The sequence below is a fragment of the Zingiber officinale genome, unplaced genomic scaffold (genome assembly GCF_018446385.1).
Source record: "Zingiber officinale cultivar Zhangliang unplaced genomic scaffold, Zo_v1.1 ctg63, whole genome shotgun sequence".
Classification (NCBI taxonomy): domain Eukaryota; kingdom Viridiplantae; phylum Streptophyta; class Magnoliopsida; order Zingiberales; family Zingiberaceae; genus Zingiber; species Zingiber officinale.
Window position 1 is genome coordinate 1 of NW_024589960.1, and position 72,089 is coordinate 72,089.

General features: G+C 43.1%; 3 protein-coding genes across 5 annotated transcripts; 1 reads left to right on the forward strand and 2 right to left on the reverse strand.

Annotated features, from left to right (window-relative positions):
- Positions 1-13,645: 13,645 nt before the first annotated feature.
- LOC122037570 (spidroin-1-like) lies at positions 13,646-14,530 on the forward strand. The gene has a single exon (XM_042597098.1). The coding sequence runs from the start codon at positions 13,646-13,648 to the stop codon at positions 14,528-14,530; it is 885 nt and encodes a 294-aa protein (XP_042453032.1).
- A 7,611-nt stretch (positions 14,531-22,141) lies between these two features.
- Positions 22,142-30,135, reverse strand: LOC122037566. 3 transcript variants are annotated; one of them, XM_042597078.1, is made up of 3 exons: positions 28,287-30,135; positions 27,872-28,176; positions 22,142-23,521 (listed from the first exon to the last, which is right to left on the reverse strand). In XM_042597078.1, the coding sequence occupies exons 1-3, from the start codon at positions 29,182-29,184 to the stop codon at positions 22,898-22,900; spliced, it is 1,827 nt and encodes a 608-aa protein (XP_042453012.1). In that variant the 5' UTR covers positions 29,185-30,135; the 3' UTR covers positions 22,142-22,897. The 3 variants fall into 3 exon arrangements, with proteins under 3 accessions (XP_042453012.1, XP_042453014.1, XP_042453013.1); XM_042597080.1 differs by lacking the exon at positions 22,142-23,521 and adding an exon at positions 23,658-24,327 and having other exon boundaries at positions 28,287-30,132; XM_042597079.1 differs by lacking the exon at positions 22,142-23,521 and adding an exon at positions 26,321-26,499 and having other exon boundaries at positions 28,287-30,133.
- Positions 30,136-43,154: 13,019 nt separating this feature from the next.
- LOC122037573 (CST complex subunit STN1-like) lies at positions 43,155-43,622 on the reverse strand. The gene has a single exon (XM_042597099.1). It carries the CDS (start codon positions 43,620-43,622, stop codon positions 43,155-43,157), a length of 468 nt encoding a protein of 155 aa, XP_042453033.1.
- Positions 43,623-72,089: the final 28,467 nt, after the last annotated feature.

The window sequence follows — 72,089 nt, forward strand, 5'->3', positions numbered from 1 at the left end:
ACCTATGGTCTAGCTAGCCCGTAGCAAACGGCTGCGGTAAAGGCGTGCCAAATCCGTTGAGGGCTGTGGTTTTGCCAAAAAGCCAAAGAGGGTGAAGGGAGGTTGCATTGGTATACTCTCAGTGGCATGACATTGGATGCTTGTTGGATGTACAATGGTCATTTATGCAAATGAAGGCTGCTCAGGAATGGACAACCGGAGCTGAAATGAGGATCAGAATCGAATCTGGGTTGTGTTTATTATCTGCTCAGTGGAATTTCATGGAGCTACTGTTTGTTGGCTGCTGGTTTGGCTCTGGTTTGGATGGAATTGTGAGGCTACGACTGAGATCTTAGAGTAACTCCAACAGATCCAATACAATGGTCTGTATTTTCTGGCTGTCGGAAAACTTGCTGAGTTTACAGTTACTGTATCTCTGATATTAGAGTGGTAATATGGAGGTTTTTTGAGTTGTTGATTATGCCGACAGGATGGGGGTTTGGAATAGGATAACTTGGATGCTAATGAAAGTGGATGCAAGTAGTATCTGTGGTGATAAATATCTAATTGTGGGAAACGTTGAATGCTGCAAGCATCCTAATGCGTGCCAAATGTATCAAATTGATTTTGGCTGAACAGGATTGTGGTCGGGTGATGACTGAGCTAGCTGTCGAGCACTCAGGAAGTGCAGATTTCATATGCCTTTCCTTTTCCTAATACTAAAATGGCCGATCAGTGCCACTAAAGGTTGATTCTGATATTTCTGATACAACATTCCAGAAATGGCTCAGGGTTTATGTAGTATTATGGTAGGCATTTTTCTGGTTGAAGTTTGGTCTGTGCAAGGCAGAAAGTTTGCGTGCTAATGATATGGAATTGATTTTCATCAACTTTCTTTCTGGCTCTCTTTCAATACCAGTGGCTAACCTTTTCCTTATCAAGATGGTTTCGTATCTGTTTGCGTGCCAAATGGGCCATATGAGCTGAAACTTTTGGTTTCTGTCAGCTTTGGTGGGATTTCAGAAAATTTATGTAGCATTTGGAAGTGTGGCTTGGCAAAATCTGCAAATTTGGCTAACTGAATTTAGTGTATGGCAAGTTTATTTTGGGTGAATTATATGATAGGGTTTGATCAGATTGGAGAACATTTCAGTCTGCTGCACATAAACTGATGTTGATGTCTGATTTTCGGCAACTGCTGATCTCTGAGAATTCAAGGGTTTTGGGTCAACAGCTGGATGGTTTGGAGAATCAAGGTCTCAATTACATTATCCCAATGTGAATTTTGGAACAAGCTGCTGTTTCAGTATGCAGCAGGCTCTGATACAGAATTTTCGACTGGACAAGCAAATAGAACACTAAACCACCTTCAGAAAGGCTGAACTTTTTACTCCGGATGAATTAGGGGGCCCATGACCTATCAAATTTTAGATAATTCCGAGATCTACAAGTCTCATGTAGGGCCGAAGCCATAAAGATGACGTCCAATGTCTCAAAAAGGGCTCTGATATTATTCAGCAGATTGATCGGCCTACGGAAGCTGTTGCATGGAGGCACAGTTTTGTATAGATTTCATCTGCAGTTTGGAGCTTTGGTTTCTGTGAAGGGTTTCTATGTTTCTGATGGAGTGTGTTTGGAGCCACGTCTGACAAGAGATCTGTACGGCTAACTTTCTGACATGGAGTAATGGTTTTCTGCTAAGAATGATTGGAGTGGGACTGATACCAGCAGGAAACGGATTGGCGTGCCAAGTTAGTGAGCGTGCCAAAGAGAGCCGAGTGGGAATGATACTATCAATTTTGTGATAGCACAGATGTGTTTTTTGGGATGCACAAGACGATTTCAGATTATCTTTGGGCTGCTGTATGTCAGGTTGCATCAGGAAACAGAACGGAAAGCAATTGGAGATTGTCGACAACAAGTGGGACGAAATTTGGTGGCTATAACTTGACAGATCTTCTTGGTTTGGAGGTCTTGCAATGTCCAGCCACCAAGGAGGGATAGACAAAGATCATTAGAGAAGGTGATAATGGTGTGGCTTATTCTTGGAACTCCAAAGAGTTTAAATGGGACAAAATTGGTGAGCTGGTTGATGGGCCAAGAGAGGGCTCTAGTAATCAGGTCCTGGATGGTATACATTAGGAGTATGTTTTGATGGGGGTATTGAGGATGGTGAGCCTGCTCGTAAGTTGCCATATAATCGAACAGATAATCCTTATACATTTGCTGATAAATGGCTTTTGAAAGAAGGATCCTTACACAGGCTCTCATGCAAATGTTCCTGGCCATTCATCTATTACACGAGGGGCTGAACCAGCACCTTCTTTTCAAGCATATTCCAAAGATAGGGATGCTTTACTTTAATTCAGCACAGTTTAATGGAATTCTAAAGAAGTTTCCAGAATTCAATGAAACATTCTTGACAGATGGGGAGAACTCATCGTCACCTTCAGAGCTTGAGTGGTCAAGGCTTGCAATTATAGTGCAAATTCTAAATGACAAATCACGGTATAGTAGTAGTTCCTTGGCAGATGTTGACATAACTCTACCACTGAAGATAGTAAAATCATGGCCAGTGCAAATGCTGTGGCCTGGGATAGATATTGGGCGAATGATTGTATTGCACCCTAATGGAGCTACTTTGTTTCATAAATACATTGAGAGTGAGATTGCTGGTCTGATGGAAGCATTAGCAAAAGTCACAACAACTCCTTAACCAGCAAACCTTTTAACCAGCATTCGTTTAATGACAAAGTTTTTCAAGCATTCATTTTTCACGAAGTGATTACAATCTCACTGTAGCCATTTGAGGCAAAGGACAAAGAAGGCCAGGCTCAATTTCTCTCTGCTGCACTTGAATTTGCAGAGGATGGAAATCAAAATGCTGATGCAAAATGTGGAGCACTTGTTGCTATTGGTACACTCATTTTAAATGGGATTGTGAAGTCAATTGCAATAGACTTTGATGTCCTCAGCATAGCTAAAGAAGCAAATAATTCGAAGGAATCAAAGCTCGCTGAAGTGGGAGCTGACATCGAGATGGTTATTATCTCGAAGTAGCAGTGATTGAGCAGGCGCTACTGCTGTGTTCTATTTGCATTTTTGTTGATTTACATCTTGTAGATTGAAAAAAAAAAAAAAAAAAAAAAAAAAAAAAAAAAGGGGGACTAGATCCACCTGTGGTCTAGCTAGCCCGTAGCAAACGGCTGCGGTAAAGGCATGACAAATCCGTTGAGGGCTGTGGCTTTGCCAAAAAGCCAAAGAGGGTGAGTAGGTCACCATGAACCTACCTAGTCCGTAGCAAACGGCTGCGGTAAGGACACACTAAATCCGTTGATAGCTGTGGCTTTGCTAAAAAGCCAAATAGGGTGACTAGACCCACCTATGGTCTAGCTAGCCCGCAGCAAACGGCTGCGGTAAAGGCTGACAAATCCGTTGAGGGCTGTGGCTTTGCCAAAAAGCCAAAGAGGGTGAGTAGGCCCACCTTTGGCCTGCCTAGTCCGTAGCAAACGGCTGCGGTAAGGACACATTAAATCCGTTGAGGGCTGGTCACTTGCCAAAAGTGAACATCGGGTGTGTTGGAGGACTGCTTGGGAGCGGAACATCACTATTATCATGGAGCGCAGAGGACAGCTATGGTGTGTTTGGAGGACTGCATGGGAGCGTAGCAGGAAACGACATCGGTTTTACCTCACCGATGTCTTTTATGGTGATGTATGGAGCTTGGGCTGGGCCTCCTTGGATGCGGCTCGTGGACTATGTTAGCACTACTATCATGGAGCGCAGAGGCTTGCTATGGTGGGTTTGTAGGAGTTTGGAGGTCATTGAAAATCACATGTAACGCTTTACTTTATCGTTTTATGTGCTGCAAATTCACATGTATTCTCTTGCAAGAGAAATCCCTTGTTCCCCTAGGCTAGCAGGTCAGGTTTGGTCCCCCTGATAGCTTGGGTTTTTTCCTTAGTGGAATAAAGGTTCCTTTTTAAAAAACAAAAAAAAAAAAAAAAACCCTAAACCCTAAACCCTAAACCCTAAACCCTAAACCCTAAACCCTAAACCCTAAACCCTAAACCCTAAACCCTAAACCCTAAACCCTAAACCCTAAACCCTAAACCCTAAACCCTAAACCCTAAACCCTAAACCCTAAACCCTAAACCCTAATACCCTAAACCCTAAACCCTAAACCCTAATACCTACAGTCCAAATCAACCATAGGCTCCAAAACTGCTAAGAAACTCAGATGATGATGTCGTCTCAGAAACAAAGCCCTCCTCTGTGTCGCCAAATTCCCAAACCCCCTCACATTCCATATGATACCAGACATGACTAATGGAAAGGGGTGCGTACCTGCCTTGAAGCCTGGCTCCTAGTCACTCTTGGCTCAAATTCCACCCTCGGCCGCTGCGCCTTGAGTACCTTGGGCATCCCCGCTTTCCTTTCTCTGGGAGGACTGACCACGGAGGCTAGACTGCGTCCCCCCCTTGATGAAAAACTAGTGTCTGTCTCCTCATACTCCACAAAAGTCTTCTGAAAATCTGGATCATCTGAGCCTTCTGGGGTAACCTGTGTACGCCTGGCAGGCCTCTTCTGGCCCAAATCGTCTGAAACCCCCTGGTCTGCTGATGAGCTGGAGTATCTGTCTAAACAATCATCCTCTGGCAGCTCTCTCGATGACTCCAGTACCCTGGGCTCCTCACCACTGATCAAACCAGCTTCCTGCAACCCCCTGGAGGCTCCCCCCTGTCCCTGTGCTCCGTCTATGTTCCTCTGCTGTGCCCCTATCCCTGCCCTCTGTACTGTCTGAGAAACCTGCTCCCCCTGGCCGAAACACTGAGGTGTCTGATCTCCCACCTGTTGCTCTCCTCCCTCCACTGAAACACTGTCCTGCTGATCCGAGTCCAGAGATGTCTGCCATAATGTCTGGCACTGTCCCAACTGCACTGGCATTCGGTCTTCCACCTCCACCCGCTGAGTCTTACTCACTCTGTCTTCATCTGCTCCCACCCCATCATCTTTCTCTGTTCCCAATTGAAGATAGTCTTCCAGCGCCTCCTTGTCACCAGCCCCTCCCACCACATCATCCCCTGCATCCTCCTCCTCTCCTATATCCTTCAGCACCTCAAAAGAGTTCCCCTGAGCATGTAACTCCTGCGCAGATTTCTGACCCATCCTGGAAGGTTGCTGCTTGCGGGCCCATGTCTGTCCAGTCCTCCTGCCACCAACCCTCTGAAAATCATGTGCCTCTGAGTCCTCCACCACCACTGCCTTACCTTTCCTGTCTCGCTCCCTCTGATTAAGTCTCTCTCTCAGGTCTGCTCCTGGGGGAATCGGATCCACTCTGTCTCTGTGCCACTCAGGCCGTGGCTTGTTCCCTGCCACGTAGCAATCCACCTCTGCATGTCCAAGATGCCTACAATACTGGCAGTACTCTGGTGTCCTCTCATACACAACTCTCTGCAGCCTGTGCTCATCTCCAATTCCGATCAAGAACTGCTCCACCCTGGGCTTCAAGAGATCAATCTCCACACATGCTCTAGCCATAAAGAGTCTAGACCCATCTGCTGTGGCTTCATCTATCTTGATAGGGCACCCTACAATCCGAGCCATCGAAAACACACAATTTTTATTGATCATATGAACTGGAAGATCAGGAAACTGTACCCAAACTGGAACCACGGATGACTCAGCCTCATATGAAAAGTGCGGTGTCCACTTGAAGATTCTGAGTGTTGAGCCACCAATGCGCCAGACTCCCCTAGTCCATATCCTGGCCATGTCCTCATTTGAAGTAAGGTGCAAAAAAATGTGCCCAGCTCGTAGGAACCGAATGTTGTAGGGGCTTGATAGTCCCAGCCCCTTGAAACCTTGGTATACAATCTGTGGGGGAGGTCTCCTGCCAGAGAACTTGCCTATCAGAGAAAACTTATATGGATCAGACAAAGCTTTTACCTCCTCGTCGTTGTAGAAAACCCCTGGCACGTCGTTGTACACCGAAAACTCCTTGAAGTTGGCTCCCACCTCCTCAAAACTCTTCTTGGCCGCCCTTGGCGACCTCGGAGCGAGAGCATCCACATACCGTCTCCCCGGCGAAGAAGGAAACGCCGGCACTGGGTCCGAGCTTCTGCAGACCGCTCCGCCTCCACCGGCTGCCGGCGCCCCCTCTCCGGCCACTGCATGGTCCATCTTCGGCGTTAGATCCCCGGCTGCTGTCCCAGCTGACGCCAGGGAGGCGTCCCTTGCCCGCATCGCCGCCATCACAGCTTCCACGATCGCCGCTGCTAGCTCCGGCGAGGACGCCGGCGACAGGGCAGGCATCCGCCTCTGCTGCATCTCCAAGGTCGTGTTCGTGTTCGGGATTGCCGCCCCAGCCTCCTGCTGCGTCCCCATTTCCGCTGGCGCCCCCCGCTTAGGGTTAGGGTTAGGGTTCGGGTTGCCGGGGCGGTTCCCTGCTGCGCCGGCCGCCCTGCCCGGTGGATCTCCCATGCAGCACGTCCAACCCTCTCTCCCCGTCGGCACAGGGAGCTCGCATGTCCACAGCCGCCGCAAACCGCCCCGACGCCATCGGTCGCCGTCACACCATCCTCTCCGGCCACTGCTCGGCATGTCATCACCGTTGGGTCCCCACCTGCATCCCCGGTTGGCGCCAAGGAGGCGTCCCATGTCCGCATCACCTCCGCCAAGGCCTCCACGATCGCCGCCACTAGCTCCGGCAAAGGCGCCGGCGTCAGAGCAGGCCGCGACCTCTGCCGCGTCCCCGAGGTCGTACGCGTCGTCGAGATCGCCGCCCCCGCCACCTCTTCCTGCTGCTGCGTCCACCTTCCCTCCGGCGCCCCAAGATTAGGGTTAGGGTTAGGGTTAGGGTTGCCGGTGTCCCTGCCCTGTTCCTCGCCCATGCAGCCCGTCCGCACCCCTCTCCCCGACAGCCCAGAGACCATGCGAGCCTGCTGCATCACCGGGGCTATCGCCCCCGTCGCCCCCGTCTTCCCCGAGGTCAGCCCGTCTCCACCGCCGCCGCAAGCCGCCAACAGCAGGTGCACCAACGCCCTGGCCGCCGCCGATGCCTGCACCATATCCTCCATCGCCTCGCCCAGCGGGCGGGCTGACGGCGTCTCTCCGTCGTCGCGGATATCCGATGGATCGGGGAGCGGGACGGGTGACGGGGCGCGGGACACGGTGCGCGGCGCGACCTTCGGTAACCGATCTGGGCTGGGCGGCGGGGCGGCGATGAACGGCAGCCTGGACCCAGTGACGGGGCGGAGGTGGGCGGCGTCGCGGCGGCGGCGACGGCGGGGCACGGGCGGCGGACCGGTGCGGGGCGTGCCTCGGATGCGGGCGTGAGACCGGGCGGCACTGTGCCCGGCGGCGGGCGAGGCGGCGGGCGGCGTGGCCGGCTTGGCGGGCGGGCGGGCGAAACGGCCGGCCCGCGGCGGCCGCGTCCCGGGGGCGAAGCGCGGGCGGCAATCAGGCTGCTGGCTGCGGCGGATGCTACTGGGGCGTCGCCGGGCTGGCGTCGTGGCTGATGGCGATCGCGGGCGCCGTCATTGGCGGCCGGCGGCGGTGAGCGGCGGCGGGCGGCGTTCTGGCGGGAGGCCAGGGCGTTGCGAGGTGCCAAGAGGGTTTGGGAGCAACGGAGTGTGCGTGCTGACGGCTGCTGTCTGATTTTTCACGATGGGCTGGCCTCCTCGGTGATGTGGACTCAGGCTGGGCTCAACCGTTCCTGATGGTGGCACATCTTGCCTGGTGAGCAGATATGGTGGGGGTGGCGCGTGGCTGAATCTTCAGTGGACACGCGCATGTGAGTCATCCAGTGGACGGTTCGATGCGTTCTGATCTTCGGTATGATCAAAAATGTGTGATGGTGCCAGGATGGCTGATGGCTCTTGTGGCGAGTGGGTCAGGAGCTGGCGAGTTCTGATGGGACACTGATGTGACAGGCTGATGCGGTGGTGCGCGGTGGACTGGTGCATGTGAGGGGCGAAGGGCTGGTGGTGTTCAGTGTTCGGGGCGGGTGAACGAACATGGGCCATGGCGTGATGGTCAGCGGAAAATAGCGTGAACTCTGGGAGGAGGGATCAGGAATGATGGGCTGGAGGGTGGTGGGCAGTGAGCAGGTGAGCAGTGGTGAGGGTGAGGCCGGTGCGGTCGGTGCCGGCTGGTCTGACCGGGCGGATCGTTCGATGGAGGAAGGCAACGGTGGGAGATCGGGGTTCGGCGGGGAAGTCTGGCTGAGGTCGGACACTGGTATGCGGGCTGGGCAGGAGCCTCGGGGCGGCGGGGATGAGGCCAATGCTGGAGTCATCGGCTGAGGTGATGGGGTCCACTCAGGCGGTTCGAGGCGGGCGCCGGTGCGGCTGCAGGCGGTCGGTCGACTTTGGTATGAGGGCAGTTGCACGCGATCAATCGTGGTCGAAAGGAAGCGAGATGTAAGCGCGCGGCAGGTGGGTGAGCCAAGAAGCCGAACTGGCCTGCCCGTCATGTCTGTCGTATGGAATGTGAGGTGGTGGCGGCTGAACTGTTCTGAACATCATCAGTTCTGCGATTTAAACCTATGGTTGATTGCTATATCTTTCGGCGCATGGGGTGTGAGGAGGTAGTATCTAATAAATCAGGGAAGGTTTGGTTTTTCTGGGATTCTACTATTATTTGCAAAATTTTGTTTGATCATGACCAGTTTCTACACTTGGAGCTTTCTTCGCAGATTTTCCCTTCTTCTATGATTGTGACAGTGGTCTATGCCAAGTGTACGAGGTCAGAGAGGAGCCTATTATGGGAGAGCTTGGAGGAGCTGAGGCCAGAGGGCGACAGATTGTGGCTGGTGGGAGGAGACTTCAATGTCATATCTAGCATGGAGGAGCACTCAGCAGGAGTTCTAGCTAGACCAGGTGCCATGGAGGATTTTAATAATTTTATCATGCTTGCTGGACTGGTGGATGCAGGTTTTGTTGGGGATAGGTACACATGGACGAATAACAGGGTGTGGAAGAGGCTGGATAGGGTTCTATTGTCTTCATCCTGGGGAAGTCTGGATTTCACAGTCAGAGTGGAGCATTTGAGCAGGGCAGCTTCAGATCACTGTCCCCTACTTGTGGAGTTCCCAGGCTTCCAGAAGCCGAGGGCCTCCTTCAGATTTCAGAGGATGTGGGTGCGGCACAGGGATTTTATGCAGACAGTGAGGTTAAATTGGTGTCTACCTAGTATGGCACAGGGACTGCAGAGGCTACAGATGAAGCTGAGGAGGCTGAAGGAGCATCTGAAGTGGTGGAACATGGAGGTGTTTGGCAACATACATGACAGGGTTTTGCAGGCCGAGGAGAGTATGGCTGCAGCTGAGCAGGCGTATGACAGGGACCCCACAGAGCAGAGCAGGACTCACAGGTCAGAGTGTCAGGCTCGACTTTTCAGAGTGCTAGACATGGAGGAGGACTTTTGGAAGCAGAGAGCTGCTATCAGATGGATGGGAGAGGGGGAGAGGAATACTAAGTTCTTTCACTCCACAGTGCAGAAGAAGAGGACAGCTAGTAGACTTTTCAGAATTTGGGAGGAGGGGCAGTGCCTGGACCAGCCTGATGGGATCAGAGAGTCAGGAGTCAGATATTTTCAGGAGCTGCTGACAGGGGAGACAGTGGATAGCACGGTGGTGGACACGGAGTTGATACCTTCCTTGGTCAGTGCGGAGGATAATTTGATGCTTGAGGGCCTCCCATCAGCAGAGGAGGTGAAGCAGGTGGTCTGGAGCATGTGTCAGGATAGTGCAGCGGGCCCAGATGGATTCTCAGTGGCCTTTTACAGAGCTTGCTGGGAGATTGTGGGGGAGGATGTCTTTCAGGCTGTACTGGATTTCTTTCGAGGGGCAGAGCTTCCACGGGGCATGGCGTCTACGACCATAGTGTTGATTCCCAAGGTGGACAGTGCGCAGAGGTGGAGGGACTTCAGACCCATCAGCTTGTGTAATGTGTCCTATAAGATCATCTCTAAGCTGATGGCGCAGAGGATGGCTTCAGTGTTAGGGAAGGTAATATCCCCAGCTCAGAGTGGTTTTGTTCCAGGGAGACTGATCTCAGACAATATCTTGATGGCCCAGGAGCTTGATCACAAGCTCAACTATCACATCAGAGGAGGAAACCTTATTCTGAAGCTGGACATGGCCAAGGCATATGACAGAGTGCAGTGGGGCGTCCTTTTCAGAGTCATGGCAGCATTTGGGTTCTCAGAGACAGTGATTGCATTCATCAGGAGGTGCGTTACTTCTTCTTGGTTTTCGGTCCTGGTGAATGGACAGCTGTCAGGCTTCTTTAGATCACAGCGTGGCTTGAGGCAGGGTGATCCCATCTCCCCCTTCCTCTTTATTTTGGCGGCGGAGCTTTTCTCCAGAGGGATAGAGGCCTTATTTGCAGCGTACCCAGGGATGGCTTATGCGACAGGATGTGATATGAGGGTGTCTCACCTGGCCTATGCGGATGATGTGGTCATTTTCCTGAATGGGTCTCTGGATTGTGTGAGGAGGGGGAAGGAATTCTTGGACAGATATGAGGCCCAGTCAGGACAGGCGATCAATGCAGAGAAGAGCTCCTTCTTCCCCTCGAGACGCATATCAGATAGGAGGAGGCAGCAGATAGCAGCGATTACAGGCTTTGGTTTGGGGGAGAGGCCTATGCTTTACTTAGGGGTTCCAATCATCTCAGGGAACAAGAGGACAGTCCACTTTGCGCCACTGCTGGCGAAGATTCAGAGGAAGTTTCAGGGTTGGAACCTCTCACGCCTTTCACATGGGGGTCGCCTGATGCTGATCCAGAGTGTTCTGATTTCTCTACCTGTATATCTCCTTCAGGTGATCCAGCCTCCTTTGGAGGTCCTGAGGAAGCTGGAGGGGGTGTTTGCATCTTTTTTCTGGAGCTCAGTGGGACATGATAGGAAGGTGCATTGGGTGGCCTGGAGGGACATCTGCAGGCCGAAGCAGGAGGGAGGGCTGGGGATCAGACGACTGTCAGAGGTGGGGGCGGCCTTATCCATGAAGTTGTGGTTCAGATTCAGAGAGCAGTGCACACAGTGGGCCAGATTCTTGAGGAGATCTTATTGTGGGACGGTGGACCCAGGTGTGGTGACTCTGAGGAGCAACGCTTCCCCCAGTTGGCGCAGGATGATTCAGACCAGAGCTGTGGCAGAGAGACAGATAGGGTGGATTATTGGACAGGGTCACCTCAGCTTTTGGCATGACAGGTGGATGGAGAGGGGACCGTTGTCGGAGTGGTGTACGGTGCAGGGGCCTCCAGATGTCAGAGTGGACCGGTTTTTAGCAGATGGCAGCTGGAGCCAGGAGATACTTCAGAGGGTGCTGCCCCCATCAGTGGCGGAGGAGGTGACAGAGGTGCAGTTGAGGCCCGAGGAGGAGGATGTTATGGTGTGGCGACCCACCAGAGATGGGAGATTTACTACGAGGTCTGCCTGGGAGGTCTACAGGACTGCGCACCAGAGGGAGGATGTAGCGTTAGTGACCTGGAGTAGACTCCTCCTCCCCACCATTTCCGTGTTCATTTGGAGATTCTTCCGTAGACGCCTGCCAGTGGACGAGGTTTTACAGCAGCGTGGTGTATGCTTAGCGTCCAGATGTCAGTGCTGTGAGGCAGTGGAGTCATGGGAGCATCTTTTCTATGGGAGCCCGGTGGCAGGAGAGGTCTGGGGGCATTTTGGACACCTATTTGGGGTTGGTAGCTGGCGGGTGATGGAGAGATGGAGGGCAGGTACAGCTTGGAGCAGCACTGGTTCGGTGAGGGAGATCATCCCCCTCTTGATCTTTTGGTTCTTGTGGACGGCCAGGAACGACTCCAAGCACAGGGGGCTGAGGCCGGAGGGACAGAAGATTATCAGGCAGATCACACAGTATTTGAGGGTTGGGATGGCATCTGGTATCATCAAGCCCAGGCACTGGAGGGGAGATATCTCGGCAGCCCAGGCCATGGTGATTCAGGTGAGGATACGGACATTGCACACGATCTCAGCAGTACATTGGAGGAGGCCTGATGATGGATGGTTCAAGCTCAACACAGATGGTAGCTCTAGAGGGAATCCAGGTGAGTCCTCTTACGGTGCTATTGTTCGAGATCATAGTGGACAGGTGGTGGTGGCCAGACAGGGAGTCCTTGGTGAGGGCTCCAATATCAGAGCGGAGCTTATGGCGATCCTGAGAGGCTTGGAGTTGTGCGTGGATAGGCAGCTCTTCCCTATTTGGCTGGAGTCTGATTCCCTGGTTGCGCTGCATATCATCGGGTCTTCTGGCATTTCATGGGAGCTTCGGGAGGAGATCTTACGGACCAGAAGGCTTGTACGACAGTATGGGGTCAGATGCACACACATATATAGAGAGGGGAATGCGGCTGCAGACTTCCTCGCCAATCAGGCATATCAGGTGGAGGGGGAGAGGGTGATGGAGGGGCAGGAGATTGGCGGTTTGCTACTTGGCATTTGCAGGATGGACAGATTGGGCTTGCCGTATATCAGGAGCTCTTGCAAGCCAGGATAGCATACTTGATGGAGGGTGAATAGCTCCACCTTAGAGCTATCTAGCCCACAGCAAACGGCTGTGGTAAAGGCTTCCTAAATCCGTTTATAGCTGTGGCTTTGCTAAAAAGCCAAATAGGGTGACTAGATCCACCTATGATCTAGCTAGCCCGTAGCAAACGGCTGCGGTAAAGGCATGACAAATCCGTTGAGGGCTGTGGCTTTGCCTAAAAGCCAAAGAGGGTGAGTAGGTCACCATGAACCTACCTAGTCCGTAGCAAACGGCTGCGGTAAGGACACACTAAATCCGTTGATAGCTGTGGCTTTGCTAAAAAGCCAAATAGGGTGACTAGACCCACCTAAGGTCTAGCTAGCCCGCAGCAAACGGCTGCGGTAAAGGCTGACAAATCCGTTGAGGGCTGTGGCTTTGCCAAAAAGCCAAAGAGGGTGAGTAGGCCCACCTTTGGCCTGCCTAGTCCGTAGCAAACGGCTGCGGTAAGGACACATTAAATCCGTTGAGGGCTGGTCACTTGCCAAAAGTGAACATCGGGTGTGTTGGAGGACTGCTTGGGAGCGGAACATCACTATTATCATGGAGCGCAGAGGACAGCTATGGTGTGTTGGAGGACTGCATGGGAGCGTAGAAGGAAACGACATCGGTTTTACCTCACCGATGTCTTTTATGGTGATGTATGGAGCTTGGGCTGGGCCTCCTTGGATGCGGTTCGTGGACTATGTTAGCACTACTATCATGGAGCGCAGAGGCTTGATATGGTGGGTTTGTAGGAGTTTGGAGGTCATTGAAAATCACATGTAACGCTTTACTTTATCTTTTTGTGTGCTGCAAATTCACATGTATTCTCTTGCAAGAGAAATCCCTTGTTCCCCTAGGCTAGCAGGTCAGGTTTGGTCCCCCTGATAGCTTGGGTTTTTTCCTTTGTGGAATAAAGGTTCCTTTTAAAAAAAAAAAAAAAAAAAAAAAAAAAAAACCCTAAACCCTAAACCCTAAACCCTAAACCCTAAAACCCTAAACCCTAAACCCTAAACCCTAAACCCTAAACCCTAAACCCTAAACCCTAAACCCTAAACCAAACCAAAAACCACCTCCTCTCTCCTCTCTCTCCACGCGGGCGGCGATTCTTGGGCGATCAGCCTCTGCGGGCGAGCGGCAATGGCTGCCGGCGCTTCCAAAGCGCCGGCGCCGGCCCCCCTGTCGCCGGAGCATGCTCCCGGTCCTTCCTCGGCGGCCCTCCATCAAAACCCGCGGCTCCACAGCGGTGCAACGGGTGGGGAGGCGACGGCCCAAGGCGGCGAAGCCCTGGCGGCGGCGGCGGTGCGAGGCGTCGGTGGGGATGGTGGCAAGGCGGCGGCAGCGCAGGATGTTGGTGGGGACGACGAAGGCAGGGTGGTGGAGCATGGCGTGGGTGGGGGTGAAGTTCGGGCGGCGGCGGCACAGTGCGGTCGTGGCGGAGGTGGCGATCCGCGCGTGACGAAGGAGACGACGGGCGTTGCCCCTCCTGTTGGCGCGAGCGAGGCGATGGCGGATGCTGTGCAGGCATCGGTGGCGGCCAGGGCGTTGGTGCACCTGCTGTTGGCGGCTTGCGGCGGCTGTGGAGACGGGCTGACCTCAGGGAAGATGGGGGCGACGGGGGAGACAGCTCCGGCGCTGCAGCAGGCGTGCAAGGACTTTGGGCTGTCGGGGAGAGGGGTGCGGACGGGCTGCATGGGCGAGGGACAGGGCAGGGCCGCCGGCAACCCTAACCCTAACCCTAACCCTAATTTTGGGGCGCCGGAGGAATCGTGGACGCAGATGGACGAGGTGGCTGGGGCGGCGATCTCGACGACGCGCACGACCTTGGGGACGCAGCAGAGGTCGCTGCCTGCCCTGACGCCGGCGTCTTCGCCGGAGCTGGTGGCGGCGATCGCGGAGGCCTTGGCGGAGGTGATGCGGGCATGGGACGCCTCCTTGGCGCCAACCGGGGAAGCAGGTGGGGACCCAACGGCGAGGACATGCCGAGCAGTGGCCGGAGAGGGTGGTCTTGGCCGGTGGAAGTAGCCATGTTAGACGGATGTCGGTAGTTGATGGTGAGGTCGTGGAGGCTCTAGCTCCGGGGTCGCCAAGGGCGGCCAAGAAAAGTTTCGAGGAGGTGGGAGCCAACTTCAAGGAGTTTTCGATGTGCAACGACGTGCCAGGGGTTTTCTACAATGCCGAGGAGGTAAAAGTGTTGTCTGATCCATATAAGTTTTCTTTGATAGGCAAGTTTTCTGGCAGGAGACCTCCCCCTCAGATTGTGTACCAAAGTTTCAAGGGACTGGGATTATCAAGCCCCTACAACATTCGGTTTCTACGAGCAGGGCATATCTTTTTGCACCTTACTTCAAAGGAGGATATGGCCAGGATATGGACTAGGGGAGTCTGGCGCATTGGTGGCTCAATACTCAGAATCTTCAAGTGGACACCGCACTTTTCCTATGCGGCTGAGTCATCTGTGGTTCCAGTTTGGGTACAGTTTCCTGATCTCCCAGTCCATATGTTCAATAAAAATTGTGTGTATTCGATGGCTCGGATTGTAGGGTGCCCTATCAAGATAGATGAAGCCACAGCAGATGGTTCTAGACTCTTTATGGCCAGAGCATGTGTGGAGATTGATCTTTTGAAGCCCAGGGTGGAGCAGTTCTTGATTGGAATTGGAGATGAGCACAGGCTGCAGAGAGTTGTGTATGAGAGGACACCAGAGTACTGCCAGTATTGTAGGCATCTTGGACATGCAGAGGTGGATTGCTATGTGGCAGGGAACAAGCCACGGCCTGAGTGGCACAGAGACAGGGTGGATCCGATTCCCCCAGGAGCAGACCTGAGAGAGAGACTTAATCAGAGGGAGCGAGACAGGAAAGGTAAGGCAGTGGTGGTGGAGGACTCAGAGGCACATGATTTTCAGAGGGTCGGTGGCAGGAGGACTGGACAGACATGGGCCCGCAAGCAGCAACCTTCCAGGATGGGTCAGAAATCTGCGCAGGAGTTACATGCTCAGGGGAACTCTTTTGAGGTGCTGAAGGATATAGGAGAGGAGGAGGATGCAGGGGATGATGTGGTGGGAGGGGCTGGTGACAAGGAGGCGCTGGAAGACTATCCTCAACTGGGAACAGAGAAAGATGATGGGGTGGGAGCAGATGAAGACAGAGTGAGTAAGACTCAGCGGGTGGAGGTGGAAGACCGAATGCCAGTGCAGTTGGGACAGTGCCAGACATTACGGCAGACAACTCAGGGTTTGGGTCAGCAGGACAGTGTTTCCGTGGAGGGAGGGGAGCAACAGGTGGGGGATCCGACATCTCAGAGTCTCGGCCAGGGGGAGCAGGCTTCTCAGACAGTACAGAGGCCAGGCATAGGGGCACAGCAAATGAGCACAGATGGAGCACAGGGACGGGGGGGAGCCTCCAGGGAGTTGCAGGATGCCAGTTTGATCAGTGGCGAGGAGCCCAGGGTACTGGAGTCATCGGGTGAGCTTCCAGAGGATGATTGTCTAGACAGATATTCCACCTCCTCAGCAGATCAGGGAGTCTCGGATGATTTGGGTCAGAAGGAGCAGGCTAGGTTCACACAGGAGACCACAGAGGGATCAGAGGATCCAGACTTTCAGAAGACTTTTGAGGAGTATGAGGAGACAGATACGGTGTCTTCATCATGTGGGGGACACAGCCTAGCATCCGTGGTTAGTCCACCCAGAGGAAGGAAAGTGGGGATGCCCAAGGTATTAAAGGTGCAGCGGCCGAAGGTGGGAGTTGAGCCACGAGTGACTAGGAGCCAGACTTCAAAGCAGGCTCGCACCCCCTTCCACTAGTCATGTCTGGCATCATATGGAACGTGAGGGGGTTTGGGAATTTGGCGACGCAAAGGAGGGCTCTGTTTCTGAGACGACATCATCATCTGAGTTTCTTAGCAGTGTTGGAGCCTATGGTTGATTTGGACTGTAGGTATATGGCTCGGCGCATGGGGTTTGAGGAGGTAGTCTCTAATAAATCGGGGAAGGTTTGGTTTTTCTGGGATTCTACTATTGCTTGTAAAGTTTTGTTTGATCATGACCAGTTCCTACATTTGGAGCTTTCTTCGCAGCTGTTCCCTTCTTCTATGATTGTGACAGTGGTATATGCCAAGTGTACGAGGTTAGAGAGGAGCCTACTATGGGAGAGCTTGGAGGAGCTGAGGCCAGAGGGCGACAGATTGTGGCTAGTGGGAGGAGACTTCAATGTCATATCCAGCATGGAGGAGCACTCAGCAGGAGTTCTAGCTAGGCCAGGGGCCATGGAGGATTTCAATAATTTTATCATGCTTGCTGGACTGGTGGATGCAGGTTTTGTTGGGGACAGGTACACATGGACGAATAACAGGGTGTGGAAGAGGTTGGATAGGATTCTCTTGTCCCCCTCCTGGGGCAGTCTGGATTTCACAGTCAGAGTGGAGCATTTGAGCAGGGCAGCTTCAGATCACTGTCCCCTACTTGTGGAGTTCCCAGGCTTCCAGAAGCCGAGGGCCTCCTTTAGATTTCAGAGGATGTGGGTGCGGCATCGGGATTTTATGCAGACGGTGAGACTGAATTGGTGTTTACCTAGTGTGGCACAGGGACTGCAGAGGCTACAGATGAAGCTGAGGAGGCTGAAGGAGCATCTGAAGTGGTGGAACATGGAGGTGTTTGGTAACATACATGACAGGGTTTTGCAGGCTGAGGAGAGTATGGCTGCAGCTGAGCAGGCATATGACAGGGACCCCACAGAGCAGAGCAGGACTCACAGGTCAGAGTGTCAGGCTCACCTATTCAGAGTGCTAGACATGGAGGAGGACTTCTGGAAGCAGAGAGCTGCTATCAGATGGATGGGAGAGGGGGAGAGGAATACAAAGTTCTTTCACGCCACAGTGCAGAAGAAGAGGTCAGCTAGCAGACTTTTCAGAGTTTGGGAGGAGGGGCAGTGCCTGGACCAGCCTGAGAGGATCAGAGAGTCAGGAGTCAGATATTTTCAGGAGCTGCTGACAGGGGAGATAGTGGATAGTGCGGTGGTGGACACTGAGTTGATACCCTCCTTGGTTAGTACAGAGGATAATTTGATGCTTGAGGGGCTCCCATCAGCAGAGGAGGTGAAGCAGGTGGTCTGGTGCATGTGTCAGGACAGTGCAGCGGGTCCAGATGGCTTTTCAGTGGCCTTCTACAGAGTGTGCTGGGAGATTGTGGGGGAGGATGTTCTTCAGGCAGTACTGGATTTCTTTCGAGGGGCAGAGCTTCCACGGGGTATGGCGTCTACGACTATAGTGTTGATCCCCAAGGTGGACAGTGCGCAGAGGTGGCAGGATTTCAGACCCATCAGCTTATGTAATGTGTCTTATAAGATCATCTCTAAGCTGATGGCGCAGAGGATGGCCTCAGTGATAGGGAAGGTAATATCCCCAGCTCAAAGTGGTTTTGTTCCAGGGAGACTGATTTCAGACAATATCTTGATGGCTCAGGAGCTTGACCACAAGCTCAACTATCACACCAGAGGAGGGAACCTTATACTGAAGCTGGACATGGCCAAGGCATATGACAGAGTGCAGTGGGACGTCCTTTTTAGAGTCATGGCAGCATTTGGGTTCTCAGAGTCAGTGATTGCTTTCATCAGGAGGTGTGTGACTTCTTCTTGGTTTTCGGTCCTGGTGAATGGACAGCTGTCAGGCTTCTTTAGATCACAGCGTGGCTTGAGGCAGGGCGACCCCATCTCCCCTTTCCTCTTCATTTTGGCGGCAGAGCTTTTCTCTAGAGGGATAGAGGCCTTATTTGCAGCATACCCAGGGATGGCTTATGCGACAGGATGTGATATGAGGGTGTCTCACCTGGCCTATGCGGATGACGTGGTCATTTTCATGAATGGGTCTCTGGACTGTGTGAGGAGGGGGAAGGGATTTTTGGACAGGTATGAGGCCCAGACAGGACAGGCGATCAATGCAGGGAAGAGCTCCTTCTTCCCTTCGAGGTGCATATCAGACAGGAGGAGGCAGCAGATAGCAGAGGTTACAGGTTTTGGTTTGGGGGAGAGGCCTATGCTTTATTTGGGGGTTCCTATCATCTCAGGGAACAAGAGGACAGTCCACTTTGCGCCACTGCTGGCAAAGATTCAGAGGAAGTTTCGGGGTTGGAACCTCTCACGCCTTTCTCATGGGGGTCGCCTGATGTTGATCCAGAGTGTCTTGAGTTCTCTGCCTGTCTATCTCCTCCAGGTGACCCAGCCTCCTTTGGAGGTCCTGAAGAAGCTGGAGGGGGTGTTTGCATCTTTTTTCTGGAGCTCAGTGGGGCATGATAGGAAGGTGCATTGGGTAGCCTGGAAGGACATTTGCAGGCCGAAGCAGGAGGGAGGGCTGGGGATTAGACGCCTGTCAGAGGTGGGGGCGCCTTATCTATGAAGCTGTGGTTCAGATTCAGAGAGCAGAGCACACAGTGGGCCAGATTCTTGAGGAGATCTTATTGTGGGGCGGTGGACCCAGGTGTGGTGACTCTGAGGAGCAATGCTTCCCCCAGTTGGCGCAGGATGATTCAGACCAGAGCTGTGGCAGAGAGACAGATTGGGTGGATTATTGGGCAGGGTCACCTCAGCTTTTGGCACGACAGGTGGATGGAGAGGGGACCGTTGTCGGAGTGGTGTACAGTGCAGGGGCCTCCGGATGTCAGAGTGGGCCGGTTTTTAGCAGATGGCAGCTGGAGTCAGGAGATACTTCAGAGGGTGCTGCCCTCATCAGTGGCGGAGGAGGTGACAGAGGTTCAGCTGAGGCCCGAGGAGGAGGATGTTATGCTGTGGCGACCCACCAGGGATGGGCGATTTACTACGAGGTCTGCTTGGGAGGCCTACAGGACTACGCACCAGAGGGAGGACGTAGCGATAGTGACCTGGAGCAGACTTCTCCTCCCCACCATTTCTGTGTTCATTTGGAGGTTCTTTCGGAGACAATTGCCAGTGGACGAGATCTTACAGCAGCGTGGTGTATGCTTGGTGTCTAGATGCCAGTGCTGTGCGGCAGTGGAGTCATGGGAGCATCTGTTCTATGGGAGCATGGTGGCAGGAGATGTCTGGGGGTACTTTGGACGTTTATTCGGGGTTGGCAGCTGGAGGGCGATGGAGAGCTGGAGGGCAGGCACAGCTTGGAGCTGCACTGGTTTGGTGAGGGAGATCATCCCCCTTTTGATTTGTTGGTTCCTGTGGACGGCCAGGAATGACTCCAAGCACCGGGGGCTGAGGCCAGAGGGACAGAAGATTATCAGACAGATCACACAATATTTGAGGGTCGGGATGGCATCTGGGACCATCAAGCCCAGGCACTGGAGGGGAGCTATCTCGGCAGCCCAGGCTATGGTGATTCAGGTGAGGATACGGACATTGCATACGATCTCAGTAGTACACTGGAGGAGGCCTGATGATGGATGGTTCAAGCTCAACACAGATGGTAGTTCTAGAGGGAACCCAGGTGAGTCTGCTTACGGTGCTATTGTTCGAGATCATAGTGGACAGGTGGTGGTGGCCAGGCAGGGAGTCCTTGGAGAGGGCTCCAATATTAGAGCGGAGCTTATGGCGATCCTGAGAGGATTGGAGTTGTGCGTGGATAGGCAGCTTTCCCCGATTTGGCTGGAGTCTGATTCGCTGGTGGCACTGCATATCATCAGGTCCTCTGGTATTTCCTGGGAGTTTCGGGAGGAGATCTTACGGATCAGAAGGATTGTACGACAGCATGGGGTCAGATGTACACACATATATAGAGAGGGGAACGCGGCTGCAGACTTCCTCGCCAACCAGGCACATCAGGTGGAGGGGGAGAAGGTGATGGAGGGGCAGGCGATTGATGGGTTGCTACTCGGTATCTGCAGGATGGATAGATTGGGCTTGCCGTATATCAGGAGCGCTTGCAAGCCAGGATAGCACACTCGATGCAGGGTGAATAGCTCCACCTTAGAGCTATCTAGCCCGCAGCAAACGGCTGCGGTAAAGGCATCCTAAATCCGTTGACAGCTGTGGCTTTGCTAAAAAGCCAAATAGGGTGACTAGATCCACCTATGGTCTAGCTAGCCCGTAGCAAACGGCTGCGGTAAAGGCGTGCCAAATCCGTTGAGGGCTGTGGCTTTGCCAAAAAGCCAAAGAGGGTGTGTAGGCCCACCACTGGCCTACCTAGTCCGTAGCAAACGGCTGCGGTAAGGACATACTAAATCCGTTGATAGCTGTGGCTTTGCTAAAAAGCCAAATAGGGTGACTAGATCCACCTACGGTCTAGCTAGCCCGTAGCAAACGGCTGCGGTAAAGGCGTGCCAAATCCGTTGAGGGCTGTGGCTTTGCCAAAAAGCCAAAGAGGGTGTGTAGGCCCACCTTTGGCCTACCTAGTCCGTAGCAAACGGCTGCGGTAAGGACATACTAAATCCGTTGATAGCTGTGGCTTTGCTAAAAAGCCAAATAGGGTGACTAGATCCACCTACGGTCTAGCTAGCCCGTAGCAAACGGCTGCGGTAAAGGCGTTCAAATCCGTTGAGGGCTGTGGCTTTGCCTAAAAGCCAAAGAGGGTGAGTAGGCCCACCATTGGCCTGCCTAGTCCGTAGCAAACGGCTGCGGTAAGGACACACTAAATCCGTTGAGGGCTGGTCACTTGCCAAAAGTGAACATCGGGTGTGCTGGAGGTCTGTTTGGGAGCGGAGCAGGAAGGAGCAGGAAAGGACATCGGTTTTACCTCACTGATGTCTTTGATAGCGGAGCAGGAAAGGACATCGGTTTACCTCATTGATGTCGTTGATGGAGATTCATGGAGCTTGGGCTGGCCTTGCTGGGGTGCTGCTCTAGGACTACGTTGGCACTACTATCATGGAGCGCAGAGGACAGCTATGGTGGGTGGTAGGGGAGGGACGACGGTTGTTTGACCCTATGTGGATCTGTAGGAGCTTGGAGGCCATTGGATATCACATGTAGAGTTTTACTTTATCTTTTATGGGTTGTAAAATCACATGTACTCTCTTGCAAGAGAGAAACCCTTTGTTCCCCTAGGCTAGCAGGTCAGGTTTGGCCCCCCTGATAGCCTGGGTTTCCTTGGTGGAATAAAGGTCTCTTCTTTTTCAAAAAAAAAAAAAAAAAAAAAAAACCCTTGCACTAACACCTTGTGTGTTGCAGGACCACATGGAACCTTCACCCCGTCAACTTCCGAGCCACATCCTTAGCTTGTTATTTTCTCCGCTTTTAGACAAGACCAATAATCGTAATAATTTATGAATTTCTACATGATTCACCTGAGATTTCTCAGGATAGTAGCAAGAGAGAGAACCGACACCCTCTCTTCTCTTTCTAGGCCTGATGTGCAAGGTTTGTAAATACCCTTCCATTAAGCTTTCTTTTGTTTTTTAACATTGACTAATATCCCTTCTCCAATTGTTATCATCAAGGTAAAAAATCTTGGGATCAAGTTGCAAAGAGATGCAGCACCTTCATCAATAGCTCTACTTTGTAGGCGTCTCAAATTCTCTTCTTTGCAAAGTCAGTTAAAGCAGGCTTTATTATGTGCATTGAACAACCATGTTATAAGCTGAATTTTGAGCAAAGATCAACACATCCTGCATTTCATTTAAAAGTTGAATATGAAGAAATAACTTAGACTTGCAAATTTGGACACATTGATAAATAGTTGAGGGAAACCCATCGAAAATGTTTGTGTTGCTCATGTTTCTCTTATTCTCTACTTCATACAATCATGACCCCGGTTTTTGGTCGGAAAGTTATCCTGACTCAAAACCAGGCTTTATTATGTACAAGGGATTTCTATTCAGAAGAACACAAACAATGGATGGGTAAGATTGTGAAGAGAAAAAAAAAAGTGTGAATAAATAGCCTTGATAAGAGATTATATTCGATTGCAGTCCTTACATTACCTCTTCATCACTTAATCTCAAGGTAGCATTAGATGAGGCAGATGCATGCATAAACATGGAGGCATTTGAAGCTTTTTCTGAAGTGTATGAACCTGTTTGATGGCTCTTTACAGTTCTCTGAGACAGGTTTGAAGAAACTGGCTTAGTTTGACCAGAAGCCACTTGAGACTGCCATGAACCAACCACATTGTCAGACCTTAGAGTTCCCATTGCAGTGTGTTTGGCAGAGACTTTTGAAGACCGGAAAGGTGATTCTTCTTTTGTACTAGATACCAAGTGCTTAGAGGTGTTAGTACCTTGTGGTGGATTAAATCCAGAAAATATAGAAATTTTTGACTGGCACTTTGCTGGATTTTCAGAAACTTCTTCCAGAATTTTAACTGGAATTGGTGTATTTTTTTCCTTGTGAACAATACTTGAGTTCACCTTTACTCGTTTTTGTTTGGTTAATCTACTAGCCTTACCAGCTGAGGATTTAGATGTCGTGGTGGACAAGTTAACACCTGAAATAGTTAATTTGATGAAGTTGAAGAATCCTTAAGGACGCTGACTGCGGAATTCAACTCAACAGGTACCAATTTGCTCAAAGATGATTGTGAGTCTCCAGCACCTCTAGTATTTGAACCATGTCCTATCTCCAGGGAATGTTTATGTTCTACTGAATCCTTCAATCGTCTTTTCTTAGTCTCACCATTTCTTGGAAGCATTGCTTCTTTCAATTCTTTAGTCTCTCTTCTAACACCCTGGAGCCTTTGTCCAAAAGATGCAAAACTGGATCTATTCTCTAGGTTCTGAATGTTTTCAGATAAGTGATTAATTAGTTGTGGTGCTTGGTCAGCTAAATCACACAACTTTCCAGGGGTGTGACGAGCAGGAACATTCAAATTCACTGTTGATAGGCCATCAGCCTCGTTAATTTCTTTATTTAACTCCACTTTTGTAATTGTTGTAACTGCAGGCTGTGAGCCTAATAGTAGTGGCTCATCCAAAAAGTCTTTACAACCACTTGCAAGATCAGTAATGGCAAGCTTTGGAGCTCCTAAGCCCATTACAACATGCAAAGAAGCCTTAGAAAAATGTCCTAGAGTATTCTCGTCTTTGGGCTGTTTCAAACAGTACACAGCACTGCTGCCAACCTAAGTAAATTCAGTCAAAAAATTTAAACAAGCAGCAAAATCTAAGCATACATCGCTAAAAATGATGAGGATAAATTAAGAAATAATAAATTTTCAAGAATATATATATATATAAAAGAAAAAAAATCAAGCATCAAACAACTGCCTGTCTGCCATATACACTTCTGCATTATCCATTTGACAGAAGGGCAATGGTAGTAACCATGCTACCAGTTCTAAAACCCCATTATGGAAAAGTAGGCACAACCTTAGGCATATCAAGTAACAACTATATAGGAGGAACAATCTTAGCCTACCAACAATAATCTATGACCAGAACTTGAATTTGTTATAGCATCAAACAAGAATTTCATATATTTTCAAATGTGGAGGGAAATGATCGAACAGAGAATAAAGCAGAAAATGTCTCAATGGGAAGTAGATTAGTAATGGCAGCAGGGAATGTTGCTGGCCATCATAACAAAATTTTCTTCCATAAGCAAATAAACACAGATACCCAACTGTGATCACTCACAGCTCATCTCCACACCTCAGCTGAGCAGACTGTCAACAAACTCGTGTCACAGACATGCAAGCCTTCTAATCTTGTACAATGTAACTGTTGATATATATGCTAGTCTTCAATATTCACTGAATTTGATCTTATTCCCAATCAACAGGAGTAAAAATCTCTCGCGGACTATCATAACAGCATAACCATCAATTTTAAAAGGTGACAAGGAATTCTCTTGCAACTGCTTATTTGACAATGGGAGTTCTCATTAGCATCACTCCAGCTGTATAGGTCAGGAAATCTTTTACTATTTCTGAAAAGGCATTCAGAAGATACATTTACAAAATCCCCCACTTGTAAAAATTAATATCTTCTATCAAGATTAAGATAAAATTACCAATAATGTCAGTCTGAAACTCAGACAAAATTGAGAGGCATTAAACCTTAATGGCTAGCTAGCATTAAAAATGTCTAAATTGCTGAGTTTTCATCTTAACTGCATTTATTATAATGCTAGGTTGTCACTTCAGTATCTTGATATGTAAAGGGCGGACTAAGAGGCTGCTCAAATGTGATCCATCCCTTTAATGTGCAAATGTGAGTTGAAAGGGAAAAGAGTTCTTGCATTTTTGTGACTATGATTATAAAATTAGATTAGCAACTTGGAACATAAGAGCACTACAGTGGAAAGAACTAGAATTGGTAGATGCAAAGATTAGGAGAAAAAATATATAACATAAAAATAGTAGGCTAGAGAAAGAGTTAGGTGTGCTTTGAATTAGTATGCAAATAAGGTTAAATGGAATAGGCATTGAGAATAAGGATGTTAAATTTATGATAATTGGAAACATGACTTTGTACTAAAGTTGATTCTAGTAAATGAGATACAAGTGCTTTTAATTCTCAAGTAGAGCTAGTGATCAAATTAAAAAAAGGAATTTAAGAAGAACCTCGATGAAATAGTTCATGATATACGTATGACTCAAAAACTTATACTTGGAAGAGATTTAAATGGACAAGTAGAGAGAGATTATGGAGAATATAAAGACACACATGAAGAATTTGATATTCAAGAAAGATAAGAAGACGATACTACAATTTTATATTTTACAGTATCTTATGACCTTAGGATTGTTAAAATTATTTTGAGATGAAAGAAGAATTATTAATTACCTTCACGTATAACAATAGATGTTAAATAAATTTGTCGAACTAAAAAGGTAGATCAAATTATGAGAAAAAATTTGCAAGTGACAATTAACTAATCAATACCAACTAATAATGCTGAATATAGGTCTTAGAAAATGAGAGAGAGAAACAAATTATTTCATATTTTAGAGGAATGAAATGGTGAAATTTTAAGAACAAATAATATATAACATTTCAAAGATAAGAAAGGAGTCCTTGTAAAATTATAAAGTCATTTTAAAGCTTAAAGTTCTTTTGTTGCTTGATAATGTTCAAAAGTTGGGTAAAGTTATTTCAAGTTTTTGCAAATTAAAGGCTAATACTAGTCCTTTTGCTAGCAAAGAATTTACATAAGTTTTCCTCTTATAATTTTCTAAAAAAAAGCCAAAAACTAAATAATAAATTGAATAAAAATTTTAAATAAGTTAAAGAAATAGCCAACATTAATTGACTTCATCTAAACACATGTCAAAACTTGTTGAGTGTTTGCACAATAGGATACTCATCAACACAGGAAACATACAGAGATTCTCTATTTTGATCAGTATTCAGTCATGTTAATATATCAGAATAATCCTTTTTGATTGTGTCATCCAATACGGCACGAGATTGCAAATAATGATTTATATATTACTAGTGTATAACCTTACATTGAATATAATGGATGATAAATATTCACATGACAAACAACGAATAGTTGGGAGAAATGCAACTTGATGATCACTATACACATGCCAAGGAAATAATCTCTAGTAGGTCAGTGTGAATTAATATAAGATCACTTGCATCAATATGTTCCAGTAACTTGCCATAAAGACATTCATGAGGGTTTTAAGTATCTAATGTAGCTTTATTTTCTATATGAATTTCCCCTAAGATGCAATTTTCCATAAATTCAAAGGTGTAGATGTGCAAGTTGTGATCCTCCGACATAAGCAGATCAGATTTTTCAATGTCTATAATTGATACAAGTGAAACTAATTCTAGAACTACGCTCCAATTAATATCACACAGTATATGCAAATTAGCTAACGCCATGATAGACTCTCTAGGGAGGGTATTATTCCTCATTTTTCCACTCCATCAAAAAAGTCACTTTCTAACAATTGTCTGTCTTTTTCTCCATTCTGTATCTCTATTTGAAAAGCTTCAGTTAAACATATAAAAACTGCTACGATCTATACAAGAATCAAATCCAGATCTTCCTCGAAAGAACCTATGTATTAGAATCTATTTCTTCTTCTAAAGAACCAATATGACCTCTATCAAAATATCTTCATCCATAGGATCCAAAGCTCTGCAGTAAATTAACAGCAATTTTTCTTAAGAAACTCGTTTTCAAATAATATCCATACAATTCACAAATATGCATTTTCCACAAAAAAAAATATTTATAATGTGATTCAAACTCTAGTAGTTCCAAATTATCAAAGAACTCCTTTTTCCACAACAAGATTTTATATCACTGTAACAAGAACTCATAGTATCAATTGGCTTATCATGCCTCAAAATCCTTGTCTAATTAATCCTAAGCAAAGACCATTTCATGGTTTAAAATTTTGCTCTACTATCAATATTGACCCATGCATGCATGCAACATGTATCCTACTATATTGACGCACAATATGGGTCACCACACAATAATCTAGCCAATTATGTTTGAGGTCATGTCCTAAAATGCATTTTTACCAACAAAAATATCAGGTTAATTATAAGCCTCAATTGAAAGATTAGTTTAGATAAAATAATACTCCTATTATTTCATTGTTCCATTTGCAATAGATAGAGTATTGTGCTTGTAATTGCAGCAAATAGAATTGCTCTAACTTGCAACCCTAGCATAGCATATTTCTCTAAACTGCAATCAACCTTCAATATGCTTTAATTGCCGCATCAGTTAAAGTGTCAAACAATAAAAAAAAAGTCTTTGAAACCACTCCACATTCATTCCTTCAACTTATCAATTTTTAACTCTGTAAATATATCTTCAAAATTGATAGTTTAATTTATGAACTTGAAAGATTATTAGATCGATGCATATGAGGAAACAGTTGCATGCATTCTTACCATGCTACTTTAAAGTTTCATTCTTGAAGAAAATTTTCATCATAATACCATATCTACTGTACCAAATCCCTTTAAAAAGTTTCTGTAGAACAAAAAGGGTAAACAAATTGACTAAAATTAGCCTTTTTTGGCAATTGAAGCTAAGGCTCAAGGCTTTTGTTGTACATTACCAGATGGTACATCGTATATCTTGCCTATTCTCTTGGGCCCTTACCTAATTTCAGTGGGGTTTTTTTTTCATCTTTCAAGGTTCTTTGGAAAATATAAATTATCTTAGTTGCATTCAATATCTTGCTAATAGTGAGTTATATATCCCAATAAGTGGGATCGCTATATAAATCCTCCTACATCATTGGTATCGACTAATCCTCATCTATATTTAAATAAATGGTATCGCCGTTAAGCAAGATTTTTTTGTCTCCCTCTTCTTCTATTAATGTGCATATTGTTACTAACAGTGAGTTATATAGGTATAAAAAAGTTATAAGATTATTATTTATTTTATGACAGGCATACAGTTAAAGGAAATTGGTGTTTAAATATAAAAACATTTATAACTTCCAATAGCTAATAATTTCCAATGACCAGAATTGGAATGGTACCTCATCAATACTAAATGTTGTGACGTCAGTTACAGCACATGGGGAGGTGAGATATATTTTAGAAGAATTTTCCAGCTGATCAAGATTCTCAACCTTAGCTTGTGCTCCAAACATGTTACCTTCGCATGATATCCCTGTATTACTATTAGTTTGTAGGTGCTTAGGCTCACCAGAACTACTGGGTTCCAAGGATATTTCTACATTTTCATCCACACTTTTAGGATCAGGATTGCATGCCTCTTCAACTTGGAGATCCTTGTCCTCATAAAATTCGTATATCTTTGTCCCAGGGAAATGAATAGAACCTAAAAATGCAATCACAAAAAGCAGAAAAAGAAACAAGAAGAAAAGCATTGGCATCATACTAACATAAGCCGGCCTGCAACAAAAGGTAAGGAACAAATATATTACCAACCTCGCCTCTTATTTTCACCAGCGATTTTGTCAGCAATACTTCGTGCTTTCTTCTTCCCGCTCCAATTCTTTGCTTCTCTTGGCTCCTCCCTCCTCTTCTTAGCAAGTTTCACCTGCCCAAATGTCCTAACCTTGCTCCTATCTTTATTTCTGCAGCTAAGAGAGCGGCTGCCTGTGGGGATTTTTCTTTCTTCAAGTTTCATAGCCGAATCAAATTTCTTCACTGGGACGTAAGGAAAAATTTCCTTGGAGAGGGAGAACAGCACATCGGCGCCTCTGTTGGCTGGGTTCTCAACCTCCTCTCCATATTTATGAGTTGCCTCCTCTTTTTTCTCCTCTTTCTCATCCTCCTCCCAGCAAGGGAACTCCTTGTATCTGAAATTGAAGCTTTTGGGCAAGTAGCTGGTGCACTTCCAGAGCTGAGACGTGAAAAGCGTCGAAAAATCCCCAAACAAACTGGGCTTCCCGACAGGAACTCCGTGCACATAGACGCGCTCCTCGAGGGGGATTTGCCCACAAAAGCGTGGCCGGTGGGTGGCGGCTCCGGAGGCGTGGGACTGAGGCGGGAGCGCGGGTGGGGGAGGAGGGCAGGCGTCCGTCTTGGTAGGGAGCTCGACGAGGAGACGAGCGACCTCGGTCTCCTCCTCCTCGTCGGCGGCTTCCAGGTTACGAGCGGAGCGGAGCAAACGGAAGGCCGCCTTGCAGTTGTGGCAAGCGAAGGAGGCTTCGCCGCCGACGTATCGGCAGCAGCGGGTGTGCACCCAGACTCCGCACTCGTCGCAGCTCACCATCTCTTCTCCATCATTGAACGTGATACCGCAGGAGCAGTCCACGGTCCAGGAACCGTCGCCCCAGTCGACCGGAGGCTCTGCCTGGGGCAGCTGAGACCGCCCCTTCATGGGCCGGAGCGCGTGCTCAGTTCCCGATCGAATGATTGCCTCGGAAGAGGAACGACACAGAAAGATCGAATCTTTCTGGGGGAGAAGGGGAGATCTGGCGTTAGAAATTTCCTTGTTCGCTTTCACCGCAAGGGCGTTGTAAGATCGCGACGGCAGGAAGAAGATTACGCCGCCCCGCCGCGCCTATCAACGCGTCGTCCTCTCCTCTCCTCTCCTCCCGCCTCCTCTCTTCTCCCGCCCGCTTCGCAGATTCGGAGGATAGCCATTAGACGCGATTTGATTGAGGGGTTTGGGGTCCGGAATCGGATCGGGTCGGATGCAGTGAGTCCTATCCAAATCAAGTTCCTTGTGTGTGTGAAATCATCTGAAAAACGTCTTTGCCTGAAAGACACGAAAGAATAGATGCCCGGCCCTTCAGTCATGCTCTTGTTTTTGGCTTAGACAGCCTTGTTCATAAGTAAATGGCACCCTTCATCTACCTCTGAGCCATTTTATTGTTCCTGACCTAGAAAACCTTCTTCATCTTTGGCACCGTTCATCTACCTCTGGGCCATTTTATTGTTTCGGGCCTGAAAAGCTTTCTTCATCTTTGGAACCTTTCATCGACCTTTGAGTCATGTTATTGTTTCTGACCTAGAAAACTTTTTTCATCTTTGACACTTTTCATTTATCTCTAAGTGATACAGTTTCTACTAATAATTAAACTCAAATCGGAGTAAAAGCAGAAAGACAGAAAGAAAATCAAGCAATCACTAATACGTTTTTTTTATTTTGTTCGGAGTATGTGATGACTCCTGCTCCAAGGTCCGCACATGAGACTGCTTTCGATAGGCAAAGACTAATCAATCGTAAAGAGTAGAAATAAAATTTTAAATGATTACAAGTAATTTGAAAACTAAAGACTACCGACAATTTTGTATGATGAGATCTTTAGTAGAATCGTCGTCGGAACTTTCGGGTGTCGAAGAGGCGTTTTTTGAACAGCTCTAAAAAGCGAAAGTCGTTCGTAATGTTGTTGTGAAGCTCCTGGTCAAATGCTGCTTTTATAGGTTGCTCCAGGCGCCTGGAACCACTCCAGACACTTGGACCATGTAGTTCGGCCAACCGACGCATCACATCAGCTTACAGATAATTTTTGGGTTCTGGGCGCCCAGACCGACTCCGGGTGCCCGGACCAGCTCCAAGTAAGGTTGTAATCGAGCTCATGCCAGCTCGAGAAAACTGCATAGGCTCGAGCTCGGCTCAAGCTTGATCGAGCTTGTGAGTTTAAGCTCGAGCTCGAGCTTGAGTCAAGCTCAAGTCGAGCTCGAGCCGGCTCGAGCTTGGCTTGGAAAAATAAATTAAAAACTTGTTCCAATGGAGATTTGAACCGTAGACCTCAAATACACCAAATGATATGCTCTAGCTGTTGGTTGCTACTCGGAAAACCTAGAGGTTCCACTGTACAAAAATTTTGTACAAAGGTCTGAACCTTTTCCTAGCTACCATGTGTTCTTTTAAATTAAATTTTAGATCGCCTGCGGAACTTAACACGTTTGATCCAAAACTTAATCTATTTGTTCTTTAAGGTTTAGACTTGGATCTCCTGCGGAACTTAACACGTTTGATCCAAATCACCTAAGTTATTAATTCCATTAAATATTAATTTCCATAATTGGTTCCCAGTACTGACGTGGCGAGGCACATGGCCTTCTTGGATATGGGAACAACCACCACCGACTAGACAAAACCTTTTATGGAAAGCTAATATTTAATTTCCTAAAATAACTTTAGGTCAACCAAAAAGAACAATCAAATCACAAGGAAAAGAAAAATAAAAGAACACAACTTGAAAACATATTGAAATACTAGAATCGTAAGCCTCTTGTATTTGGTATTATTTCCATAAATAACTAGCATGATGCGGAAAGGAAAAATTACTAGTTATACCTTCTAAAAGACCTCTTGATCTTCTACCATATTCTTCTTCTAACCTCGGACGTTGTGTGGGCAACGATCTTTCGAGACGAGAACCACCAAACACCTTCTTCTTCCTTCTAGGTTTCGGCCACCACAATTCTCCAAGAGAAGTAGAGGTCCGGCCACCACCACCAAGCTCCAAGGGATGCAAGAAACAAAACCTCCTTTCTCTCCTTCTTCTCCTAGCTAGAACTGGCCACCATCAAGAGCTCCAAGAGGGGTTGCCGCCGGCCATAAGAAGAAGAGAAGAGGGAGAAGCTAGGGCCGGCCACCAAGGAGGAAAAGAGAGGAGAAGAATAATAGAGTTGTTCACCCATGAAGGCACCTCTACCCCTCTTTTATAATCCTTGGTCTTGACAAATAAGGAAATTTTAATAAAAAATTCCTTAATTCTTTTGTCATAAAGAAAAATTATTTTAATTAAAAACAATTTTCTTCTTTTAATAATAATGGTTGGCCACTACAATCCAAAACAAGGAAAATTTAATTCACACAAGAATTAAAACTTCCTAATTTGTTTCTTGAAATTTATAAAAATTTCTCCAATAATTTTTATCCCTTCATGATTGGTTAATAAAAAGGAAATTTTATAAATTAAAATTCTTCTTCTAAACATGTGGATAATTTCCAAAAGGAAAATTATCTCTAAAAATTAAAATCTCTTTTCAATCTACAAATAAGGAAAGATATCAAATCTTTTCTTATTCTTTTGTAGAAACTAATAAAAGAGAATATTTAATTTTTAAACTTCTCTTTTAAATTATTATCATGGTCAAAAAGGAAAGTTTTTCTTAAAAATAAAATCTCCTTTCAATCTACAAATAAGGAAAGATTTCAAATCTTTTCTTAATCTTTTGTAGAATGCTTTAAAAGGAAAGATTTAATTTTTAAACTCTCTTTTAAAACTATGATATCCACATAAGAAATAATTTTAATAAATAAAAAAAATCCTTTTTAATATGATGTGGCCGGCCACCTAAACTTGGGCTCCAAGCTATTGGCCGGCCACCTTAAGGCCACCCTTTAGGCTTGGCCAAGCTTAGCTTGGCCGGCCCCTATTGGTTGGGTAAGAAGATGGGTATGTGGTGGGTATAAATCTCTATATACAAGAGGCTACGATAGGGACCGAGAGGAGGAATTGATTTTGGTCTCCCGATAAAATTAAGCTTCCCGTGTTCGCCCCGAACACACAACTTAATTCCATCAATAATAATTCATTCCACTAAAGAACTATTATTGAACTACCGCACCAATCCCAAATTACATTTTGGGCTCCTTCTTATTATGAGTGTGTTAGTCTCCCTGTGTTTAAGATGTCAAATGTCCACTAATTAAGTGAGTTACTGACAACTCATTTAATTAATATCTTAGTCCAAGAGTAGTACCACTCAACCTTATCGTCATGTCGGACTAAGTCCACCTGCAGGGTTTAACATGACAATCCTTATGAGCTCCTCTTGAGAACATTCTCAACCTAGATCACTAGGACACAGTTTCCTTCTATAATCAACAATACAAACTATAAGTGATATCATTTCCCAACTTATCGGGCTTATTGATTCATCGAACTAAATCTCACCCATTGATAAATTAAAGAAATAAATATCAAATATATGTGCTTGTTATTATATTAGGATTAAGAGCACACACTTCCATAATAACTGAGGTCTTTGTTTCTTTATAAAGTCAGTATAAAAGAAACGACCTCTAATGGTCCTACTCAATACACTCTAAGTGTACTAGTGTAATTATATAGTTAAGATAAACTAATACCTAATTACACTACGACCTTCCAATGGTTTGTTCCTTTCCATTATGGTCGTGAGTTACTGTTTATAATTTATAAGGTACTGATAACATGATCCTCTGTGTGTGACACCACACACCATGTTATCTACAATATAAATTAATTGAACAACTACATTTATCATAAATGTAGACATTTGACCAATGTGATTCTTATTTCTAGATAAATGTTTATACCAAAAGCTAGGCTTTTAGTATACACTCTAACAATCTCCCACTTATACTAAAAGACTAAGCTGCCACATCTGCTGCCATACATCTGATTCCTAACCCTTCAACATGTCCATCAAAAGCTCTCGCCTTAAGGACCTTAGTGAAAAGATCTATAGGTCATCATCTGATGCATTCTAGGCGGCAACAACTTCTCCTCGTTTATACGATTTCTCGTATTGGGTAGTACTTGCGCTCTATTGTGTTTACTTGCCTTATAGACTCATGGTTTCTTTGAGTTTGTTACTGCACCATTATTACAATAAATTGTAATAATCTTTGGACAAACTAGAAATCATATCTAAGTCTATCTTGAGGTAATTAAGTCATTCAGCTTTTATGGTTTCCTCAGAGGCTTGCCATATACTAAGCTTCTATGGTGGAGTCCAGAAAAACACCTATGCTTATCACTCTTCCATAGTTATGACTTTACCTCCTAAAGTAAACATAAAACCCCGAGGTTGACTTATTATTGTCCCTATCCGTTTGGAAGTCAAAATCCATACAACCCACAGGGACCAAATTAACTGCCTTGTAAGCTAGCATATAATCTCTAGTTCCTCTAAGGTACTTTAATATATGCTTTACTGCATTCCAATGTCCTAGTCTAGGGTTACTTAGATATCTGCTAACTATGCCCTTGGCAAAACAGATTTCTGATCTCGTGCATAGCATATATTAGGTTGTCTAACTGTCGAAGCATAAAGAACTGCCTATATGTCCTCAATCTCCTTTGATGTCATCGGAGACATCTCTTTAGATAAAGACACTCCATGCTTAAAAGGTAAGAAACCTTTCTAGGAGTTTTGCATGCTTAAAATGAGCAAGGATTTTTCCGATGTATCAAGCTTGGGATAAGTAAAATATATATTTTTTTCTTGCGATCCCTTATTACTTTGATCTCAAGAATATATACATTCTCCCAAGTCCTTTATATCAAATTGTTTGGACAACCATACCCTTACTTCTGACAACATTTTGATATTGTTTCCAACTACCAAAAATGTTATCTACGTATAGTATAAGAAATACCACCACGCTTCCATCACACCTTTTGTATACACAAGACTTATCCGGTTACTAAATCCATAGATCTGGATTACTTTGATAAACCGGATGTTCCAAGACCTTGAAGCTTTGCCTCAGTCCATAGACTGATTGAGCCTGCACACAAGATGCTCTTAGCCCTTTGCAATGAACCCTTCTGGCTGCTTTATATGGATGCTTTCTTCAAGACTTCCATTAAGGAATGCTGTCTTGACATCCTCTTGCCAAATAGATAAAAGAATCCGGATAGACTTAAGCATGACTACCAGTGAAAAAGTTTCCTTTTTCATCAAGCCTTGCTTTGAAAGTTACTACCTTCCTGTCTATCCCTCTTTTCCTATTATAGACCTTTTTACACCCATCGGCTTTTACACCATTTGGTGATTCTACAAGCTTCCAGATTTTATTAGGATACATATATTCTAATTCTTTTATTCATTACTCTTTGCTAAGATGCTGCATCTTTATCTTGGAGTGCTTCATCATATGACCGGAGATCAGGTTCATGTCCTCCAGGGATCGAGTCCAAAAACTCTCCCAAAACATGAACCTATTTAGGTTGCATAACAACCCTCCCACTACAACAAGACACTTTCTGTAATTGTGTATCAATTTGTGATACGTGTTGCAGTTTTCTTGTGGTATCTTATCTTGTACAGTTGGTACTAGGTTAGACATGTCCTTTATTATTTCCTTAAGAACAAATTTACTTATGAGCACGTGGTTCATTATATAGTCCTTTTCTAAAAAATCAGTCATTGATGCTAACAATGACCTTCTGATTTTTAAGACTATAAACCTACTTTTGTTTATCTAGGATAACTTACAAACAAGTGAACTCCTATCCAACTTATCATTGTCTCTCTTTAACATATGTGCTGGATTACCCGAATCCGAATATGCTTCAAAATAGGTTTTCACCTATTCAACAATTCTATATGAGTAGAGAGTTCTAACTTGGAAGGTACTATGTTCACTTTCGTTTTCAGAGTTTATCCTTAAAACAAATTTGGTAATTTTCTGAATAACTCATCATCTATCTAATTATTTCATAAGAGTCCTTTACCTTCTTTCTACTACACCATTCTGTTGGGGTGTACCAGGTGCAGTTAGTTGGGATTGAATCCCTACTTTTGATAAGTGACTCCTAAATTCTCCCAAGAGGTACTTGCCACTACGATCTTACCATAGTGACTTTTACTTTAACATTTCTCCGCATCAGCCTTGTACTATTTGAACTAATCAAAGTACTTAGTCTTGCGGTACATTAAGTAAATTTATTTGTATCTTGAATAGTTGTCTATAAAATAGACGAAATATTCAATACTACCTCTTGTCTGGATAGTCATAGGATCACACAAATCAGAATGAACCAATTTCAATATATCTTTGACTCCATACCCCTTAAACTTAAAAGCTTCTTGGTTATTTTTTCTTCCAAGTAAGACTCACAGGTTGGAAAGATTTCCACTACCAATGAACCCAAAAGTTCATCAGCTACCAATGAATCCTACTCAAGTTAATATAACCTAGCCTTAGATGCCAAAGATATTAATGGTTCATTTCCGAAGGTTGCTTTATCTTAAAATTAAAAGATGTGTTACTAATTTCCATTTGTTGCATCGTGGGAGTTATTGGATTGCCAACCAACGTACCAGAACAGATAACTTCCCTCTTTTTCTTAATAACAACTTTGTTATTAAAAGAGGCAGAATATCAAGTTCTTTGAATAGTTTAGAAACTGAAAACTAGTTCTTTCTAAACTTGGTGCGTAAAGACAATTACTCAAAAATCTATGTTTTATTCTTATCAAAAGATAAACATCTCCCACTGTAACAGCTACCATTTTTACAGTAGTGCCCATGTGGACGGTGTTTTAATTTTCATTTAGTTGCCGGATTTCCTGGAACCCTGCAATGAATTGCGGACATGATTGATGGTATCTGTATCTACACTCCAGGTTCTGGTAGATAACACCATTAAACATGTTTCAACTAATGAATTAAATACACCTATATTGTTCTTAGTTCTAAGAAGATAGTCTACCTTAATGTCCAAGTCCTATTTCCAATCATTACAATTGGGACTACTAAGCCTTTTCTATAGTATAACAACTAGGGGATTGACAAACATTTTAAATCCTAAGAATCACAAAAATATTTGGTCAAGATCAATTCTTTAAAATCCCCATGAATTTTGTATGCCACGATAGTGTGGACGTATACAAAATCAAAGAGGAGATTTTATCCATTAATTTTATTATCTCATCAACTTTACTTTATGACGAATAAAATTAATAGTTGATCTGTCTTTGATCAAATATTTGGTCAAAACTTTTTGAATTTAAAATAAAATATTGATTCCTCAAACAATATTATTTAAATTCACCAACACCTCAAACACCGTGAATTTTGCATGCCACGTTAGTGTGGACGTATACAAATTCAACATTTGTAAAAGGAAGGTTTTACCCATTAACTATCTTGTCAACGTATCTTTATGACAAATAAAATTATCTCAAACACCGTTAATTTTGTATGCCACGTTAGTGTGGACGTATACAAAATCAATCATTTGTAAAAGGGGTTTTAACCCTTTAATTTTATTATCTTGTCAACCTAGTTTTATGACAAATTAATAGTTGGTTTTATTTGGTCACACAAATAATAGCAGTGACTCCGATGGGGAGGATACTATTAGATGTGTCTAAGTGTATACCATTACTTGACACTAAGTCCATTAATAAGATTATGCCCCTTCCGTTGGGGAAGATCACACGCTCTTAATTAACTTCCTATAGTCATCCAAAAATGGAAGTCTGTTCTAGTGATCCACAAACAAGCTCATCCGTTATGGAGGAAGGCACTCAGAGCCAACGCGCAAGCTTGTTTGCATCACTTACAAACCAGTAATGGAGACCATGGGATTTATTTAAAAATCCCTCTCCCACTTAGTTATTTATAAATAAGGAATTTTAACTATGCTAGCCTACTAGTCATGTATACTAACATGCACACACAGCACAATATAAAAGCAATAAATAGAAAATCTAATTTTCAACTATTATGGCTTTTATCTCTAGTTGTCCTCCGTGTGTTGTCATCCCAAGCTGCTGCCATATTTGGCCACCGCCACCGGGTCTAGCTGTCGCATCCATCTTGCTCCTAGTTCCGCTGCGCCTCTGGTCCTTAGAAGGTTCCACGCTTTGCAAGATTCGATCCGCGACATAAATAGAATTTTACATTTTGATCCTATATTCCATAAAAGGAATGTACATGTATCTAGATCAAAAATAAAATCCTAATAAAACTAAATACAGCTCCTGCTGTATTTTAATACAATCATGCACACACAGATAAATGCCCTTGACATGTCCAAGGGTCCAATCACACATAATAACTAAAAGCCATAATAGTTGGATCCTGCATCCACAAAGTTAGCACATCCTACTATTAACCTGCCTAAATTATGTATGACATGTGCATAATTAAACTAATACCAAATACACAGAGGCAAAACCCTAGCTCTGATACCAATTGTTGGTTGCTACTCGGAAAACCTAGAGGTTCCACTGTATAAAAATTTTGTACAAAGGTCTGAACCTTTTCCTAGCTACCATGTGTTCTTTTAAATTAAATTTTGGATCGCCTGCGGAACTTAACACGTTTGATCCAAAACTTAATCTATTTGTTCTTTAAGGTTTAGACTTGGATCTCCTGCGGAACTTAACACGTTTGATCCAAATCACCTAAGTTATTAATTCCATTAAATATTAATTTCCATAATTGGTTCCCAGTACTGACGTGGCGAGGCACATGGCCTTCTTGGATATGGGAACAACCACCACCGACTAGACAAAACCTTTTATGGAAAGCTAATATTTAATTTCCTAAAATAACTTTAGGTCAACCAAAAGAACAATCAAATCACAAGGAAAAGAAAAATAAAAGAACACAACTTCGAAAAACATATTTGAAATACTAGAATCGTAAGCCTCTTGTATTTGGTATTATTTCCATAAATAACTAGCATGATGCGGAAAGGAAAAATTACTAGTTATACCTTCTAAAAAGACCTCTTGATCTTCTACCGTATTCCTCTTCTAACCTCGGACGTTGTGTGGGCAACGATCTTCCGAGATGAGAATCACCAAGCACCTTCTTCTTCCTTACAAGTTTCGGCCACCACAATTCTCCAAGAGAAGTAGAGGTCCGGCCACCACCACCAAGCTCCAAGGGATGCAAGAAACAAAACCACCTTTCTCTCCTTCTTCTCCTAGCTAGAACCGGCCACCATCAAGAGCTCCAAGAGAGGTTGCCGCCGGCCATAAGAAGAAGAGAAGAGGAAGAAGCTAGGGACGGCCACCAAGGAGGAAAAGAGAGGAGAAGAATAATAGAGTTGATCACCCGTGAAGACACCTCTACCCCCTCTTTTATAATCCTTGGTCTTGACAAATAAGGAAATTTTAATAAAAAATTCCTTAATTCTTTTGTCATAAAGAAAAAATTATTTTAATTAAAAAACAATTTTCTTCTTTTAATAATAATGGCCGGCCACTTCTAATTCCCCAAAACAAGGAAAATTTAATTCACACAAGAATTAAAACTTCCTAATTTATTTCTTGAAATTTATAAAAATTTCTCCAATAATTTTTATCCCTTCATGATTGGTTAATAAAAAGGAAATTTTATAAATTAAAATTCTTCTTCTAAACATGTGGATAATTTCCAAAAGTAAAGTTATCTCTAAAAATTAAAATCTCTTTTCAATCTACAAATAAGGAAAGATATCAAATCTTTTCTTATTCTTTTATAGAAACTAATAAAAGAGAATATTTAATTTTTAAACTTCTCTTTTAAATTATTATCATGGTCAAAAAGGAAAGTTTTTCTTAAAAATAAAATCTCCTTTCAATCTACAAATAAGGAAAGATTTCAAATCTTTTCTTGATCTTTTGTAGAATGCTTTAAAAGGAAAGATTTAATTTTTAAACTCTCTTTTAAAACTATGATATCCACATAAGAAATAATTTTAATAAATAAAAAAAATCCTTTTTAATATGATGTGACCGGCCACCTAAACTTGGGCTCCAAGCTATTGGCCGGCCACCTTAAGGCCACCCTTTAGGCTTCAAGCTTAGCTTGGCCGGCCCCTATTGGTTGGGTAAGAAGGTGGGTATGTGGTGGGTATAAATCTCTATATACAAGAGGCTACGATAGGGACCGAGAGGAGGAATTGGTTTTGGTCTCCCGATAAAATTAAGCTTCCCGTGTTCACCCTTAACTTCATCAATAATAATTCATTCCACTAAAGAACTATTATTGAACTACGCACCAATCCCAAATTACATTTTGGGCTCCTTCTTATTATGAGTGTGTTAGTCTCCTGTGTTTAAGATGTCAAATGTCCACTAATTAAGTGAGTTACTGACAACTCATTTAATTAATATCTTAGTCCAAGAGTAGTACCACTCAACCTTATCGTCATGTCGGACTAAGTCCACCTGCAGGGTTTAACATGACAATCCTTATGAGCTCCTCTTGAGAACATTCTCAACCTAGATCACTAGGACACAGTTTCCTTCTATAATCAACAATACACACTATAAGTGATATCATTTCCCAACTTATCGGGCTTATTGATTCATCGAACTAAATCTCACCCATTGATAAATTAAAGAAATAAATATCAAATATATGTACTTGTTATTATATTAGGATTAAGAGCACACACTTCCATAATAACTGAGGTCTTTGTTTCTTTATAAAGTCAGTATAAAAGAAACGACCTCTAATGGTCCTACTCAATACACTCTAAGTGTACTAGTGTAATTATATAGTTAAGATAAACTAATACCTAATTACACTACGACCTTCCAATGGTTTGTTCCTTTCCATTATGGTCGTGAGTTACTGTTTATAATTTATAAGGTACTGATAACATGATCCTCTGTGTGTGACACCACACACCATGTTATCTACAATATAAATTAATTGAACAACTACATTTATCATAAATGTAGACATTTGACCAATGTGATTCTTATTTCTAGATAAATGTTTATACCAAAAGCTAGGCTTTTAGTATACACTCTAACATTAGCCACAAACTCCTCCTTAACTTATTGTTTATTTTAAAAGTAATAATAATTTTAATTACTATAATATTAAATTAACCTGGCTCGACGAGCCTTCGAGCCACTGTTAAATGAGCTCGAGCTCGGCTCGAATGTTAAATGAGCCGGCTGGAGCTCGGCTCGAGCTCGAGTCGAGCTTTGACCGAGCCGCTCATGAGCGCCTCGACTCATTTGCACCCCTAGCTCCAAGCGCTCGGACTAGTTTTTTCCAGCCCTTTATTTTCTGCAAAATAAAGTTAGTCCAGGTAGAAAAAAATAGCATATATAATATGAAATTTGACAGCCTCTGATTGTCCGGTTCTGACTTTGAGTTTCGTCGAAACTCTAGGTCGAACCGATGTCTACTGTTCTCTTTTCAGGGAACGTGTCCTCACTTACTCCTCTCAGAAAAGTTTATCTTTTGTCAGACCAGTCCTCCAGATCAACTGGACTTGTGCTCAGCATCCGAATCTTCAGGTCTTCTCCATTGGGCGTCCGATCTCAACCCGTCCAGCCTTCCACCTGGTCTGCGACCATTAGGATTTTCACGTAGAGTTCCCGACTCTAGGATTTCGCCCAAAGAACCTCGACTCGTCAAGACTTTCCACCTAGGTTTATTGCCTCTAGGACCTAGGGTTACCACCCCCTAGGATTTTTCCACTTGTCTAACCATAACTAGGACTTTTCATCACCTAGTGTTACCACCCCCTTGGGACCTTGAGTTCTCACCCCCTAGGATTTCCCATCTACCTAGAATCCAATAGAACTTTTGCCTAAGAACACTTAGGACTTTTCTTGTAAGCTCAATTAACCTTGTTAGATCATAAGACAACTTAACTTTGGACCCTTTGACATAATCAAAACATAGGTTCGATCGTCTGGTGCTTCCCGCACCAACAAATTATATATAATCTAATATATTTACTAAGTGGGCAAATTAACAGACTTATGTATCTAGAAAACCTGACATCAAGCTAAAGTTCAGTTAAGTCTTAAGGACATAATAATTGATAGGAAGTTCAAATAGATTGATATCTGGCAAGAAGTCAAGTTATGTCTACGAGTCTGACAATTAGCTAAAATCCAGATGGAGCATCTGACAGGAATACTTGGTGAAATAGAGGCGCCCTGAGCAGATTAGAGGAGCCCTCGGACAAATAGAATTCGGGAATGAAGTTTCACTGAATAGAGGTGCCTAGAAGTGGACTGGAGGCGCCTCAGACTTGATGGAGGAACCTTAAAGTGGATAGAGGTCGAAGATTTCAAATAGGATCAACATCATTGGAGGGGCCTCAGAACATTGGATGCGCCCCCAATGACCTATATAAGGTAGTTTCGGCCAGCACTTGACATACAAGTTTTCTACGATCTTCCTTGATCATCCTGTTGCTCCGCCTTCGTGCTACTATTGTGTTGTAACGCTGCTATGCCTGACTACTGCAAAAGGACCAACACCGACACCCGAGCTCAATCATTTGTCCGTCTTCGTGTTGGGTAACACTATTTAAGTTAAGTTAATTATTACATAAGGAAGTGTAGGCTTGTTACATACTTCCTTTCCGTTCTATATTCGATTACTCTATTGGAAGCTTACCTGTAAAGAGTTGATTACCCGTCAAGAAAGATCCAAAGGGCCTGGGTCTTGGAGTAGAAGTTATCGAAGGCTAGGAATCAAAAAAATATCTGTGTGTTGTTTTCTTTTTGCTTTTTCTTACTTAATTGTTTTATATTGTACACTTGTTTTAAAAAGAAAAAGAAAGTTTTAAATACACATAATTCACCCACTCTCATGTGCATCGATCAAACACCTTTCATCTACCTCTGAGCCATGGTATTGTTTCAGTCCTAAAAAACTTTCTTATCTTTGGCACTTTTCGTCTACCTTTGAGCCATGTTATTATTTCTGGCTTAGAAAGCCTTCTTCATTGATACGGAAAATTAGGGTTGTAAACGGGATGAACCGAGCTCAAGCCAACCTAGGCTTTAGCTCAGTTGGACTCGATTTATACTGGCTCGACTCAAGCTCGAGTTTAGGGTTTAGGGTTTAGGGTTTACGGTTTTTCGTTAATGGTTATTTGTTAGGCGTTAAGGCTAAAACTTTATTCGTTGATCGATAAGCGTTATTCGTTAAGCATTATTCATTAAGCGTTAATCGTTAAGTGTTAGTCGTTAAGCGTTAATCGTTAATGGTTAAACGTTAAGATCTATGCAGTAATCGTTAAGTGTTAAGCGTTAAGGGTTATGCGCTATTCGTTAAGGGTTAATCGATCATGGTTAAAATTATATCTTTATGGGTTAAGCGTTACTCGTTAATGTTTAGCCGTTATTCGTTATGGGTTAACCGTTCATCGTTAATGGGTAAGCGTTATTCTTTAAAGGTTAATCATTAAAGGTTATTCGATAATTGTAAATCGTTATGGGGTAATCGTTATGGATTATGCGTTAAGCGTGTATCATGAATGGTTAATCGTTAATCGTTAATAATTATTCATTAAGGGATAAACTTTAAGAATTATGCGTTCATCGTTAAGGATTAAGATTTATATATGCACATATTATCATAATACACAATTCATAACATCATATAATCTAATATAACATCATATTTCATAATAACACATATTCTTACATATCATCACAGACAATACAATACAACACATATCTCATAAACATGCCAACATTACACACCAAACCACACCATACCATAAAACCTGCAACCACCCGACTTCACACGAACCCAAACACCCGATAACACATAATAACCTACCACGGTACAATACTGACTATGATTTAATCTAACCATATCATACGATGGAAGAGCATGAGCCGGCGTTTAGGGGTGTGCTGCACGATCATAACAACTCCTAGCCAAGCGGATGCAATCCATCCAGTGCAGAGGCTCCATATTGGGATCACGTTCTACCACAACATCCCTCACCTTAAGCTGCAGTCCATCCTCCTCCCCCAGCGTGATCATGCCTCGGACTCGCACTAACTTTCCCAGCTCCACAGTCGCAACCTCCCTGAGAGCTCTCTCTGTCTCCACTTCTGCAGCGAGCCCCAAATGCGAACGGTCAGTGAGGTCGATGATGCAAGGAATACATCCGGTCCCATCGTCGACAACGAACTTGAGAAAGTCGCCAGTGCGCTCCTTGCTCACCACGACACCAACCGTCTCTAGTCGCCAAACTTGCATACCTCTCTTGAAAAAGGTAGGAGCATAGTTTGGGGAGTTGTGGACAGTGAGGGAGAGGAAGTCGCTTGCTAGAAGCTTGACATGGATGGCTTGAAACCAGTTCATCTTGGTGAAGATGAGATTGACAGCGGATGAGGGGAAATTTTTGTGTGGCGCAGGCAGGTTGAGGGTGAGGTGATTTGGTGAGGAAGGGATTTGGGAGAGGTCTTATTAATCTGGCAACCTCCACCTCCACCTGCATCACGGCCCAACAGGCCGAGACCTGAAGAGACAAGACTGGACGGGACAATACGAGACGGGAAGGGACAAGACGAGACGGGACGGGACAAGACGACGATGCATGTGACACGACATTACAATACAAGACCGACAGGACACTGTACGCGACACAACACAACACTACGCGACACTACTGTCGACGTGACGGGACACTGCACCCGACAAGCCACAAGGGGCACTGCGTGCGACATGACAGGACAATGCACGCCACAACAGACGACGTGACACGACACTACAAGGAGAAGCACGCCAGCTAACATGACGCACTAACAAGACGAGACGAGACGACACTGCACACGACTATATTGCATTTAAATTTTATTTTTATATTTATTAAAATTTTAATATAGAAATATTTTAAATATAAATTTTTTTAGGAAATAAAACCAAACGTTTGTGTGTTAGGCGTTAATCGTTAAGCGTTAAGCGTTAATCATTATGCGTTAAGCGGTAAGCGTTATGCGTTAATCTTTATAGGTTAAGCGTTAATCGTTAAGCGTTAATCGTTATTCGTTATTCGTTAAGCGTTAATCGTTTAGCGTTAATCGTTAATCGTTAAGCGTTAATCGTTAAGCGTTAATAGTTGTAGGTTAAGCGTTAATCTTTAAGCATTAATCGTTAATCGTTATTCGTTAAGCGTTATGGGTTAATCGTTAATCATTATGGGTTAAGCGTTAATCGTTATGCGTTTCACGTTATTCATTAAGGGTTAATCGTTAATGTTTAAGCGTTAAGCGTTTAGTGTTAAACTATCAACGTTAATCGTTAGGCGTTATTCTTTATAGGTTAAGCGTTAATCATTTAGAGTTATGCGTTATCATTAAGTGTTAAGCATTAATCGTTATCCTATATGATTTATGTGTTAATCGTTAATCGTTATGGGTTAAGTGTTAAGCGATTAGGGTTAAGTGGTTTGCTTTAAGGGTTAATCATTAGGGATTTAGCGTTAACGGTTAGCCGTTATTAGTTAAAGTTTTTGCTTTTATCGTTAAGGTTTAATCGTTAACTGATCTTCTTATTATGGGTTTGCCGGTAGTCATTAAGGGTTTTGCGTTATGTATTAGGCGTTAATCGTTAAGTGTTATATATTTTTTTCATTATACCGTTCTAGTTTATTACTTACTGTTTTGAGTTATATATACACATAATATCATAAGACAGTTATCATATCATCACACAATCTAATATAACATCAGATTTCATAAAAACACATATTATTACATATCATCACAGTACAGTACAATACAACACATATCTCATAAACATCGCAACATTACACACCACAACACACCATACCATAATACCTCCAACCTAATACAAGACACAACACAAGACCAGATGACCTGCAACATAAAACAAGACACAACACAAGCATTACTTAGCATACTTAGCATTACTTAACACACTTATTATCTTCTTTCCAATGCAGTAACATGCAATTGTAGATGTGCAGTGTATCGGCATCCGGACGATGTTCGACCATAAAATAACAATCGATAAGCTGTAATGCCCCATCCGGACCCAAATCAAGCTTCCCTAGGACTCGGACTAACTTCCCCAACTCAACTGGTTCGGCCTGCCTGCGAGCAATGTCTGGAGACACATATGTTCCATGAGCTGGTTCGAGGGTTTGGATGCAAGGTATTTGGCAGCTTCCATCGTAGATACGTATTGTCAAAGTCAATGGCGTGCGCTGCAGACGTACAACTCTCCCCAAAGTCTCAATCAGACTCACCGGCGTACCTCGCTGGGTGGTGAACGACGTAGGATAGTTGGGTTCGGTGTGGATAGATATGGACAGGAAATCAGATGCCCGCATGCTCCAATATGTGCATCGGGTGGAGGTGGTCATATTGATAGATATCACTTGATCAGGCAACCTGATGAAGGAGAATAAGAGGCAGGAGAAGAACAGAAGAAGAAGTCGATGTCGAAGTCGAATGGAGAGAGGAGGCGTACGTAGAGATTGGAGAAGAAATGGGAGACTAGGGTGGAGTATAAGAAGATGAAGAAGAGGAAGAGGAAGATGAAGCAGAAGAGCAAGAGAGACCTTGGTGAGGGTGACCTTGGTGAGGGTCGCAATGCGAATGAAGTGATCCTTATATCATGATTGGGGTCGAAGTGAGTAAAGCGCACAAAATTAAAAAAAAAATTATTCAACCCTCTTCCGGCAGACGTGACACAACAGGCAGAAGAGCGCATGTGGACACAACGCGACTGGTCATTCAGGCGCCGAAAGCTGACGTGACAGCACAAGCATGCGTCATAATTTGACGCGACGGCACAAGAAGGCGTCAAAATCTTACGCGACTGCACAATTAAGCGAGGGAACATGACGTGACGCTACCTGTCAACACAATACATATGACGGGACACCACGAGCACACAGCTTGACGCAACCTGTCGGCATGGGACAGGTGGCAGTCGACAGGACAAGCACGCGAAGAGGGGATAGGTGACTTGTAATCAACCTACGCGTAATTAACGACAAATTATCATTGAATGAGAGCAAAGTGACGAGACGAGATAGAGAGAAATATATAGAGCAATAATCCTTGCATTTATTATTTGGGAGAGTGTGAGAGAGATGGAGTGAGATGAGGGGGAAAATAAATGAAGCAGTCTTTGTCAATTATTGAGAGAAAGAGATAAAAAGAGGGAGAGAGTGAGTGAGGTGTGGGCGGGAAACACTTTAGGGCATTTGCTTTTGGTGTTGCTTTTTTATTTTGTTTTTTTGCTTTATGCTTTATTCTTTATCCTTTATGCTTTATCCTTTATGTTTATTGCTTTTACTTTTACTGTTGCATGAGACGAGACGATACGATATGACACGAGATTAGACGAGACTATAAAATACGAAACTCTAACATACAAGTTTAGACGAGACAAAACAAGACAATTTGATAATATACGACACAAGACGATACGACTTAAGGCGAGAAGAGACGATACTAGACGAGACGAGACGAGACGAGACGAGACGAGACGAGACGAGAAGAGACGAGACAATAAGACACAAGACGAGACGATACGATACAATACTATACGATACGATACGATACTATACAATATGAGACGAGACTAGACGATACTATACGATAACATTACGATTCAAGACAATATGAGACGAGACCTATATTCTCCAATATAAATTGTCATGCCCCGATGTTTGATGCACGTAGATAGATATATACGATGGTCGGTCTTATAAATTAACAACGAATTCAATTTGTTTTTTATCTACGATAAGTTCAACATGTTTCACAAATATTCAATGATTATTAAATTGTATCACAACATTTAACAATACATTTTGTACGAATTCAAATTTTTTAATATGTCAGTTATAAATTTCACGAATTATATTCCCGTTGCAAATTTCCACCCCTTCACCTACTATAATAATGCAAACAGATATTTAGGTTAAATTAAGTTTAATGACTATATTTATTATCTATATTATTATTTTATTAAACAAATATATATTTAAAAATTATTTAATAAATGAGTATCATTTGGCCGGGTTCGAATCACTGGAACAAGCAAAGATTTAGTAGAGTCCTTGTTCGACGTGTGTTATTGCTACAAGCAGAATATCAAATCTTAACCTCATGAGCAGACGATAGATAGATGCTGTATTACAATCTTGCCAAAGTTGCAATCAAGATAGGGAACAGTTTGCTACCGTTCCAATCGAGATATTTAGGTAACAATTAATTCAATAAAGTGACAATAAATACACTCACTCATTTTCTCTTAATGCATGTTCTTTCAGATTCCTTCTCACTTTTGCATATGCGATACAAGTAGTAGATACTTCATCGCATTCTTAGAGTCCGTCCAGCTGATGGCATCCTACCCAAAAGCTTGCTTCCTTGAGAGTCGGTCGGTTGGTCGATCGGTCGGTCGATCGGTCGATATGTCTGTCCAAAAAAACATCCATCCATCCATCCATCCATCCATTAAACACCACTAGAGCTTCTTTGCAAACATTAAAATTAGAGCCACACATCCTTCGACTCAGCTTCTTATTATCTAGCTGAAATTAATGGATAAATGAACATCTCCAGCTACGTTGAAGCATATGCCGAAGTTGATGATGTTGAAGAAATTTCATTCTAGCATCGAATGCCGAAGTTGAATTCATCCAACAATATGCCAGCATAGCAATACTCTATCAACAAAGGAAGGAAACGTAGTCAAAAGATATTTAGCACTATTTAACAATATATGTTTAACAATATGGATTGTCAAACGAGAAATATGTTTTCAATATAAGATAAGATAAGATAATATAAGATAAAAACAGATAAGATAAGAAAGAAGTTATTAGATTGGATGTATTGTCAGAAGATACGACATTCTTTCAGACTTAGTAAAATTCTTTAATAACGGTTATTATAGACGGAACTATAGTTTGTATTACAACAAGCACAGTTCAGCTCTGGTAAAAAACTTACAAAGGAAGAGTGAAGATAGGGTTTCGGGAAAAACATTTATAACCAATATTCATTACTTTTTTACCCTAAACCAAACAAAACCAAACCAAAAAAAACCAACCCAAAGAGGTTGACATACAGAATCGATTGTCAAATGATAACTAATTTTTCAAGATAAGAAAATAACAAAGTTATTAGATTGGATGGATTGTCAAAAGATACGGCATTCATTTAGAGTTAGTTAAATTCAGATGGATAGTCGCATTTTGGAGCATTGCTCCACAATGTGACTTTGTCTTAGGATATTAACCCTTATCTCAGCAAACTTTCATATCCTACGAATTGACCATAATACTAAGGTTTAAAATTTCAATTCATGACATTGGCAGTGGGAGAGAAAAAAAATATAATAGTGGGAGTGGGAGTGGGAGTGGGAGTGAGAAAAATAAGGAGAGGGTGCCATCGGAATATAATGCTTAATTGGGTACATTATCTCCTACTTGTATCACTCACAAAAGCGAGGGAGAAGGAATATGAAAGTACATTAATTAATTATTTAATTAATTAAGAGAAAATGAGTATAAATTGTAACCTAACTACCTACGTTGAATGCAACCTTAATGAATGAATGTGTCATAGTTTATAATGAGTTACCCTAAATCAACAATACGTTATTTACGAATTCTAAATTATTAATTCATACATTAATTAATTAATTAATGTTTCCGTTGCAAAGTTTGGTCACGGATTATAGTCCCGTTGTAAATAAATTTGACCGGCTTCTGCTACTACCACAATTGTGAATGTGTCAAACGTTAAATTAAATTATATATATATATATTAAGAATTTCTTGAACATCATCAAGCATAACAATCACTCCCACAATTGTGGGGTACAGAGGTTTGTTGTGCCCATTGATCCGATGCACCAGGCAAGAATCCTATGGGAGACCCTACCCTAATTAACCTACACAATATAGTATATTTGGAGATGTTCATTTATCCATTTAAGCTAATAAGAAGTTGAGTGGAAGGATGTAGCTTTTGTTTGCAAAGAAATAAGCTCAAGTGGCGTTCTTTTAGCTTCGATATAGCTCCTACCTACTTTTGCACCATTTACTTCTTTACTCATCATTAACCTAGCAGCAAGCAGTTATGGGTGGCACAACATTGAGTCAAAAATTTTTAACCTATCAGTCAAGAAGTTTTGTATTGTATTGTATTGTATTGTATGATCACCAATCGGTTAAGAACATTGTCTGTCGGATGTTTTTGTTTGAAATAAAATTCGACATTCGATGGCAGAATGGAATTTCTTGAATATCATCAATCAAGCGTTGCAATCACAGTCACATTTGTGAGTGGGTTAAAGAGGTTGTGCCCATTTATGCGATGCACGAGGCAAGAATCTTATTTATGGGAGACCATAACCTAACCTAACCTAACCTACACAATATAGTATAGTATATTATAGTATAGTAGAGTATAGTAGAGTATAGTTGGATATGTTCTTTTATCCATTTGCGATAATAAGGGAGAACCTGAGTGGATGGATGAATGGATGGATGGATTGATGGATCTGGCTTTTGTTTGCAAAGAAATAATCAGGCTCGTGAGGCGTTTTTTTAGATTCGATATAGCTCCTACCTACTTTTAGGGATTGGATGTTTTTTTTTTTACAGATCAATCAATCAATCAAGCTAGTAAGCTTTTGGGGGTTTAGGGTGCCATCGGCTGGACGGACTCTCTGAATGCTTGGGCAACAATAGCCTTATCCTTAGCCTTAGAGAAGGAATATAAAAGTACATTAAAACCTTAGATAACTTTAATGAATGAGTTTGAAATGTAACTAAACCCTAAACCAAAACCCTACAAACTAAAATATTACAAACCGTAAACAAACGTGTACGTTAAATGAAATTAAATGATTATAATTTATCTATCTATGTATCTATATTAAGCAAGCATTTAATAAATAAATAATAATTATTTATCTTTTAAAAAAATTTAAAAACCTAATTATATTTACTTAGGTTTAGGTTTTTTTTAAAAGAAAAAATAAATTAAAAACAGATGTAAGTTTAAAAACGGAATAAGAAAAAAAAATTTAAAAAAAAGAATAAAATATTAATATAAAAGGTGTGAGTGGGAGAGAGAAAGGGAGGAGAGAGGGTGTACGTTTAATTGCGTATAGTTTTGCCGGGGTGCCGGAATCAGGATCCGTCAGCGACGGCGCGTAGAGGGGGCCAAGGGCCACAGTGCGGTAGTTCGGGGTCCGGCGCGATTCAGCCGTCTGGGTTGCCGTAACGGATAAAAACGCCTTTAGGGCACCTTCAAACGGCCATAACTCGGCCGTTTGAAGTCGGAATCGAGCGAAACAAGATTTGTCGGTTCCGGAATTTAGAGACCTACATTTCATCCCATAACTCTCGGGGTTATCTAATGCAGGCAAAATTCGACGTCAAAAAACGCCGTTTGGTCCTCCGAAAAGGGCCTGGAAGTAAAATATGGCCCTCGTTATTCGCTCGGGCCCCGACCGGACCCCGACTCCGACATGCGGGCCCACCGTCATTTCCTTCTCTCCGCGATGATCCCCCACGTCTTTTTTCATCCCCAAACGGCTATCAGTTGCAATCAAACTTCGTACCCCATATTTACCGTTCGGCACTACATAAAGGACCCGTTTGTAAATTTAATTTTATATTTTCAACCGCACTCCATCTCCAACATGCAGACCCACCGTCGGGTCCCGCTCTTCGCCCCCTACCCCCACGTCCTGTTTTCGTCTCCTTCCGACATCTTTTCACCTATCACGCAAAACGGACTCGTGTTTTTTTTACACCATTAGGTCCGTCGTAACAATTTTCGGACTTTTCCCTTCACCGTCTCCGTCAAAATCCATCGTCTCGATCGCTTCCGGACTCCCGGAAGCTTATATATCATATTATATATATATATATATATATATATATATATATATATATATATATATATATATATATATTATGTTTTAAAAAAAAAAAAAAAAACGGGAACGAGCGGGAAAAAAAAACGCGCGGCCTCCTCCGTAGGGTGCACAGTGCTAGCACAGTGCATGTACAGTATAGCGGGAAATTTTTTTTTTTTTTCCTTTTCTTTGATTTTCTTTCTTCGACTCGCCTAATAACTTTTGACCCGGAACTCATAATGTATATGCGTCTGCGCCACCGCGTAGAGGATTCGGAGGGCTACAAAACCCCTTTCGTGTAAATTCCCAATCTCCAAAGCTGAATAAATTAAACATCCTCCTATTATATATACATCAATATTCTCTCTCTCTCAATCATTCTCTCTCTCCTATTAAAAAACAATTGAGCGGGATTCCTGTACATGTACACGCCAAAGAGTGGCCGAGATCAAGAGAGAGGAGGTGTGCGCGGGAAAGACTTATTCCCAATTTTTTAGAAAGATATATATATATATATATAAAAGGATGTGTGAGAAAGATGGATTTGAGCGGGATCTTTAATTCATCAGGCAATCATTGTCTCTTATTGAGAGAGAGAAGGAGATAGTGAATGAGTGAGTGGGGTGGGGTTTGTTGTGGGCGGGAAAAACTTATTGTCAATGATTGAGATAGAGAAAACTTTATGTATGTGTGAGCGGGAACCCCTTATTGCCGATGATTGGATGAATAGAGAGAAACTCATTAAGAGAGATAGAGAAAATTTTATTTATTTATTTATTTATTATGCAAACAATCTTTGTCATTGATTTCAAATTACCGCCGCCTTATTCCTACTCCCTACTACCTAACGCATACTACTATCCTAATCCCTACTACTTCGTACTACCTACCTCCTATTGCCTACTGCTTCGTGCTGCCTACTGTATGCTGCTACTTCTTTACTACTGCCCAATGGTTACTCACTGCTACTTCCCACCGCTTGCTGCTGCTGCTGCTTGCTTAATGCCTATTTATCTGTCTGCCTACATGTCTGCCTATATATCTATCTTCCTCCTTGCCTATCTATCTATCTATCTATCTATCTGCCTGCCTGCCTGTCTGCCTGCCTGCCTATTTATCTGCCTATCTGCATTTTTATCTGCATATCTACCTGCCTGTTTATCTGCCTATCAGCCTGTTTATCTGCATATCTGCATTTTTATCTGCCTATCTACATTTTTATCTGCCTATCTGCCTGTTTATCTGCCTATCTGCAGTTTTATCTGCCTATCTGCCTATCTGCATTTTTATCTGCCTGCCTGTTTATCTGCCTATCATCCTGTTTATCTGCCTATCTGCCTATTTATCTGCCTATCTGCAGTTTTATCTGCCTATCTGCCTGCCTGTTTATCTCCCTACCTGTTTATCTGCCTACCTGTTTATCTGCCTACCTGTTTATCTGACTGCCTGTTTATCTGCCTATCTGCCTATCTGCCTGCCTATTTATCTGCCTATCTACCTGCTCCTCGATGTTGCCTTCTCCCTGCATGCTACTAAATATTGTTACATAGAATAGTTCTAACTAAATACTTTTTGACAATTTGCTTTGCTGACAGCGTATTTGTGGCATTACGATGATTTCAACTTCGACATTCGATGGCATAATGGAATTTCTTGAACATGCATACATACATACATACATACATACATCATCAATCGTTGCAATCACTGTCATCACATTTGTCGGTGGGTTAAAGAGGTAAATAATCCCATTTTTCCCATGCACCAGGCAAGAAGCCTATGGTATGGTATGCGATGGGATGGGATAACATAGCCTACACAATATAGGGTTTAGTTTGGAGATGTTCATTTATCGATTAAAGATAATAAGCATGCAATGCAATGCAATGATGTCGCTTATGTTTGCAAAGAAAAAATGCTGTCGAGTGGCGTTCTTTTACCATCTGTTTATACCTCCTACTTATGCACCATTTACTTCATTGCTCATCATTAACCTAGCTAATTTTGGGTGAGTGGGAGTGGGAGAGAGAAATGGAGGAGAGTGGTTGTACGTTTAATTGCGTATAGTTTTGACGGGGTACCGGAATCAGGATCCATCAGCGGCGGTGCGTGAAGGAGGCCGAGGCGTTAACACAGTGCGGTAGTTCTGGGGTCGGAGCTATTCGGCCGTCTTGCGTGCCGTAACGTATAATAGTGCAACTTCAAACGGCCATAACTCAGGCGTTTGAAGTCGGAATCGAATGCAACAAGATATGTTTGTTCCGGAATTTAGAGACCTACATTTCATCCTATGCAGCCAAAATTCGACGTCAAAAATAACCGTTTGGTCCTCCGAAAAGGGCCCGCCTGGATGTGAAATATGGCCCTCGTTTTTCGCCCGCAGCCTGACCGGACCCCAACTCCTACATGCAGGCCCCCCGTCATATCCTCCTCTCCCCAATCAAACTTCGTACCCCATATTTACCGTTCGGCACTACCCCCCATAATAAATTTTGGACTTCTCCCTTCCCCGTGTCCGTCAAATTCCGTCGTCTCGACTGCTTCCCAAGCGCCATAAGAAGATTAATCCTATATATATATATATATTTATATTTTTATAATCTAATTATAAATAAAGATTGAAACAATTATTTAAAAATGAAATATAAAAGGAGGAGCGGCAAATCGCATAGTTGAACATTAAATCTAGTTATATATCTTTTATTTTCTTTCTACTTTCCTAACTTTTGCCCCGGAACTCATAACGTAGATCCCTCTCCGCCAACGCGTAGAGGAGACCGAGGGCTATTCGTTACCCATGTGATGTCATGTCAAGTCGTCGGGGTAATTCACATTCTTAAAAAAAAGAGGGAGGTTTCGTTCCTAACCTACTACCAAATTATATCATCTCATATTTAAATTAGCGGGAAATTTTATTTAGTGATGTAAATTTACGGAAAATTATTTTATTTTATTTATTTATCTATTTATTTATTATTATTTTTTTATAGAAAGATATATAGAGAGATGTGAGCGGGAAATAATGACTGCCAATTATTGAGAGGGAGTGAGAGAAGTGTGAGATAGAGTTGTGAGCGGGAAACAATCATTGCCAATGATTGAATTTAGAGAGATATGAGCGGGAAATAATGATTGCCAATCATTATGAAGATAAGTGTGAGAGAGAGTGTGAGAGAGAGGTGTGAGCGGGAAACAATCATTGCCAATTATTGTATTGAGAGAGTGTGACAGAAAGATATATAGAGAGATGAGATGTGAGCGGGAAATAATAATTGCCAATGATTGAGAAGATAAGTGTGAGGGAGAGGTGTGAATGGTAAACAATCATTGCCAATGATTGAGATGTTATGAGGGAAAAATATATAGAGAGATGTGAGCGGGAAAGATTCTTTGCCAATGAATTAGAGACAGACATGACTGATGAGTTCCGCTGCCTACTAATGCCTACTAACTCCCTACTGCTGACTGCTAACTGTCTACTGCTGATTGCCGACTGCTGCCTACTGTTGTCTACTACCTACTGCTGCCTCCTGCTGACTTCTGACTGCCTGTTGCTTCCTACTGCTGCCTGCCTCCTGCTGCCTACTGCTAACTGTCTGCTGCTGCCTACTGCTAACTGTCTGGTGCTGCCTACTGCTAACTGCCTACTGTTGGTGCAATCATGCCTGGAAGTTTCAATGTGTTGACATTTATTTAAGTTTAGGTTAATACGGTGGAACTAACATGCATTGTGAGTTTGCAGGAGGAGTTTCTTGCAGGTCAAAAGACCAGATGCAAGAGAAGACCAAGAAGGTCGAGGACTGGATTCTTGGCAAAAAGAGTTCTTGCAGGTCAGAAGACCAGATGCAAGGCAAGAGAAGTCCAAGAAGGTCGGGGACCGGATTCTTGGCAAGAGAACCTCCTGCAAGTCACAAGATTATGTGTGTGATAGGCTCACTGTCAGAGATCGACTGGAAAATCGATTCAGACATGGCTGTGCGGCAAATTGCCTCTGAATCGATCAGCCGATCGATTGAAGGTAAGGCAATCGATTGGCTGATCGATTGGTAAAGTTCTGCGCAGCACAGAATGCGTCTGGATCGATCAGCCGATCGATTCAAGGTACTGAATCGATCGGCCGATCGATCCGTGAACATTCTGTGCGAAGCACAGAATCACTCTGAATCGATCAGCCGATCGATTCAATGTATTGAATCGATCGGCCGATCGATTCAAGCAGCTGCGATTTCATGAGCAAGCGGCTGAATCGATTCAAACGCTGCCTCCAATCGATCCAAGTCAAATGAAAGAATCTGCACCGTCGATCTTGACGCGATGGCTTCCAACGGATAGTTGTGAATCGATTGGAATATGACCTCAATCGATCCACGGCGACGGCGGCGTGAGAAACGGCTAGTTTTCTCAACGTATAAAGCACGGAAAGAAACGGGAAAACAAACACAACGAAACATATACTGTTCCATTGCTCTCCAAGCCTTTTGAAAGCTCTCAAGTGATAAAGATTCAAAGCAAAGGGTTCAAGCTCCTCTCTACTACGTACTGAAATCTTGCCTGCAAAGAAGAAGCTGGTTAAATCTTGTAATCCTTCTCTACTTCTTCTTTGTAGCGTTTGTGATATTTATTTTGAAGAAAAGGGAGAGGTGTATTTCTGTTAAGGTTTCTCCACCTTCGGTGTGATTCCGAGAAGGAGGGTTTTCGATAGTGAAAGAGTGTGAGTGGTGTGGATCCTTGGATTAGTCACCTCCTTGAGGAGGTGGATACCAAGTAAATACCGGTGTTAGCATTGCCTTCAGATTTCCGCTGTGCAAAACAAAGTTAGTCATTCACCCCCTCTAGCTCAACCGATCCTAACAAGTGGTATCAGAGCATTGGTTTGCTTTTGAGGATTCATCGTCAAGAAAGCACAAGTTAAAGAGCTACAAGATGTCAATGAAGGAGGGACATAGTACTTCACGACCACCATTCTATGAAGGCAGCAATTTTGCTTATTGGAAGAGCCGCATGGAACACTATCTCATGACCGAAATTGATATGTGGTTCTCAATCACGGAGGGATTCATGGCGCCAACTGAAAATGGAAAAATGCTTGAGTCATCCAAGTGGACTGTTGAACAAAAAATGAAGGTTCAAGCAAATGCAAAGGCGATTGTGACTCTTCAATGTGGATTAAGCTCGGAACAACTCAACAAAGTTGGACCCTTTAAGAGTGCCAAGGATTTGTGGGATAAGCTTATTGAACTAAATGAAGGCACCAAGGATTCAAGAATTGCAAAGAGGGATTTGTTGATAAATCAACTTCAAAACTTCACCATGAAGGATGGAGAAACGGTAAGCTCACTACATGGGAGATTCAAGGAACTCCTAAATGGTCTTCATTCAGTTGGAGAGAATGTGGAGAACCGAGATCTCATAAGGTATGCTTTAAAATCTTTCCCAAGAAACTCTTTATGGTCATCCATGGTGGATGCTTATAAGGTTTCAAGGGATTTGTCAATAGTGAAATTGGATGAATTATTTTGTGAACTTGAATTGCATGAGCAAGCTAACACAAGCCATAAGGAGAAAGGTATAGCATTGGTTGCAGGTGAAAAGAGCAAAAAGAAGCACAAGGAAAAGAAAAAGGAGAAGAAGGAGTCATCTTCAGAATTCGAACAAGATAGTGATAGTGATAGTGATGAAGAGCTATCATCAAGTGAAATGGCAAACTTCGTTCGAAGAATGATGAGACATTCAAGGAAGTTTGACAAAAAGGATGTTAAGAAAATCTTCAATGATGAGAAAAGAAAAGGTAAATCTCTTGTGGATTCTAAGAATAAAACTGATGTAATTTGCTATGAATGTAAGAAAAAAGGGCACTACAAAACGGAGTGTCCAAAGTTGAAGAAGCAAGAGGAAAAGATCAAGAAAAAGAAGAAGGCGTTGAAAGCCACATGGGATGACTCATCATCAAGCTCATCGGAAGAAGATGAAAGGAAGAGCTCAAAGCACATGGCTCTCATGGCCTTAAGTCATGTAGAAGATAGTGAAGATGAAGATAGTCATGAAGAAGATGTGGAGTCTTCAAGTGAGTCATCTTCTAGTGATGATGAGGTAATTTCTCCCAAGCTTGATAAGATGTATGCCACCATTGCATGCTTAACCAATGCACTAGCTAAATCAAAAGGGAAGGTCAAAAGATTGCAAAATGAATTGAAATCACTCAAAAATGAAATTGTGCCATGTGAAAGTTGCATGCTTCATGAAAATGACAAAAATGATGTTGATGATCTTGAAAAAGAAAATGTATCATTGAAATCACAAGTTGATGATCTTAGATGTGCTCTAGTAAAATTTACTTCAAGCTCAAAATACTTAGACATGATTCTAGGAGCTCAAAGAGGCGTGTACAATAAAGCGGGACTAGGTTTCAAATCTCAAGATAAGGAAGTTAAATTTATGTCCCTAATTAGTAGAAACCATGCTTCAAGGGTTAAGGTTGTTCAAGCTTGGGTACCCAAGCAATTTGTTATTGATGCTACCGGACCCAAAGTGTGGGTACCAAAACATTTGGTTCATCGTGTTTAAACAGGCATGCGCAAAGGGGGAGCATCCAACAACATGGTTCGTAGATAGTGGATGCTCTAAGCATATGACGGGAGACTCATCAAAATTTTCATCATTTAGACACAAAAGTAAAGGTATCGTTTCTTTTGGTAATAGTGGTGAGCTAAAAGTTATAGGAATTGGAGATATTAGAATTTTCGAGAAATTTGTAATAAAAAATGTGTTACTAGTAAGAGGCATGGCTTTTAATCTCTTGAGTGTTAGTCAACTATGTGACTCGGGGTATAGAGTTGAGTTCAACTCATCTCAATGCCTAGTCAAACATAGTGAACTAAACACCAATGTTCTCATAGGCCATAGAAAAGAAAATATTTATCAAGTTGAACTATTTGGTGCTACTAATGTGTTTGCTAAGTGTCTCATGTCCAAAGAAGAGGAGACATGGCTTTGGCACCGGAGACTCGCTCACACCAACATGAAGAATATCAAAAATCTCTCAAGGAAGGAGTTGGTGCACGGATTGCCAAAGTTGAAGTTTCAAAAGGACAAAATATGTGATGCATGTCAAATGGGTAAGCAAACCAAAGCTACTCATAAAGGTAAAAATGTTGTAAGTACTTCAAATGCTTTAGAGCTCATTCACATGGATTTATTTGATAGTAGCAAATATATTTCTTTAAACGGTAGTAGATATTGCTTTGTAATTGTGGATGATTACACTAGATATACATGGGTGTTTTTCTTGAAACATAAGGATCAAACTCTAGATACCTTGATTGCTTTTTGTAATAGAGTAGAAAATGAAAAGGCTCATAAGATAAACAAAATAAGAAGTGATCATGGAGGTGAGTTTGAAAATGATAGATTCACAAGATTTTGTATGGAAAAAGGCTACAAACATGAGTTTTCAACCCCTAGAACACCTCAACAAAATGGAGTTGTTGAGAGGAAAAATAGGGTGTTACAAGAGGCCGCTAGGAGCATGTTAAATGAATATTCACTACATAGTTTCCTATGGGCCGAAGCAATCAATACGGCTTGTTATGTCCAAAATCGAACTTTAATACATAGGTTTCTAGGAAAAACACCTCATGAATTGTGGTTTGGTAAACAACCTACAATTAAGCATCTTAGAGTATTTGGGTGTAAGGTCTATATTCTAAACACCAAGGATCACTTGGGAAAGTTTTCCGCTAAGGCGGATGAGGGGATTCTTGTAGGATACTCAAGTCATAGCAAGGCATACCGAATTTACAACAAAAGATCAAAACTAGTTGAAGAATCACTAAATGTTGTATTTGAAGAAAATCCCTCTTTAAACGCTATAAGAACAAACAATGAAGAATTACAATTTGAGTTAGAGAAACTAACACTAAATGAGGTAAATCATCAAGGAGAAGAAAATCAAGAAAGTGATGGTGAGAAAAATGAACCTTTGCCACTTGAACCCGAAATTATAACAAATCAAGACTCAAGACCTATTAGGACTCATGTAAATCATCCCTTAGATCAAGTAGTAGGAGACATTACTCAAGGAGTGAGAACTCGATCTTACTTTAGAAATGAAGGAAGTCAAGTTGCCCTAATATCTCAAATAGAACCAAAAACCATTGATGATGCCTTGTTTGATCCGGATTGGATTTTAGCAATGCAAGATGAATTATCTCAATTTGAGAGAAGTCAAGTTTGGGATTTAGTTCCTAGGCCTAACAACAAATCAATTATTGATACAAAATGGGTTTTTAGGAACAAACTTGATGATAAAGGGATAGTGGTGAGAAACAAAGCTAGATTGGTCGCTAGGGGTTTCAATCAAGTAGAAGGGTTGGACTATGATGAAACTTATGCACCCGTAGCAAGATTGGAGTCAATTAGAATGATGTTGGCCTTTGCCGCCCACAAGGGCTTCAAATTGTACCAAATGGATGTAAAATCAGTATTTTTAAATGGTGTAATAAAGGAAGAAGTATATGTTGAGCAACCACCGGGATTTGAAAATTTGGAGTGTCCAACCCATGTATATAAACTTAAAAAGGCCTTATATGGACTAAAACAAGCTCCTCGGGCTTGGTATGAACGATTGTCAACATTTCTAGTATCAAAAGGGTTTCATAGAGGCAAAATTGATCCTACTTTATTCTTGAAAAATAATGGTAATGATTTGTTTGTGGCCCAAGTATATGTAGATGACATTATTTGTGGTTCCACAAATAAAGATTTTTTAAATGAATTCATTAATCACATGGAGAGTGAATTCGAAATGAGTTTGGTTGGTGAGTAGACATTTTTTCTAGGATTACAAATTAAGCAAACAAAAGAGGGCATTTACATTCATCAATCCAAATATGTCAAAGAGCTATTAAGAAATTTGGAATGGAAAATGCAAAGGAAATATCTACCCCCATGGCCACAAATACTAAATTGGATAAAGACATTGAGGGGAAAGAAGTTGACTCCAAAGTATATCGTAGTGCTATAGGAAGTCTTCTCTATCTCACGGCTAGTAGACCGGATATACTTTTCGCCGTAGGTATATGTGCTAGGTATCAATCTTGTGCCAAGGAGTCACATTTGAGTGCCGTTAAGCGAATTCTTCGTTATCTCAAGGGGACTCAAAATGTTGGTCTTTGGTATCCTAGAACCGAAACTTTTGACCTAGTGGGCTATACCGATTCCGATTATGCCGGATGCAAGTTGGATCGCAAAAGCACTAGTGGTAGTTGTCAATTTCTAGGGTCCTCTTTAGTAAGTTGGTCAAGTAGAAAATAATATTGTGTAGCTCTCTCCACAACCGAAGCGGAATATATTGCCATGGGAGAGTGTGTATCGCAATTATTGTGGATGACTCATACACTAGAAGACTATAAACTTACCTATAACAATGTTCAAGTACTTTGTGATAATGTGAGTACAATCAATTTAACAAAAAATCCCGTTCATCATTCAAGAACGAAACACATAGAGGTTAAACATCATTTTATCCGTGATCATGTAACTCGAGGTGATATCATTTTAAATTATGTTGGATCAAAATCTAACTTAGCCGATATCTTCACCAAACCTCTTCCCGAAGTTGAATTTAGCTTTCTTAGAAGAGAATTGGGAATGTGTTGTATTGATTAAATCAAATCCTCCATGGTCACTTTATAGGTAGAGCCTTTGGGTTCTTCACCTTAATTTTTGCCTCTCACAAACACATAGGGTTATCTTCTTTGTGTGATTTAGATGAGGGTGAGAGGTTAGGAACATTTATCTTGGTCATAATGCTTGTTATGATGCATTAAGTTGGCCAAGAAAAATGATTTCCACATGAAACATTCATTTGTCCAATCATAGGGAAAGCAAATGTACAACTCATGTGCCCGTTGCCCTACGATTATGATTGGAAATTTCCAATTGATCATGTAACAACTCACTTATGAAACATTGATTGAAGTGTGTTATTGGATGGGGATTATTATGAAAAAGATAGATACAAACTTCCTCATATCTTTGAAGTTTTCAATAATTTGTGGTTTTGTGTAAGTTTTCACTAAGACGAGTTTATTTTCATTAAACTTTATTTTTCCTTGATAATATGGGACATATATAGTGTCTATGCAAAATTTCGTGATTTTTGGAGTAGTGTACAATTAGTTGTGCTTTTCCAAATCTTGGTTCTGAAAGTTTTTCAGACATGCAGAACTATCAGGCTTCCCAATCGATTGGTCAATCGATTGGGAGGCTCGCACTTGGCCACAGAAGGCACCTGAATCGATCAATGGATCGATTCAGCGTACCTCGATCGATCAATGGATCGATTGAGACGCTCGTTGGTTTTTCACAGAAGGCGTCTGAATCGATCAATGGATCGATTCAGAGAACCTCAATCGATCAATGGATCGATTGAGACGCCTTTTCGGTTTTCCACAGAAGGCGTCTGAATCGATCTATGGATCGATTCAGACGTCCGTTCGATTTTCACAGAAACATTGTGAATCGATCGACCGATCGATTCAATTACTCTCAATCGATCGGTCGATCGATCGAAGCCCTAAAACCCGTCTTAAACCCGTGGATCCGAATCGATCCCTTACTTTTTCTTTTCTCTTTCTCTCTCTCGACGCGGCTTTTGCCCTAGGCGACTTCCCAGGCGACGGTTCTGCCTGTCTCGATCGTCACTCCGGCGTCCTTCTCCGGCGAAGAGGAGCTATCCCGCTTCTTTTCCAGTTCTCTCTCGACACACTGGACCGCTCCTTTCCTCTTCTCCGCGTCCTCACTCAAAATGCGGCCTCAAAACCCTAAACCTAGGTAAAACTCGTTGCTCTACTCCTTGTTGTTCCTTTTTGCTCCTATTCTTGACCTAATCTGTATTTTTGTGTGTCTTTGTGCATTGCATTATCCCTCATGCCTTGCATTACTTGCATTACCCTTGAATCTTTGCATTACTGTCAAACCATTCACTGTCCTTTCCTCACGCACTTTGTATTCCTTTCCGTTCACTGTCAACCCCGGTCATCTCGTGCATTTGTTTTCTATCCCACAGAAAGAAACAAAAGGTCCGTGAATCGGGCGAAGGGTCGTCTGTTCCTTCCTCACGACCTCAACCTCCCACGGACCCTAGGTTTCCAAATGCTGCATTGCAACAATCTTTCACCAAAAACACCTTCAAACTTATTCCCCCTAGATCAGTGAATTTGCAATATTATCGATCTTCTTGTTTTGATACCTATAATAGGTTCAAGCATTATAAACTTGACTCTTTGTTGACTTGTGAGAGGGACATCAATATAGGTCTTGTCTCCGAATTCTATAATAATTTACACACTTCAGATGGTGTAAATTATCGCACTCGTGTTGCCAAACGGAGCCTGGACTTTTCTTATGAGATTCTTCAATCTTATCTCGAATGTCTTCCCTCAAACAATGACTTTGTCTTTTATCCGACTCTTCCCGATGAGCTGCCTCCACCTTTTGAGCATATTAGCATTGCCTCCATGCATCAGTTCTTCTTTGGTCGTCCGCGTCCGGATGGGCCAGATGCTCATATCACTAAGTTTTCTTCTCTTGAGTTATCGGCTGAAAATGCCGCTTTGTTTAAAGTGATCATCAACTGTCTTTTCCCCATTGCCTCTCGTGCCCTAGCCATTCTATGACCGCCTCATATGTTTGCTCTTTACGTCATTCGTCATTCCCTTGACATCAACATCACTCTGAATATCTTTCATTGCATCATCCATTTCACCCAGCCCGTGCAGCAAACGATCCATATGCCTTTCGGGCATCTTATTACAGATTGGCTGGCGTCCCAGAAGGTTGATGTCTCCCGGGGACGGCTGGAGCACATGACAGTGGCTTATTCTCGGATTTCTTCCCGCTCTTTCAAGAAGTCGGGTCTGATTGGTGGTCCAGCTGGAGTTCGATGGATCGATGGCCGTGCTTTTGGGGAGGGACCCCGGGCTCGCCACAGGGGGGATGCACAGGCCTTGGCTCCTGCGGAGGATGAGGCTGAGGAGGAGTTCCACGGGCCAGCTTCTCCGACTCTTGAGGAGACGGTTTCCACTCGCCTTGAGGAGCTGACCTTGGAGGTAGCCAGCCTGCGTACCACGTTGGATACTGTGGTCCAGCAGCAGACTTCGATGCAGGCGACTATGACTTCGATGCAGCGGACTCTGGATACACTGGTGGACTTAGTGGGCTCGTGGGTGACGGTTCACCCGTCTCAGTCTGGTCCATCCCCCGCCCCTGTTCCTCCTGCTGAGGATGCCCCTGATCCTGACTCTGCGGCGGTTCCTGCTCCGGCTACTACGTCTACTCCAGCTGCTGATCCTGATCCCCCTCCTCCTGGCGACGAGCTTATTGAGTTTTATGTTCCTCTATGATATGTTTTTATGTGTTGTATGGATGGTTATTCTGGAGTCCTTTTTGTGAACTCTATTTTATTTTGAATGTATGATATATTTTTTGCTACACTATCCTTTTGATTCTACATTTCAGTGTTGTTATGTTCTGTTGATATATGCGTTTTAGGGGGAGCATTCCTTGGATTTATCATATTTGCCTTGTGCACTTATTGAGGGGGAGTTATTTGCTTTTGATTTTTGACAAAGGGGGAGATCTATGTTGAAGTTCATGCTTATTGCGTATGCCTATCGTAGTAAATTAAAATCAAGCTTACTGCAATTATGTAATTATTATTTCAGCAAGCTACAATCATTATTTATCATTGTATTGAATTAGCCTAAACTTAAATAGATTATCAAACATCAAAAGGGGAGATTGTTGGTGCAATCATGCCCTGGAAGTTTCAATGTGTTGACATTTATTTAAGTTTAGGTTAATATGATGGAACTAACATGCATTGTGAGTTTGCAGGAGGAGTTTCTTGCAGGTCAAAAGACCGGATGCAAGAGAAGACCAAGAAGGTCGAGGACCGGATTCTTGGCAAAAGAATTCTTGCAGTCGAAGACCGGATGCAAGGCAAGAGAAGTCCAAGAAGGTCGGGGACCGGATTCTTGGCAAGAGAACCTCCTGCAAGTCACAAGATTATATGTGTGATAGGCTCACTTAGCAGAGATCGATTGGAAAATCGATTTAGATATGACTGTGAGGCAGAATGCCTTTGAATCGATCAGCTGATCGATTGGAAGGAAGGCAATCGATCGGCCGATCGATCGAGAAGTCTCTGCGCAAAGCACAGAATGCGTCTGGATCGATCAGCCGATCGATTGGAGTAATCTAATCGATCGGCCGATCGATCCAGGAACATTCTGTGCGAAGCGCAGAATGCTTCTGAATCGATCAGCCGATCGATCAGGGTACGATTTCATGAGCAAGCGGCTGAATCGATTCAAACGCCCCAATCGATCCAAGTCAAATAAGAAAATCTGCACCGTTGATCTTGACGCGATGGCTTCCAACGGATAGTTGTGAATCGATTGGAATATGACCTCAATCGATCCACGGCGATGGCGGCGTGAGAAACGGCTAGTTTTCTCAACGTATAAAGCACGGAAAGAAACGGGAAAACAAACACAACGAAACATATACTGTTCCATTGCTCTCCAAGCCTTTTGAAAGCTCTCAAGTGATAAAGATTCAAAGCAAAGGGTTCAAGCTCCTCTCTACTACGTACTGAAATCTCACCTGCAAAGAAGAAGCTGGTTAAATCTTGTAATCCTTCTCTACTTCTTCTTTGTAGCGTTTGTGATATTTATTTTGAAGAAAAGGGAGAGTTGTATTTCTGTTAAGGTTTCTCCACCTTCGGTGTGATTCCGAGAAGGAGGGTTTTCGATAGTGAAAGAGTGTGAGTGGTGTGGATCCTTGGATTAGTCACCTCCTTGAGGAGGTGGATACCAAGTAAATACCGGTGTTAGCATTGCCTTCAGATTTCCGCTGTGCAAAACAAAGTTGGTCAGCAAAAGAAGTGAGCCATTCACCCCCCCCCCCTCTAGCTCAACCGATCCTAACACCTACTGCCTACTGCTGGCTGCTTCCTACTGCTTCCTACTGCCTACTGCTTCCTACTGCTGCCTACTGCTGCCTACTGCTTCCTACTGCTACCTACTGCTTCCTACTGCTTCCTACTACTGCCTACTGCTGCCTCCTGCTGACTGTCTGCTGCTGCCTACTGATAACTGCCTACTGCCGCCTCCTGCTGACTGTCTCCTGCTGCCTACTGATAACTGCCTGCTGCCGCCTCCTTCCTGCTGCCTACTGCTGCCTGCTACATGCCGCCTGCTGCCGCCTACTTCTCCCTACTACTGCCTGCTGCCTACTGCTACCTACTGCTGCCTACTGTTGCCTGCTGCCTACTGCTGCCTCCTGCCTACTGCTTCCTACTGCTTCCTATTGCTGACTGCTGCCTACTGCTTACTCCTGCCTACTGCTTACTGCTGCCTACTGCTGACTGTTGCCTCCTACCTCCTGCCTACTGTTGCCTCCTGCCTACTGCTGCCTCCAGCCTACTCCTGCCTCCATCCTACTACTGACTCCTACCTACTGCTGATTGCTGTCTGCCTACTGCCTAACACTCCCTACTGTTGACCGTTGACTGCATTGCTCATCCATGAAACTAGCATAGCAGCTGTTTTGTATGGCAAAAAGGCGTTTCAGTCAAAAGGTTTGGAGTCCTTTCACAAGCTTGTACTGGTATTGTATGATGACCATTAGTAAATATCTTTTAACATTTTGCTTTGCAGACAGTGTAGAGTATTGGTGGCATGACATTACGATGAATTTACACTTCAACATTCCATGCCAGAATGGAGTATCCGATGCAGGCAAAATTCGACGTCATAAAAACCCGTTTGGTCCTCCGAAAAGGGCCTGGAAGTAAAATATGGCCCTTGTTTTTAACCCGGCCCACGACCGTACCCCGACTTCGACGTGCGGGCCCACCGTCATTTCTCCTCTCCGCGACGATCCCCCACGTCTTTTTTCATCCCCAAACGCCCCATCGGTTGCAATCAAACTTCGTACCCCATATTTACCGTTCGGCACTACATAAAGGACCCGGATGTAAATTTACTTTTATATTTTCTCCCGGACTCCACCTCCGACATGCAAACCCACCTTCGGGTCCCCCTCTTCGCCCCCTACCACCACGTCCTATTTTCGTCCCCTTCCGACCTCTTCTCTCCTATCACGCAAAACGGACTCGTGTTATTTTTATACCCTCGGGTCCCTCGTAATAATTGTCCGACATCTCCCTTCGCCCTCTCCGTCAATATCCGTCGTCTCTACCACTTCCCAAGAGCCGGAAGATTATATATCCTATTATGTTTATATATATTATATATTTTAATTCTGAATTTTAACTAAAGATTGCAAAAATTCAAAAAAAAAAAAAACACTGGGTAATCGAACTTACGACCCACAGTAGACATACAGTAACTTTTTTTTCCCCTTTTTTTCTTTTTTTCTCTTTCCTTTCTACTTAGCTAACTTTTGACCCGGAACTCATAACGTAAATCCTTCTGCGCCAACGCGTAGAGGAGACGCAGGCCTACCAAACCCATGTCGGGGGAATTCCCAATCTCGGGATTTTTAATGACATATTTTTTTTTCGTAGAATATTTTTAGGAGAGAGAGGGAGTGATTTGCGATCGAGTGGGAAATATAATGCATGCAATATTTTGTAGAGACAATGTGTGGAGCGAGCGGGAAATTTAATGCATGCATTGATTAGGAGAGAGATCGTGACTGTGAACAGGAATTTTAATGCATTAAATGATTTGGAGAGAGAGTCTGTAAATCAGTGGGATTTTTAATGAGACATTTTTAGTTTCGTGGATTTTTTATAGGAGAGAGATGGAGTGAGTCGCGATCTCGTGTGAAATTTAATGAATGCAACTTTAATTATAGAGAGAATGTGTGAGCGAGCGGAAATTTTTATGAATTCCATGATTTATGGTTTCATATTATTTGAGTCATCGGAAATTAAATTGCATGCAAAAAATGTGTCATCGATTAAAATCAATCATTTTGAGAGATCAGGTGTAAGTGCGCACTAAGTTTAGTGGAAGAGCGGAATAATTAATGCATGCATTCATGGGACGAGAGCGGTATTGAGTCAGCGGATAATATAATGCATGCAATTGTTGTCGAAGAGAGAGAAAGAGAGGGTGCGTTGCCGCGCAATTTACTGCATTCAATTATTTGAGGATATAATGTGTGAGCTCGAACGAATTATATTTTTATTCTTTTATTATATTATTACTATTTTATTATATTATTATTTTATATTTTATTTTTTAATATAATATAATTATTATAATCATTTTATTTTTATCTCTCGCTGTCTCTCTCCGGGAACATAAGTTGAGCGGGAAAGGGATGAAGAGAGGATGATTGGGAGAGAAGTTGGGTGAGCGGTAAATTAATGGAGTGAATGATTGGAAAAAAGAATGGGTGAGTGGGAAATTAATTGAGCCAATGATTGGGAGAGAGGGTGTGTGAGTGGGAAATTTATGAAGCCAATGATTGGGAGAGAGGGAGGGTGAGTGGGAATTTAATGAAGCCAATGATTGTGAGAGAGAGTGGGTGAGTGGGAAATTAATGGAGGTAATGATTTTTAGAGATGGGGGTGAGTGGGAAATTAATTGAGGCAATGATTGAGAGAGAGGGTGGATGAGTGGGATATTAATAGAGGCAATGATTGGGAGAGAGAGTGTTTGAGTGGGAAATTAATGGAGGCAATAATTGAGAGAGAGGGTGGATGAGTGGTAAATTAATGGAGGCAATGATTGGGAGAGAGAGTATGTGAGTGGGAAATTATTGTAGGCATTTATTGGGAGAGAGGGTGGATGAGTGGGAATTTAATGATTCCCTACAACACTACTTACTACTACTAACTGCTTACTGCTTTCTACATACTTTCTGCTGCTAACTATTGCCTACTCCTGACTGCTGTCTGCATACTGCTAGCCAGCCTATCGGCCTAACTAACTGTCTATCTGATTGTCATCCTATCTGTCTGCTGATAACTCACAACCCCTGCTGACTGTTGCTGACTGCTTACTGCTGACTGCTGCCTACTCCTCACTGCTGCGTACTGCTGCCTGCTTCCTACTGCTGACTGCTACCTAGTTCTGACTGATGTCAACTGCTTCCTAAAACCCTAATTCCCTAATTCCCTAAAACCCTGCAACCCTAAAACTCAATAACTCTAAACCCTAAAACCCTAATTCCCTATAACCCTACAATCCGATAACTCAATATCTCTAAACCCTAAAACACATAACCCTAATCCCTAAACCCTATAACCCTAAAACCCTACATGCCGATACCTAACTACCCCTAACCCCTAGACCCTAGAACCCTACAACTCAATAACCCTAAACCCTAACCCCTAACCCCTAAAACCTAAATCCCTAACACCCTAAAACCCTATGACCCTATAACCCTAAGCCCTAAACCCTAAACCCTACTCCTTACATCCCAACAACCCTAAAACTCAATAACCCTATACCCGTAAACCCTAAACCCCAAAAACCCTAAACCCTAACACCCTAAAACCATACAACCCTAAAAGTCAATAACCCTAAACCCTAACCCCTTAATCCCTACAACCATTAAACTCAATAACCCTAAAACCGTAAACCCTAATCAGCAAACACCCTCAACCCTAAAACCCTAAACCCTAAACCCTAAATCCATACAACCCTAAAACTCAATAACCCTAAACCTTAAACCCTAAAACCGTAAACCCTAAATCCCAAACACCCTGAACCCTAAAACCCTAAAACCGTACAACCCTATAACTCAAAAATCGTAAACCCTAATTGCTACAACCCTAAACCCTAATCCATGCAATTATTGGTGGTGAGATAGAGATGTCCGGAATTTAGAGACTTACATTTCGTCATGGGTACCTTAAGGCCTCCAGACCTATCAAAACTTTAGAGTCAAAAAATATAGTTTGTTCCTCCCAAAAGGGCCTATAAGTAAAAATCACTCTAAATTTTCATCCGGGATCCGGACACGACATGCAAGACCGCCCCCACGTCCGGCCTTCCTCCTCCTACCTCCCCGTGTATTTTCGCCTTGTTCCGAAATACTTTCCACGTAAACCCTAAAACCGTTATCCCTCTAAAAGGGCCCATTAGTAACAATCACTATACATTTTCATTTGGGATCCCGACGCGACATTCAAAACGGCCCCCACGTCCGGCCTTCCTCCTCCTACCTCCCCGTATATTTTCTTCTTGTTCCGAAATAGTTTCCACGTAACCCCTAAAACCGTAATCACTCTAAAAGGGCCTATACGTAAAAATCACTCAAAATTTCCATCCGGGATCCCGACGCGAAATGCAAAACCACCCCACATCCGGCCTTCCTCCTCCTACCTCCCCGTACATTTTTGCCTTGTTCCGAAATACTTTCCACGGGCACGCAAAATGAACTCGCTCTCCGAGTATACTATCACGTGCCCCTTAAAAAGTTTCATCCGAGTCCCTGAAGTGTCATCACCAAATTCTCTCGTCTAGTGCCATTCTGATTATGAGATATATATATATATAAAATTAAAAACCGAAAAAATAAATTGAGCGGGAATCCTTTAGGGGGAGAGAGATAAGGTGGAAGGAGAAAGGAAGAGAGAGTGTGTGTGTGTGTGATTGGAGAGATGATGTGAGAGCGGAAAATTAAATGAGACAATGATTGTAAGAGATGTGAGAGAGTGGGAAATTAATGCGGTCAATGATTGGGAGAGAGATATGGGGGGGGAGAGGAAGGGAGAGAGGGTGATTGGAAGAAATGAGCGGGAAATTAAATAGATAATGATTGGGAGAGATGTGGTTGAGTGGGAAATTAATGCAGACAATCATTGAGAGAGAGCGTGCCTAGGAGTTTGGGTTATTAAATGAGGTAATTATTGAGAGAGAGAGAGTGATTAAGTGGGAAATTTTTATTATCATCTCTCTCTCCTCTCTTTCTCCATCCCACTCACACTCATCCCATAATTTTTTAAATACTATTACTATTTTTACACTAATAATATTTACCTTATTGTGATCCATATTAATTAAGAGTAAATCTTGCTGGCCAGAATCTGGCCAGCTAGAAATTCCTATCGCCCAATTAAAATGTATGCATGGACATGCATATAATTAATGGGATCATATGAAATGATTTATTATTATTATTATTATTTTTGCTTTACCTTCTCTCTCTCCTCTCTCTCTACCCTGAGGAGAGATACGTGGTGCCTTGCTAATATTAAATTTTTTTAACTACCCTTTACATATCATTATTATTATTATATCTATTATTTTATTATTATTTCTACAACCTCTCCTCCCTCCGCCCCCTCCTTTCTCTCTCTCTCTCTTTCTCTCTCTCTCTCTCTCGACGGGGAGATAGAGAGTACCACACGCAGTAACAAAATTAAATTATTGTTATTATCACAATTATTTTTTATTATATATCTATTATTTTATTAATATAATAACTTTGAAATCATAATATAAGTCATATGATATGTCAAAATGTCTGAAATTTAGATACTTAATTTCGTCATGGGTCCCTTAAGGCCTCCATACCTAGCAAAACTTTAGACTCAAAAAATATCTTTTGGTCCTTCCAAAAGGGCCTATACGTAAAATTCTATCTAAATTTTCATCCGGTATCCGAACGCGACATGCAAAACCGCCCCCACGTCCGACCTTCCTCCTCCTACCTCCCCGTATATTTTCGTCTTGTTTCGAAATACTTTCCACGTAAACCCTAAAACCGTAATCACTCTAAAAGGTCCCATTAGTAACAATCACTATAAATTTTCATCCGGGATCCCGACGCGACATGCAAAACCGCCCCCACGTCCGGCCTTCCTCTACTTCCCCGTATATTTTCGTCTTGTTCCGAAATACTTTCCACGTGCACGCAAAAACCGTAATCACTCTAAAAGGGCTTATACGTAAAAATCACTCTAAATTTTCCTCCGGGATCCGAAGGCGACATGAAAAACCGCCCCCACGTCCGGCCTTCCTCCTACTAGCTCCCCGTATATTTTCGCCTTGTTCCGAAATACTTTCCATGGGCACGCAAAACGAACTCGCTGTCCGAATATACCATCGCGTGCCTCTTAAAAAGTTTCATCCGGGTCCCTTCAGTGTCATCGCCAAATTCTCTCGTCTAGTGTCGTTCCGAAGAGGAGAGATAGTACTGACATATATATATATATATATATATATATATATATATATATAAAATAATGAAAAATCAAAAAAACAAATTAAAAATATTCATGAGCGAGAATTCTTTAGGGGGAGAGAGAGAGAAGGGGGAGTGAGGGAGGAAGAAAGAGAGAGAGTGTGTGTGATTGGGAGAGAGATTAGGAGAGCGGGAAATTAAATGAGACAATGATTGAAAGAGATGTGGGTGAGTGGGTAATTAATGCAGCCAATGATTGGGAGAGAGAGGGGGGAGGGAGGAAGGGAGAGAGAGTGATTGGATGAGAGGATGGGAGAGCGGGAAATTAAATAGATAATGATTGGGAGAGATGTGGATGAGTGGGGAATTAATGCAGACAATGATTGAGAGAGAGAGAGTGCCTAGGATTTTGGGTAATTAAATGAGACAATGATTGATTGAGAGAGAGAGAATGATTAAGTGGAAAATTATTATTATCATCTCTCCCTCCTCTCTCTCTCCTTCCCACTCACACTCACCCCATAATTTTTTAAACACTGTTACTATTTTTACAATAATAATATTTACCTTATTGTTATCCATATTATTTTATTATTAAATTCTCTCTATCCTCTCCATCTCGTTCCCCCTCTCTTTCACACGAGATTTATTATTATTATTTTAGTTTTTCCTTCTCTCTCTCATCTTTCTCTCTCTCCCCCCCCCCCCCCCCCAACATGAGAGAGACATGGT

What these genes read in the sequence shown, in the direction of transcription:
- LOC122037573 (XM_042597099.1), bottom strand. Translation starts at nt 43,622, where the DNA reads ATGAACTGGTTTCAAGCCATCCATGTCAAGCTTCTAGCAAGCGACTTC.
- LOC122037566 (XM_042597078.1), bottom strand. Translation starts at nt 29,184, where the DNA reads ATGAAGGGGCGGTCTCAGCTGCCCCAGGCAGAGCCTCCGGTCGACTGG. An exon ending in TGGTGAAAATAAGAGGCGAG is followed by an intron (nt 28,177 to 28,286) that starts GTTGGTAATATA and finishes TTGCATTTTTAG; the next exon opens with GTTCTATTCATTTCCCTGGG. An exon ending in CAACATTTAGTATTGATGAG is followed by an intron (nt 23,522 to 27,871) that starts GTACCATTCCAA and finishes GAATTTACTTAG; the next exon opens with GTTGGCAGCAGTGCTGTGTA.
- LOC122037570 (XM_042597098.1), top strand. Translation starts at nt 13,646, where the DNA reads ATGGCTGCCGGCGCTTCCAAAGCGCCGGCGCCGGCCCCCCTGTCGCCG.